The sequence below is a fragment of the Zingiber officinale genome, chromosome 2B (assembly GCF_018446385.1).
Source record: "Zingiber officinale cultivar Zhangliang chromosome 2B, Zo_v1.1, whole genome shotgun sequence".
In the NCBI taxonomy this organism is placed as follows: Eukaryota; Viridiplantae; Streptophyta; class Magnoliopsida; order Zingiberales; family Zingiberaceae; genus Zingiber; species Zingiber officinale.
The window spans coordinates 120,522,047-120,594,135 of record NC_055989.1 but is presented as its reverse complement, the minus strand read 5'-3'; the positions used below and the strand labels follow the sequence as shown (position 1 = coordinate 120,594,135).

Here is a 72,089-nt window from a genome sequence, read left to right as displayed (position 1 = left end):
ACTTTCATAACTGCCTGGCTTCACTCACCAGGACTTTCACCTAGCTTCACTTACTAGGATTTCTCAACTGCCTGGCTTCACTCATCAGGACTTTCACCTGGCTTCACTCACCAGGATTTTCCAGTCAAGTATCCAGTCAACCTTGACCTACTTGACTCTCCTTCACAATCTCCCCACATGAACAATTGCACCTGCAATCTTCATGTATTGCCTCAATGTATTATCAAACATCGAAACCCAAACATCAAGACTCGAGATCGAACCAATTCAAGCTCAGTTAACCAGGTCAACCTTGACCTAGGGAATATTGCACCAACACATGTTGCCTTGGCGTTGACTTCGATCTTCTTCATCAAATTTGTGTCCCAATTCTCGCATGATACTGATTTTCAGTGTCGTCGAGTGGAAGTACGAGGCCGGTTTGGATGATCATCCACATCTCGACTTGCATGTTGAGGTGGTACTCCATTCGACCCTTCTAGTAGCCGAAGTTTTCTTCGGAGAAGAGAGGCGGGCGTGCTGTGTTGTAACCTTCTTGGTGTGCCATTGTTAAAAAGAAATCTTGCACACAAAAAATAGCAAATATTCCAAGACTTGGTCTTGGATTAGTAGTGTGGGAGTAAAATATAGTAACACTCGAGTGGTGTTTGCACCAACCTCGAGAAACGAAAAAGCTCGATTGATAAAATTGATCGGAAGGCGATAACTTTACCGATTTCGATTGACTTCGAAAAATTTAAAAATTACCACGAAAAGAAAAAGAAATTTGCTTGAATGGTGGTTTCACTGATTCGAAGCAGCCCAGCTCTGATATCAATTGTAGGATCGATGTGTGCTAGAGGGGGGGTGAATAGCACTCGTGACTTTTTCACTCGTTTCGGAAAACACAGAATAACACAGCGGAAGATAGAAAGAAACAAGAGAAAAATTGCTAACACTTTTGGTTACTTGGTTCAGAGCTTGTGACGACTTCTACTCCAAGGCCCGCGATTGTTGATCGTTTTCGTTGGACAATCACTAATAGTTCGAACAAAGATTACTAACTTGAAGTACAACAACAATATAATAAAGTTACCGACAATAATAGAAATAAAAGTCGTTCGTCGATTGTCGGAGTAGCGTAGGAGAGCAGCAATTGTTTGCTCTTGATCTTGGAATTATTGTTGAAGCAACTGGTCGAGCCTTCCTTAAATAGCCAACCCAGACCTGATCCAGATCCACTGATCTTGGGATCAGATTTGATTCGTTGCTGATCGGTCGACCGATCCCACCGTTCGGTCGACTGATCTTGCTTAAATCGGTTCGTCTTCCTGTCCAGATTCAGCTTCGGATGAGTCTTCATTTGGTCGACCGATCCCTCCGTTCGGTCGACCAATCCCGCTATCCTCGCTAACTTATCTTGTCTGATCCAATCAATCTGGCCTGATCTCGGTCACCGCATATCAACTATTTGGTCGACTGAATCCCAGGTTTGGTCGATCGATCCTTCGATCGAACCCGATCATTTGGTCGAACTCGATCAGCTGGCTAGAAATCTACTCTGCTTGCTTGGAGGTTCGGTCGACCGATCCCTGGTTCGGTCGACCGATCCCTGGTTCGGTCGACCGATCCCTGGTTCGGTCGATCGATCAAGGCCGAAACTTCAACCTACAAAATGTTAGTTTTCTACAAAATAGAGTTAGACAAATAGCAAATAATAGTAAATCAATATATAACTTTTGACAGTCTCCAGACTGTTCGGTTCTGACTTTCAGATTTTCTTAAAAAACCCTAGGTCGAACCGACGTCTACTGTTCCATTAACGGGAAATGCGTCCTCACCTACTCCTTTAAGGAGAGTTACCTTTTATCAGACCGGTCCTCTAGACCGACTGGACTTTTGCTCAACGTCCGAGACTTCAGGTCTTCATGTTGGACGTCCGCTCCATGACCCATCTAGGCTTTCACCTGGTCTGTGACCACCAGAATTTTCACCTAGAGTCCCCGACTCTAGGATTTCACCCAAAGTGCTCAACCCGCCAAGACTTTGCTAACCTAGGGTTACCACCCCCTAGGATTTAGGGTTACCTCCCCTTAGGACCTAGGGTTACCTCCCCCTAGGGTTTTCCACCTGCCTAGAATCCACTAGTATTTTTACCTAAGAACACTTGGGACTTTCTTGCAAGCTCATTCACACTTGTTAGACAACAAGTAATCTTAACTTTGAATCCTTTACCATAATCAAAACTTAGGTTTGATCGTATGGTGCTCCCTGCACCAACACTTTCTTGTTTATTGTATATTTTGTTAAGTTTTTTCTCATTCTTAGAAATATATAATTCCTTATAGGCTATTTGTTTTTCCTTTACTTTCTCTTGTACATTCTCATTCCACCACTAAGATTTTTTACTTGGTGGTGCATGCTCCTTTGACTCATCGTGTACACTCTTAGGTACTATTTTTAACTTTGATACCATCTTATCCCATGTTATATTAGTCACCGGATATTTACTCCCACCTTCTCCTTAAATATGTTTTATTTTCCATTCTTTAACTTCCATCACTTAATTCTAGGAGTTTTATATATTTTCCTTGTATTGATACTATACTTGAGACGTATATCCAACATTACTAACCTATATTGGGTAGTTAACTTTCTCTAAGGATAACCTTGCAATCTTTACAATTTTTCTATCTCTCTTCCTAACCATAAGAAAGTCAATTTGCAATTTATTGTTCCACTTTTGAACCTAACTAAATGTTATTCTCTGTTTTTTTAAAAAATATATTAGCTAATATAAGGTCATATGTTATCACAAAATCCAATATAGTTTTCCTTTCTTCATTTCTCATTTCAAACCCATAATCCCATATATTCTCTCATATTCTTCATGTTTTATCATCTCCTATTAAAATTATTTCATTAGAAGAGGACCCTTGGCGCAACAGTAAAGTTGTTGCTTTGTAACCAAAAGGTCACCGGTTCAAATCCTAGAAATAGCCTCTTGCAAAAAGCAGAATAAGACTGCATACAATGGATCATTCTCGGACCCCGCATGGCGGGAGCTTTGTGCACGGACTACCTTTTTTTGGCAGAATATTTTGTAATACTTTATCTAGGTCGTCCCAAAACTTTGATTTGGTAGCTTCATGTAATCCTACTTGAGGTGCATAACTAATTACGTTCATAGTTTCTTTCGTCACTAATATATTGAGAGCTATAATTTTATCCCCTTTTCTAACTACTCCTACAACTTTATCCTTTAACGAACTATCTACAACAATACCCACTTCATTTCTTATTTTACTCTTTCCTATGTACCATAACTTAAAATCTGAGTTCTCTATCAATTTTACCTTCTAGCCTATCCATTTTGTCTTTTGTACACACAAATACTAATTCTTCTCCTAATCATCATATTTAGAGTTTCTATGTTGTATGTTCCCAATCTTAGACTATTAATTTTCCTATAATATTTATTCTTATCCAACTTATGGTGCGAGGGCCTATTTAATACGACATCCAAGTTCTCATGATGATGTAGCGGTCCTTGCCGATACGCTACCTTCAGACCCTGCAATGAGAACTCTTGTATATTTAGTGAAAGTTTTCAAGAAAATATATTACTTTATTTCAATATCCATGTATCCTCTATATATACAAGTCACATACTCTTACTTAATGAGTCAAAATCTCCTAATTAATTAAAGAATATCTCCTAATTAATTACAGCAAAGCAAATAAAATCAAATATGTAATAAATAATAAATATGTCAAGATTGATTTTATTGCCACGATTGATTTTCCATACTCCCCCTCAATCTAGGCAGTAGATGTTTTGCAAGGATCGTGTTTATCTCACTTAGATTAAGTCTAAACAAGGCCTTAGTTAGAATGTCTGCTTGATTCTTTGATGGAATGTACTTGAGGGTGATTGACTTATCTTCAATTTTCTCATTTGATGAAATGTCAATCAAACTCCACATGTTAGGTACGATCCTAGTGGACAGGATTCCTGGCAATTGCGATAGTTGACCGGTTGTTGCATAAGATTTGAATAGGGCTTGATGTCTCAATTTTTATATCATTTAGCAGTCGCTTTAGTCATATTCCCTCCCAAATACCTAAGGCTAGTGGTCTAAACTCAGCTTATGCACTACTTCTAGCAACCACAATTTGTTTCTTACTTCGCCATGTCACTAGGTTTCTTCAGACGAAAGAGCAATATCCTAATGTAGACCATCTATTATTTGGAGATTCTGCCCAATCAGCATTAGTATATACTTCTAAAGATCTGCTACCTGATGTCTTAAACATAAGACCCTTCCTTGGATCTTTCTTCAGGTATTTCAATATACGATTCATTGCCTCAATGTGATTTATAGATAGATTACTCAGAAATAGACTCACTGAGAAACTTATGTCCGGACATATATGGGTTAGGTAAATCAGCTTACCTACTAACCGTTGGTATTGCCCCTTATCTGCCGCTAATTCATGAGTTATAGGTATAAGCTTCGTATTGGGATCCATAGAGGTTTCAGCTGGCTTGCACCCGCTCATTATGGTTTCACGCAATAGATCAAGAACGTATTTGTGTTGGAAAATAGATATGCCTTTGTTGCTTCGTGCTACCTCCATTCCCAAGAAATACTTTAAGTGTCCCAAGTCTTTGATCTCGAATTCTTTGGACATGAGAGACTTGAGTCTTTTAATTTCATCACCATGATTTCCTCTAAGAATAACGTCATCAAACATACACAATCAAAATTGTGATTTTTCCATCTTAGAAATACTTCATGAACAAGGTGTGATCAACTTGTGACTGAGAGTATCCATCATTCTTTAAGACTTTTGTGAATATGTCAAACCATACTCTTGGTGACTGTTTCAGCCCATATAGGGCCTTTTTGAGTTTGCATATTTTTCCTTGTGTATCACTTGTCTCAAAATTAGCTAGGATGTCCATGTAAGTTAAGTTTCCATCAAGGAAATCATTTTTAACATCGAGTTGATAGAGTTGCCACTCTAAGTTGGCAGCAATGGACAGTAGAACACGAAATGTGTTAAGTTTTGTTATTGGTACAAAGGTCTTTTGATAATCAATACCATATGATTGAGTATATCCTTTTGCCACTAAGCGTGCTTTGTACTTGTCTATGGTTCCATCTGTAGTTTGTTTAATTGAGAATAGCCATCTACACCCCACAATTTTCTTTCCTAGTGGTAGCTTTGTTATCGCCCATATAGCATTCTTTTCTAGTGCATTATACTCCTCGAGAGTTGCCTTATTCCATTTAGAAACTTTGAGCTTCATACACAGAGTTACGAATATTGTTTCTGTCTAAAGAAGTTACAAATGCATGAAATGATGGTGATAGTTTCACATAGGATGCAACTGTGAAGAGGGTGTTGAGTGTAGTATTTTATACCTTTCCTGTGTGCAACTTGTAGATTTAATGTAGAATCTAGCTGTGGACTAGAATCTATTGTCTCTTGTTGTGATTCAAGTTCAATACCCTTGATTTTTCCTTCTTTCATACACCTATAGAGGAGGAGGATGAGAAGGGTGACTATCAAGGTTTCGGGATGGTGAATTTCTATTTTTTAGGAAAGGTTGAACATATGACTCAAATAATAATGGCTCAATAAGGGATGTCCACTCCCAATACAGTAATTCATTGGTATTGTTCTCCCCTTGAATCGTAGTATTAGAGGAGTAAGGGATAGTTTCAAAGAATAAAATATCAATAGTTTGTATCATTTTTTTATTAGAGGAATAACCAAGAAAGATGAATTTATGAGCCTGAGCATCAAGCTTGCCTCCATATTGAGAATGAATGTGTACAAAAGTTGCACAACCTAAGAGTGAGAGGAAGGCAGGAGATAAGGTGAGACTCGGGAAATATATTTTATAGTGTCTGCAATGGAGTACGGTATTTGAGGACTCGAGTAGGCAGGCAATTGATAAGTTATGTAGAAGTGAGGATTGCTTCTCCTCAAAAAGTAGTTGGGACATTAATTTAAAATAGTAGGGATCAAGCCACCTCAAGAATGTGGCGATTTTTCCTTTTAGCCACACCATTTTGTCGCAGTGTGTCAACATAGGAGCTTTGTTGGACAATTCCATGAGATTTGAGATATGAACCAAGATCAGAATTGAAAAAATCTTTGGCATTGTCGGTCTTGAGTATTTGAATATTAACTTTGAATTGGTTTTTGAGTTTTCCTCGTTAGAGTGCCTGTATGGCTGAATCTGCTGGTTTCATACCTGATTACTGGTCCTGCTGGTAGTTTGACTCTATGGCATCACATGTATGGTATTTCGTCCGCTTCCCTTGGGTTAGGTTTAAGAGAATGCTTCATCCTTAATTCAAGTGAACCGAGGAGCGCATGAGTTCATATCCGGGTCAAGGGAAAAGAAACTATAGAGATTCTTCCCTAAGGTCTGGTCCGGCTTGGGGTTCCCTTCCGGCGTCGTATACTTGGCTTCTGATTTGTCTTTTATTAGGAATGTCCAACATAGTCTAGTGTGATCGTCAACCAACAAGGAGGAACCACTTCGAGCCTGTGAGATTCGGAGTACAAAAGGATCCCAGATGTCACCATGGATGAGAGAAAAAGGATGTGTGAGCTTATATAGTCTTGGAGAGTAAGTGTTTCGAGTATGTTTTGCAATTTGATAAATTTCACATTGAAATAAACTTGGATTTTTATTAATAAAGAGTGAGGGAAATAAATACCTTAGATATGAAAAATTAGGATGACCAAGTCAAAAATGTCACATCATAATATCACTTTCTTTATTGGACTGACTACGATCACTAGGAATATTTTTGACTAACCTAATGACTTAGGATGGATATGCATTTAGAAAGTAAAGGCCAGCATGACACTCAATACTGCCAATCATCTTCCCAGTGCTCAAGTCCTGCAATACAGTTAGACAAAAATTAAGTTTCACATTTGAGATCCTTATTTAATCTACTAGCAGACACAAAATTACAATCAAGTTCAGGAACAAATAGCACAGCATGGAGAGTTAATGTGCTTGAGAGATGAACGGTTCTGTCCCAACCACTTTAGCATATGTCCCATTTGCTATATGCATTGATTGGGGTTTGTTAATTAATGAAAAAGTAGAGAAAAGTAATCTATCACGTGTCATATGCTCTAAAGCGCCAGAATCCACAATCCAAGATGAGTGGGGAGATGTATGCATTGTTGATGGATGCAATATGTTTGCCTTCTGAATGAGCTATTGAATAATATCAAGTTGTTCCTTAGAGAGAGGAACTGAGTTGCCACACTGTATCATGGGTGTGACTATAGAATTTCCCTTTGCTTCGTGGTCCTGGGAGGACTTCTAATCTGTTGATTTCCCATGAAGTTTCCAACATTTGTCTTTGGTGTGTCCTTACTTTTGACAGTAGTCATACCAAGGACGTCCCTTATTTGTATTGTAAGTGGGATTCCGAGCAGTTGAAACAACTTCAGTTGACTTTAGAGGCTGAATTTCGGGGTTTGGATGGCCCAACATTACTCGCATATGAGTTTCTTCTCTTCGAACTTCTGAAAATTCCTCTCAAAGACTTGGCAGCAATTTTATGTCGAGGATTCTGCCCCTTACTATATCTAGGGACTGATGAAGTCCCATCAGAAACTTAAAAACTCTCTTGTTCTCCACAAATTTCTTGAAATATACTTGATCTTCAGAACATTTCTAGTTATGGGTTTCAAAGAGATCCACTCATTGCCAATAGCGAGTGAGAGTTGTGAAATAAGTTGTCACTGGATGGTTACCTTGCTTAAGTCTTGGAGAGTATTTTCAATGTGAAATAATTTAGCAATATTGTCTTGACTAGAGAAAGTATCCCGAACTGCCTCTAATATATCTTGGATTGTTGTTAGCAATAGAAAATTCTCTCCAATGTATGCATTCATAGAACTGATTAGCCATGACATAACCAAATTGTTTTCGGCTCTCCAGACTCGGTACTCTTGAAACGACCCTAACTTCCACTTTACTTAAATTATTTTTAAGAAAAAAAAATATGACTGAGAAATACTATATATATAATATAATATTTAAAAGCTAATTTACTATTATTTTTAAAATAAATCTTAACTACAATAAATATCCGAATTTACCATCCATCTAACATCAGTCTAACCCATATTATCTAAATAAAAATCGAATATTTAACTTAAAAAGTATTTAATTCTCTCATGAAACCTCTCATAAAATCATAAATCATAGTTTTATGTGGAAATGCAAGGTCTTCGGGAGTGTACTGCCCAACCCGGTCCAATTAAGAGTCAGAGCCTCCTGCCTCAATCTCATCCTCACCTACAACCATTCAAACCTAGTGAGTCTAATGACTTAGCACATTCAAACCATGATAACTAATACATAAATATACATTCACATGCATTTAAAAATACTTTTAAGAAAAATACATTTAACTTTAAAATCATTTGCATTTACATTCACATAAATCTTTAAAATACTTTAAGCATCATATGACTTTTTTCTCATCATTAATCATAAATATTTTAGGTGAAGTTTGTTCATTGAAAGTGACTCCTTTATCCTCTGTTCGATTGATCAATCTATAAAAAAAAAAAAACCATGGTACCAGGCGGTGGAGTTCATTGATCACTTCTTCGTCGCATCTAAATATAGAAATCCGATGTTGACTCCTTCTAGGGTCTTTCTCGTAAACGGGCTCGCTCTGGGGTATTTTCCGTCGTGGTATTCCCATCAATTATTTGTAAGTTCACCGCCCGCATTTTCGATGGATTCCTCACACATTCTCTTTGTCATGTCCAAATCATATTCCCCAAAAACATTTTTCCTTTCCTTTTCTTTTAAAAATAAATGACCTTTTTCTCATTTTCATGAAATAAGCATGCATTCAAAAATTTCATACATAACATAAAGCCTCAAAACTTATAAAACTTTTCATATAATTGTTCAAGCATTTATTATGGTTACTCGGGACACTGCCAGGACATCGATTTTTTTTCCCTCAAACAAACTTTCCCATTTTACCCTTTATCATACTTATAAACTTCTAAACTTTACCCTTTCGACTTTTTACCGTAAATTTCGACTCAAACCTTAAAAACTTCCTTCCCAACTCGAACCACGACTCGACTAGACTCTTACAATCATCCTAGAACCCTCCTAGACCACGACAAACCAGCAACTAGCCTGCACACAACCCATGTGTAGTTCTAGCCCTCTTCCCCTCAAATCGTGCTCCCTAGGTGGAGAACAAGCTCATAGTCGAGCCCTCCATGGTTCCTCGACTCCAGACCGGTTAGCACCTCTCTTAGGACTCCTTTGGACCTGACATGGCCCACAACCACCGCTGCACCTAGCCATGCATGGCCCCTCCCCTTCGTTCCCTTGACCTGCCACCTCATGGCTCAAAAACCCTAGCCATGTGTTCGGCCACTTCCCTCTCTGTCTAGACCCCTCTAGCATACAAGAAGCACTTCTAGGACCACTAGACACCATCCCCTTCCTCCTTAATGGCAGCCCTTGTCCCTAGCAATCCACAACAAATCTCAAACTTTGATAAAAACATCAAAAGTTTGTAAAAATACATCAAACACTTATAAAACTTTAACATAATCATTTTGCATGCATAATTACATAAAACATACATAATATGGATTGAATGGTGCAAAAGAAGGGTTTAAAAAAACGTTCCTTTGCATTTAAAACGCTCGAATTTCGAATATTGGCGAGAGGAGTCGGAGTGCACAATCGGGGGAAGACTTAGCTTCACTTTTCCTCCTCTGAAAATCACACTCTTCTCACTGTTATTTGTTGCTATATTCCACGGCTACAACCCCTCTAAGAACCCTAGGTTTGATGGTGAGTTTTTCGAAAATAATACCTAAGGAGACTAGGGTTATGGGTATTTAAACTTAGGGTTAATTAAGCCCACTAACCTTAGTTAATTAGGCCAAATTAAAGTCAAATACAATCTGTATAAAATGTTAATAATATTAAATTTTTTGAAATTATTTGACTAGTCTACAAGAAGTCGCTTAATTTGTCGAAAATCGATTCTTAACATAAAATAAGCATCAACTTGTAATTAAATAGAAGACCTATAAATTTTTAGAAAATTTCATATTTAAATAAACATATTTTTGAGCCATTAAATAAAATATTTATTTAAATTATTTTAGCACATTTAAATTCTTCATGTATGTGGTTATGCGGACTTTTTTTTTTAAAAAAATGGGTGTGTTACAACTCGAACTACTTATTCCTGGTTTTGGAACACTTAAGAGATAATCATCTTTTCCTTGCCCACTGATGAACATCATTACAGATTGTGACCAAGATAATTGTGGCCATTCAGTTTGTCAATGGTAATTGAACTAGAGATAGTTTCTGGTTGAGTTGGGAATCGAGGCACCATGGGGAGATTTGGAGCAGAATTGATTATGGAAGAGCTCGTTGAAATCTGCTTGGAGTCCGACATGATTAGCTGTAGGAAGAGATGTTCTTGTCAAAAGAGATGGAAGCGGGTGGTGATGGCCGGGTAGAACTAGATTTAGGGTTAGGGTGGCTCTAGTACCATGAAAGTTTTCAAGAAAATATATTTCTTTATTTCAATATCCGTATATCCTCTATATACAAATCACATAATCCTACTTAAGGAATCAAAATATTCGAATTAATTAGAGAGATTTTACTGCCAAGAAAATCAAATAAAATCAAATTTGCAATAAATAATATATATGTAATAAATCTTCCAAGACTGATTTTACTGCCAAGATTAATTTTCCACATTTAGCATACACCCGAGTTCTGGAGATGTTGCAGTCCTTGCCGAGATGTTATAGTTGGACACTGCAATGCGTTCTTTACAGGGAACAACCTAGCATTAGCATAATAGTTTAATGGATCAATTTATTGATATTTGCCTTAATTTTAATGCTGGCTGACAACCTAATGTAACCCTCCTGCTTTATCCGGCTTGGACATTATATGATCTTTTATCATACCATTATCATGACTAGAAATGATAAGTTTATAATTTATCATGCCATTATATGATCTTTTACTATTAGATGATTCATTTTTTTCACAATATTACTAATATAATACCTTGATTTAGTACTTTACTTAAGTACTTAATTGGTTTTGATAACTAAAGTATATTTTTGTCTTAGCAACAACCATTTGATAAATATTCTTTTGCTTCTCACTGACAAATATAATTGAGTCATTTTTTTAATATCAATATTAATTCATCCATAGATTTTATTTAAAATTAAAAATTGTATATAATATGTCCTTTTGAGTTTCTAAGTAGATCATTTGATTTAACATGAATTAATCTTACATATGATCCTAGTGATCTATATGAGGCAAGTTGAGTCAAAATGTACCTCGACCAGGCTTGCTTATTATTGAGTTTCATTACAAATGAAAAAACCAATCAACAAATGACAAATTTCTAAATATTGATCTTTAAAAATTGCACTGGCTAAAACAGTAGGAAATAGTCAAACAAAAGTAATCTTGTCATAGGAGAGAGCTCATATAGTGAACACCTTAAAGTTGGCTATACCCTTTTTGCACTGATGAATCTTTCCTCAACCCTAATACCTAGCTAGGCTGACCATCTCAAGAAAACCCATCCATTTACTTCAGTATAAATTCCATGTGTCATTCCATCTCAGCAAAAGGGCCAGATTGGCTCTGCCATCTAGATGACCAAATTAAATACTCAAGTTTAGAAACTTTGCTTGCATTTCATTCATTTTGATGGAGAATGCATGCACAGTAGCTTGTTGCTATTGCGGGTGTTGCCATGCTGTTAACCATGGCAACTAAAATGCTGACATCTTGTAGAACTTTTGATAGTGAGCTGCAAATTATAGTTTGCAAATTTTAGTAATCTGCCTTAGTTCATAAGCCCCCTTTAATTCGTGTTATCTTTTTCTTCTTTGCAATTATTCTTCCTATTATAACAATATTTCTTGACCTTGGTACCAGTAAGATCTTCAGCATTGTTGACTTAAATGTGTGGGTAGATATTCATATTTTTCAATTCATTCCTCAAGGGCGAGTCGAGAAAACATACATATCTTAATTGTTTGGCTATGCATTTTTCTCATGAACTCTGATTAGATTTGAGCCCTATGCTTCCAGATAGATAGATATTCAGACTGGTATTCAATGTTCTCCACCTTTTCTACTGTTTCCTGTCTCATGGTTTCATTGTCTTATTTCACATAGCATTTTATGTTTGCCTTCTTTTATTGAATTTTGTTCCACTCGTTTATATTATGAAATTAGGATTCATGTATGTACAAAGATTGGTCTCCAAAGAGTTACCTTCATTTTGTCATGCAGGTTCCTAAAGGATGGGACAAGCTTTTTCTTTCTATTGTTTCAGTGGAGTCTGGAAAAACAATTGCTAAAACTGGCAAAGCTACTGTGAGAAGTGGAAACTGTCAGTGGACAGAGGCAGAATCTATATGGGTGTCTCAAGATGATACATCAAAAGAGCTTGAAGAAAGCCAGATTAAGATTGTCATTTCACCGGTCTGACTCAAACTTCATTATGTTTCTATATGGCTATATATATGTATGCATTGTCATGTTAATTTCTGATAAAATGTCACAAAGATATCAAGTAGTTTGCACTGAAAAGCTAAAGTTGAGACTATGATGCTAACATGGATTTTTTTAAACAGGCTTCGGCTAGATCTGTGATCATTGGTGAGGTCACCTTAAATCTAGAAGATTTTCTAAGTGCAGGTGACACTGGTCCTCTGTTCCTTCCTTTGCAGAAGTGTGATTCTGGGACAACTTTACAGGTTAAGCTTACTCTGTTTATGAAACAAAACCTCATTTCCTTGTATAATTTGCATCCAATAGAAACTATGAAAATTCTTGATGCATACTGAGACTGCTACATTCTAATCAAGTTTGTTAGATGGAATAAGCACAAATTTTAATAATCAATTTATCTAGCCTGGTTCCCCTTAGTTATTTCCTAGATAAATTCATGAGTTGAATTCCTAGAAGTATATCTAGTAGTTCTCATATTAGAGCTTGCTGCTAGTGTACCTAGTCTTGTCATGCTAGCTCTTCTCTTACTTCCTCTTCTATTGCTAACTGAGGTCCCCCTTTGTCCCATTCCTATGTTGGTACTCTCCCCTCCCCTCCACCCAACTCACACATGCCAAGACCATGTCGTCTAACACTACTTGATGCTTGTTTTGTTCATAGGAACTCTACATACCTTCTACCTCTCTTTACTTGACTCAATAAGGCTAGGATTAAGTTAGATTGTGTCGTTTTGTTCCTATTTTGTCTACCAAAAGTCAAACATTTAGTTTGGCCAAGATCCAGTCTCATCTCTTGAAGGTTTCTCCTATTTTGTCCACTGGAGAACCTAAAATCCTCTTATCATGCATAGGTTAGTCTTTATTGGAAACGCCGAAATTTTCACTCTTGTCCTCCTGCATGACCTAATTTTCCATGGAGAAAATTTCAAAATACCCCCAAACATTTTCGCCTCTTTTGAAATACCCTAAACTTTTCAAAAATGTTTAAATACCCATGGTTTGAAATCTCGTAGCTGCCAAGTGACACGGTCGAAACATATCATTCTAATAAATTTTCAAAACTCAATACTAAACACATGTGATCTATTTTATGTTGTTGTGCCAATCCACCCAACACCCTTTGACATGCTATAAAATGCGTCCAAAAGAATTGAAATAATGTTTGTTATTTTTTATATATAATACATTATCAAAATTGTACCATTCTAGATGGGACATAAAGTTAGATGTTAGAACTTAGGTATATAGTTATATTATCTTCTGTAGGATCGAAATCGATGCTAGAGGGGGTAAATAACTTTAAGAATTTAAAAAATGAGTAGATAGTAATTAAGTTATGGTCATGAAGCGATAGTGACAATGAGGGTGATGGTGGTGGATAGAGAGAGGTGAGCAATGGGAAAAAGTTGTGGAATTCATGTTAGAAAATCATATCCTTTCGACCAATCTCTGACATGGTTTGAATTATCATTCTGTCTTGGGAAACATGGGAAATTATCTCATTTCGTTGACGCACTACAATACATGGTTTGAATTATCATTCTATTTTGGGCAACATGGGAAATTATCTCATTTTGTTGACTGACATGGGTTAAGATTAGAAGAACTTGGCTTTTCTTTCACGATGTGTGAACATTCTACGAATATCTTCTGCAAGTAAGAGGATTTAGCTCTGCTCAACTTGTGAGCATTCTACAAGTGAAGAAGCTTCTTAAGCTTTATGAAGAGCCAATATAGCTCCACAAGGACTCATGAACAATTCTGTGAGGACCATAAAACAAGCGATATAAATTTGTGATCTCATGAATAGTTCCGTGAGGATTGATGAGCTCTACTACCATTTTCTTTAGCTTGAAAAATAGCTTTGGAAGGGTTAGAATCTAGAACACCTTCTATTGGCTAAGGAAGAAGTTGTAAAGTAGCTCTTTTATGTATGCTGATTGTTTTCATCTTCTTCCTCCACTTCATTTCTTCACCGACACTATTTGTAGGCACTCCAATATGGTATTGAAAGAGTCTTGTTTTGGTGGACTACTAAAACTCCAACATAGAATAAGATTTTTAACTTTGCTTTAGTATAAAAATAAAATAACAAATTAAATAACCAAAAAAGTAGAAATTAACCCACCTAATTTTGATCCTCTTTAAATCATCCCTTATCTCCCATCTCATAGCTAAAGCAAGTACCAACTACAATTCTTCTTAAAGCTTCCTCCTTTTACTTTACCTTTTGGTATCCTCCTTATAGAAACACACCACTCCCTAAAGCTTTAATCTTTTAATCTTCTATAATTATAATATTTAGACCTATTGCAACCAAGGTTCAAAATCTCGAGTTGTCCCAAAATTTAGATCTTTGATTGGAACAATACTGTTTTGGTATCATGCCAATGTTTCGATGCATGGTGTCAGTAATGGATTGGAGTTGAATAAGGAAGGAGATAAAATATAGGAAGGAGACATTGTTGAACATGGTTTTAAATCTTATACAATGTCGAACAGAATAATCGAAACATATTATTCCGGTAAATTATTAAAATTCCATACCACTAAGTACAAACAATGTCTCCTTTCTTTGCTTCATCTCCTTCCTGTAACCTCAAATTTGTTACCGACACCATGCATCAGAGCGTCGATACAATACTAGAATAGTATCTTTATAGTTAAGACCGAAACTACAGCATGACTCGAGATTTTGAACCTTGATGACAAGTGGTATTAGTTTCGGTGATTTACTCGAATAATATATTTCGACAGTTTTGCTCGGCACGATAGAAGACTTCCAACCATGTTTGCAGCACCCTTCCCTGCCTCAACGTCTCCATCCATTGAATCATCATGCCTCTTTTAACACTTCCATTGTGCTAATAGTCAATGGTTCAATACCAATTAGGTCGCATGGCTATCAAACCAATATCACTAGCATTAGTGGCGCTAATACTTAACTTTAACTTCATAAATTATAGCACTATCATTGTCACCATCATTGAAATATCAAAATAATATCTATGTTCAGAACAAGGTCATGGATACAACATACTCCATATTTACCACCATTGGCATCACACCAACCATCCATCAAATTGATGTTGCAATAAGTTTAGATGACTGTAACACATTGTTAGACCCATTATTATTTCATTCTGCATTAGCATCAATAATAGTAACTATTAGTCTATAAACAAGTTCAAAATTAAAGTTACTAAAGAGTGCCTCTAATTGATCACAATTAATTAAAACTTAAAAGTAACATTTAGTATTTGCTTAGGTGGTAAAATCTAAGATTTTGTTGTTATGTGATTTATATGTAATCTTCAGATGTGAGAGATAATCACAAATTGTTTTTAATCTTCATCTTTCCACCTCAACACTTGTCCATTAATGGTTCTCATATACTTGTTAAAGAATAAAGCTTTTATGTTCCAAAATTTTCTATGAACTTATTATCGATTAACACTTCCATAATCTTCAAATTATTGTCACATTCCATACTACCCATTATTTTTCTCATGATCTTTTGATGAAGAAAATGATTAGTGAAGGCCATGAATCTAATAGACTCTACTACTTAGCCGATCGCCTCCCTCCAATGCTCGTATTACTGCCAATATCACTCTATACTAGTAGCACTGTTGGATTGATCATTCTTTTTTTGACTAAATTAAATAGCTTCTTAGTATTTCACCTTCACTAACTGAGTTCCACTGTAAAGTAAGTAGAGTTTGGTAGGCTTCATTTTGCATCATTTCCTCTTAGGATGTATGGATTTCTCCTTTTAGCTAGTTCACCTATACATATGGAGTTCCCATCATTGTATTTATAATTGGTAGACTTTGTTACAGTTATTGATGATTAGACATGTATGACATGAGTATTATTGCTAAGAACTCGTGTTTAGGTCTTTGATATATTCCAATCTTTTTTGATAAAATAAAGACACAATTTTACATTTCATTAAAATTTTATGCATTTATAATGTTCATCAATAAATGGAACCAGCTTTTACTTGCTTTTGTACTTCACACAACATTATCCACTAATCTGCATGTGCATAAACCTCTCAGTAGAATAATATTGATGAACACAAGAATCTACTTTTTGATATTACACTTATTATGATGGTTTATGTATGTGTACCATAATAATATTTGTTAGATATAGTTTGCTATCTAATTAATTGTGCACTTCCATTTGTACTCAATGATAATGGATTTTTCGTATCTTTATCCTCACCAAACTATTTTTTTCATCAAACTATTTTTCTTCTGGAGTGAGTTTAGAGCTACTCACTGTATCTTTCTCATATATTCTTGCACTCAAAAGCATTATTAATTGTTATGGTTCTGTGTCGTAACACTCTTTTGTCTTTGATAAAGTCACTTGTTTGAGATTATGCCATATTTGTTGTTCTTTCCACCATTGTCTTTTGAAACCATACCACTTGAGGGGAAGAGAGTGGTCCTAAGGGCTTGTGTGCAAATTGAGCAAAATTTAACACTGACAAGTTTTTTCATGGGCCAATAGAAGTCGAAGTTCAGGGGATGATGGATGACCACATGAGCAAGAACGGGAGAAGCTTAATATCATGAGGAAGCCCTTTCTATGCTTGAGAAGATAATTACAAGGTCTAATTGAGAAAACTGCTTGCAGAGAGATTGAAAGGAGTATTGAGTACCAAATTCAGAAATAAGGTTTTGTTGTATTATGGTATTGAAATTGCATCCCTTTGTATAAAAATCAAATCTAATTATACCCATTATTTTTAGAGAGATACCTACTAGGTTGGATGATATATCTGTGACTATCAGTCTAGCCTTGTATAAAACTCAAAAACTAGATTAGATTGTTACTGCCAATCCCAAATAGTTGGGCCACACTGCTGCTTGTGGTGGTTGTATACCTTTCCTTGCAAAACAATAATTCATCAGTTGAAGGAGAAGGCAAGATGAATCATTCATTACAATATTAAATAACTGTTGTTGATTTATAGGTGATGACCGAGGAACTTATGAATCAGTATATGTTTTAACTTTAACATCAATGTATATATTTGACCAACAACAACTATTTTGTATTTTCTCTTTTGATTGCTCTGTTTTTCATTTACATGCTACAATTCGCTTCAATGGAAGAAGTTTCTAATCGAGTCAGAGGCTTCTTGTTTCCCATATGATATTGAAAAGAGGTTGAAACTGACTACTTTATTTTCAACTGACAGTATTTTCTATCGCATGTGCAGGTCAAGGTTCAGAGTTGTTCCCCGATATCAAAATTCAGGTGTATTGATGTTTTGCTTTATTTCCCACTGTCACTTCAAGTGTTCCTGATGCTATATATTTAATGTAGGGTTGGGAAATCTTTGAAAGAAACTTCTCATTTTGAAGAGCAAGATAATGACGCTGAATTGGATAGCAAGCATGGATCTGACAATATAATCCATAGTAGTACCAATTCTTCCTCAAGGAATCAATTGGGCTACACCTATGCAGATGATATTGGAAATAGGGTAATATTCTCATGCTCAATGTTTATGGTGTAGTTTTCTTAAAAGAGTTAACGTATACCTATCTAGAAAAGAAGGGAAGGCAATTTTCTTAAGGAAATTATTAACCATGCTTTAGAAGAGAACCTGGAAATGGCAGAGAAATGTGCTTAAATTTAAGGTATTTCAAAATGAGGAATTTTCAGTTTCTGAACTTTTATGTGCCATTGTTTATCGTTTAGCCTGTTTTCTCCAAATCAAGTGCTTGTCTATCAAGAATGTCTGTGTGCCATCCATAAGAGAGCATGTAAGGTTTATGGCAAACATTTTGTTCATTGAAGAAGATTATTTGTTTACATGCTTGAACACTTCAGCCCACAACTCAAAAGCAAAAGTTGTTTCTCAATATCTTCTTCTTCCAAGAACTACTTTTGACTTTTTATAAAAATACTGTAATTTTTTATTTGAATATTAGTTAGATCCATTCACTTGCCTCTATGTTACTTTGCATCTTTCTTGAGTCATTACAATGCTTCACGACACATCTATAGAGACTTACTAGTCCAATCCAATATGCCAAGGCACTTGGATGGAGGACCGCTATAATAGTTAAGCATACCCATGGCTAGGAGAGCATCACACTACTTAACCATGTCAGACTAGGAATAAAGTTACTTTTTCCCTTCATGACTCACTGCTTCTAGCATGCAAGAGGTGAATGAATGACTCTCATAACATATGAAAGCACGATCTAATCAGAAAATGCCAAGACAATTGGATGGAAGACCCGTTGATACCTAAGCTAGGATAGCTTCTTATGAACTCACCAAAAGAAAGGATTAGCATTTTCACAGATATTCAGTTTGCATTCAAGATCCTATAACATGAAAAATCAAATTAAATCATATATGAAAATATGAAAAATGCATATGAACCAACAACAAATGTATGTCCTTTTAAGTTATTATTCTCTGTCCACAGTTTCAATACAATTTTCTCATGCTTCTCAGCAATAGACTAGAGTTGCACCAATATATCCAATAATATGTCAACAAATTAATATAATTAAATTTAACAAAATTATGTATTACGAGAAATGCAAATGTGTAACAATTTATGTTTTTGGTTCTTATATTCTCATCACATTTTCATTCATTATTTATCAAACTATAAAAATAATTTATCAGTCTAGGTTTGCCACACAAATCATCAAATTTTAGTTTCTATTACAATATATTTTTCTCTGCCAACTTTTACATTGCTATTTTTTTTCAGAGTTCTAGTATTTGTTAGATTGGTGGAAAAGTACTTCTATGAATACAACTTTTTTACTTAGAAACTCATTTAATTTGGTTTAAAGAAAGAATCTTGAGAAAGTTCTTTTGTGTAAACTGATGTGAAAAAAAACTAAAGAGGCAGAAGTTAGCAATCAATTGATCTTAGAAAAGGATTTTCCATTTTGTTAAGATATTACTATTTATCATTTATAGCTATTATCTACATAAACCCCAATATACTTCTTAAGTATCTTTCCTAGCTAATATTGTCAATTACTTCTGTTTAATATTCAATTTATCCACAATTTTTCATGAAAATGAATAAATTTTAATTGGCATTGGGTTAAATTGAGAAAATTACTATGAGAAATTGTTGTTTAAGTATTAAAATAATCAACAATTTAAGTTTATAATTGTAAAAAATACTTTTAATACTTTGTTAAAATAAATTATCTCCGTATTAATATTATGTTATGTTATACTCATTTAAATAATTTTTATGTAAAAAAAAATTGCATGTTACACGATAGTAGCTGTTGATGACAACAAAAGCACCAATACAAGATAATAATCCCAAATGATTTCAATTAATCTGGATTTATCAAATTCACTATTATAATCATAATCAACATAATTTTTACTAATTCTATAATTGTATACCATATTTAATTTGATATGTCGTTTGGACAGTCTATATAAATAAACCTACTAAGTTGTAACAATAAATTATTTTAAAATAATTATTTATTATTATCTATTTCATTATGGCATTGGAGCCATAAATTTTTCCTAACACCACATTGGTTTTTGTATTTTATTTTTCTTTCTCCACCGAGCCTTCTTTTCCATCTTTATTGCTTCTTCTAGCAACAATTTCAAATCTTTTCAACATTATCCTTTCCCTTTTCTTTTTTTTCAACATTATTTCTTTGCCCAAATTTGTTCCCAACAATTGCCTCCCTATCTCTTTTGTACCTAGAAGCTACTAGTTCCCTTTTGATGTCTACAAGATTGTAGCTATCCATTGTTGCTTTTATGCATTCCCACTGTCGAATGACGATGTAACTCTACTTTCAAGCTCCATCCATTTTGAATAAGGACCTCCTTTGTTGGCTCCATCTCTTCTCCTCTATCGGAACCTCCGACTTACAAACGGATACCAATGCCAAATTCGTCTATTGCAACTTCTGCCTCAAGTTGATTGGAGTCGAACCTTGCAGTGTGATCATTGACCTCCGCGGCTTCGTTGAGGAGATCCTTCGACAAGACCACCACTTGCTTTCTCCTAGCATAGATCTATTACAAGTTCCTTCGTATGTATCCTAGTCGCCTTGGTTTCTCGTAGCAGAGATCTATCATGCGCTCCTTCGTATGTGTCCTAGTCGCCTCTCTTCACGTGCTTCCAACATAACATACCATTGCCCTAATAGCAGACACGCTAAAGGACCACAAACCTTCTGTACTTACACATTTCTTTCATTTGTGTGGTCAAACCTTTCACACGCACAATATACTTCACTTAATATTATCACTATAAATTCACTTTTTATACATTAATTTGCTCTTGATAATAATGTTTTTTTAAATTTCACCTTCATTATTATCTTGTAAGGATCCTACGAAAGAACTACTTTACTCAGAGGAGAAATTAAAGACAGTCTTTATCACCTTCAACTTACCTTTACCAAAGCCTTTATTAGAGAATGTACTAACAAATTCTCTTGGCATGCATGACTTGGTCATCCATCTCTATGTCTTGTTCAAGATATCATTAATCGTTTTGACTTGCCAAATTCTTTAACTTCTTCATCCCATTTATGTGAAACATGAAAGAAAAACTCCACAAACTACCTTTTGTTTCTTCTAGGCATACCTCTAATTTTCCTTTAGAAATAATTCACTTTGATCTATGGGGCTATGCTCCTATTTTGTATAATCAGTGTTTTCTTTATTATATTATTTTTATTGATAGCATTAGTAAGTTCACTTATTTTTTTCTTATGAAATGAAAATTTGATCTCATTAATATTTTTTGTTACTTTTAAAAACATGTTGAGCACTACTTTGGAAGTAAAATACTCTCTCTTCATTTCAATTAGGAAAGGACTATAAGTACTAAATCATCATCTTATCTCCTCTAGAATCTTTCAACAAGTCTCTTGCCCTCACACCCGTAAACAAAATGGACACTCAAAGATATAATTGAAACTGTTTTAGCCCTTTTTAATCATGCATCAGTCCCACTTAAATTTTGGGACGATGCCATCCAAACTTAAGTCTAACTTATCAATCATTTACTCACCCAAAACTCTATAACCACACTCCCAATTACACGTTCTTATGTATCTTTGGTTACACATATTATCCCTCATTACAATCTTACATTAAGCACGAGTTAAAACCCATCTCTCAACAATGTGTTTTTTTTTTGTTATAGCAATTTGCATCATGGGTACTATTGCTTGCATATATTGGCATGGATATATATTACCTAATACATTTTCGATGAGTCTGCCTTTCCATTTGCATTAGCTACCACATTCCATTTGCACCAGCTACCTTAGCCCCTTCAAAGAATAGGGGCACCTTTCTAATACCACTGAATAGTACACTAGAATCTCCATAAGTTGCTCCTAAAAATACAATGGGGTTTAGGTCTTGCTCCATCCTTACTAATTTATATAGACTCAGCTGCTAATAATGACCCACTCTCTAGTCTTGAATTCTCATATGATACTCCTCGTCACATACTTCCTCTAAGTGACATTTATGCATAGTCTTCACCATTTGTCACTCGATATCTTCTCCCACGAACTCTAATGGTTTCTTCAAGATCTATTGAACCAACTTATTTTATGTAGGAAGTCAATAACCTAATTTGGCGTGCTGTAATGGCTACATAATTTGATATTCTTTTTCGCAATGAAACGTAAAGCTTAGTTTCGTGTACTCCCTCTATAAATGTTGTGGGCTCTAAATGAGTTTACCGACTCAAGTTAGTATCAATGACTATTAAACGCTATAAAGCTTGCCTCGTGGCATAAGATTTTAGTTAGCAACCGAGTATTGGCTTCACTGACACATTTAGTCTAGTCATCAAAGTTATGACGGTTAGATTGTTACTATTTATAGTTGTTACCTCCGATTAGCCAATACTATAATTAGATGTTTCTAATGTCTTTCTTCACAATCAGCTTGATGAAACTGTGTTTATGGAGCAATAACTTGGATTCATCATCCCATAACTTTCAATACATGTTTGTCAACTCAAGAAATCTATATATGGTATTTAGCAAGTATCTTGTGCATGATTTCACACTGAGGGATTCTTTGCCTCAAAGTCACTTTTCAGTATTCTATAAATGTAATGAAAAATTTATAATTTTTTTTTTCTTATTTATGTGGATGATATTCTAATATAGTAATCAAGAAGACATCACTGCTTTATTTCATCTTTAGTTTTCTATTCGAGATCTAGGCAATGCTTGCTTTTTGCTTAGCATTGAGCTTCTTTCATGTTTCGAAGGTTATCTCCTCTCTCAGAGCAAATATATTAGTGGACTTCTTCAATGAGCTAAAATGGATAGTGCATATCCCATCTTTATACTGATTGTTGAAGGTGGTTTCTCTACACCTTCATCCTACCCTTCTATAGCTGACCCTCAAATCTACCAAAGCACTATTCGTGCCTTAAAATATGTCACCATCACACAATCCAACATTGCTTCTATCGTCAATCGTTCTTGTCAATTTATGCATGCTCTTACTGAACATCATTGGGAAGCTGTTAAAAGGATTCTTCACTATCTCAAAGGCACTATTCTGCATTGCTTTTTTTTATTTCCAGTTCTCGTGAGAATTAAATGTCTATAGTGATGGAGACTGGGTAGATCTCTTAAAGATAGACTTTCTACTAGTGGGTATACAATATTTTTTGGATGTAACCTTATTTCTTGGCTTTCTAGGAAGCATCCTACATTATCACTCAAGTTTTGGGGCTGAATAAAAAACTATAGCTAATGCAATATCCAAATTACTTAGCTCCAATCCTGTCTTTCGAAAGGACATTCTCCATGAGTGCTACACCCAAAATTTGATGTGACAATTATAGAGCAACATATCTTGATGCAAATCATGTTCATACCAAAACATGTGGAGATTGATTTTTAATTTGTCCAAGAACATGTAGTAGTTCATTTCATATTTTTTTATTGAAGATAAAATTACTGACATATTTACCAAACCATTATATAAATAGTGATTTAACAAACAGACAATCAAACTCAACATCCAAGAAATCTTGTTGAGTTTGTCGGGGGTAATGATAACAAAAATACCATTGCAAGATAATGATCTCAAATTGATTTTAATCTGTGGATTTATCATATTCACTGTTATAATCATAAACACTATGATTCTTACTGATTTTATAATTGTTTATCATATTTAATAGTTAATACTTTTCCATATATCATTTGGACAATCAGTATAAATAAGCCTACTAAGCTGCAACAATAATCATCCAAAATTAATTACTTTTTATTACCTATTTCATCAATTGTCACACTTATTAATCACCAGTCATTTACAATCATACCACATTTTCATCCTAGATTTACAATATAACTTCTTTTCATCTCACCACATGTTACACAGTAGGTAATAGTTGCCCACTTCCCCTCCTTTTTTTAATGTTTTATCTACTTCTCATGACTGGTAGATGGAATTAAAGGATGATTCATTGTTACAGAATCTTGCTATCTTTGTTGGTTTCGAACATTACTAGCTGAGACAAGATCTTTCTCAGTCGATTCCATCAAAACTATGTTGGCATGGGTAGACAATGATATTTAGCTATGCCAACACGGTATCAATATTTGTTGGCTATCGATGCATTTTGTTCGTTACTGATTTATATTGATGAACACTTGAAACCATGATTGAGATGCATGACAAGTTGGGTAGTTATCTAAATCGAACCCATTTCAATTCTCTAATAAGATAATCCTGGTCTTATTTATGTCTGAAACATTGCTAAGAAAAGCCTCAGATCTGTGCCTAATCCTGGTCTTATGAATCCTCTGATAAGATAAATCAATATAAGCTATATGCTACATGTTATTTTCTGATTTTTCTATTTTTATCTCTGTCTGTCACAGCAAATTTCTTATTCTTACACATATTCTCACTGATAATTTCTATGGTAAGTTTTTCTGACTAAAACTGGTATTAGTAACTTAGTATTTCTTGTTTTACTCTCATCAGGTAATCATATTTTGGAACTCTTGCTTAAACTAAGTTCCTATGTAGATCTGATATTTTGTGTTCAACCTGATGATCTAGACCTCATCGCCTGTGGTCAGCATGGTCAAGGATCCGAATTTCTGTTTTTCTTGTTTGTCTCAATTGTTATTCTGTTCATTCGAAATGGAATCTGTATCTATTAGGAATATATGGGATCTCTTGAAGCAAATGTTACGAGCATTGCTAAGAAAAGCCTCAGATCTGTGCCTAATCCTGGTCTTATGAATCCTCTGATAAGATAAATCAATATAAGCTATATGCTACATGTTATTTTCTGATTTTTCTATTTTTATCTCTGTCTGTCACAGCAAATTTCTTATTCTTACACATTCTCACTGATAATTTCTATGGTAAGTTTTCTGACTAAAACTGGTATTAGTAACTTAGTATTTCTTGTTTTACTCTCATCAGGTAATCATATTTTGGAACTCTTGCTTAAACTAAGTTCCTATGTAGATCTGATATTTTGTCCTCAACCTGATGATCTAGACCTCATCGCCTGTGGTCAGCATGGTCAAGGATCTGAATTTCTGTTTTTCTTGTTTGTCTCAATTGTTATTATGTTCATTCGAAATGGAATCTGTATCTATTAGGAATATATGGGATCTCTTGAAACAAATGTTATGAGTTTTTTACTTTTTCACTTTTGTCAATGGATCCTTCCTTTTTCTCATTTCATAAGGATATTTTACATTTTTTACAGGATACGAACTTCTCAGCATCATGCTCACAACGTAATTCTGATTCAGTTGATAGCTTGGACAGGGCTGCTTTTTCTACCAAAAAAAACTCAAATGGGGCACACTACATTGGCAGACAAGGTTCATCTGGCTTATATAGTGAAAATTATGGCACAGTTCCTGGAGATGAATCTTTAAGATCGAATCAATCATCTTTGAGCTCCAGTGCCTCAAGTTCTTCACTGCATAATCAATGGGAAGACACGAATGCACATACTTCTGAAAGAGTAGTGATGGGATCATCAAGGCCATCTGACTCGTCAAAGGATCTCCTTCAAACTGCTGAAGAGACTGAGGAACTCCGTGATGAGGTTAAGATGTGGGAGAGACAGTCTCAACAGTTGAAACTTGATCTTGAGAGTTTAAAGGAAGAAATTTCTGAGAAAGCTATGCGTCAGGCAAACCTGGATAAGCAGCTTTCAGCTACAAAAAGGGAGCGTGACTCTTTATTGAAAGAAGTTGAACAACTGAAGGTGGCACTTGAGAACTCAATGTCAAAACAAACAAATATCGGCAGTTTCAAAACTGAAAATTCTGCTCATGTTCTGAAGGAATTGGAGGATGAGCTGAAGTTTCACAAAGAATCCAATGCTAATTTAGCTCAACAGTTGAAACAAGCACAAGATTCGAACATTGAATTTGTCTCAATTCTTCAAGAATTAGAAGAGATCACAGAGAAACAGAACTTGGAGATAGCTAGTCTTTCACAACAGAGCTGTCTAGATGGACAAGAAAAACACGATAGGATTCCAAAGTCTTTGGACAACGAGGCTGAATGCAGGGGAGAGATGCTAGGTATTAGAACAAGTAACTCTAATCTAGAAATAGAAATTGAGACCCTCAAAAACAAAATACAGGAGTTAGAGTCAGATTGTGCTGAGCTAACAGAAGAAAACTTAGATATGATGTACAAGTTGAAGGATGCTGGGAAAGGAAGTCCATCACAAATTTGTAGGTCTAAAGAATCTCGTGATGAAATTTCAGATGACAATTGCAAGTATGGAAATGTCTTGCTTAAATCTCGAGCACGTGAACTTGAGGATGAGCTCAAGAGGAAGGAAGCTACAACTGCAACATTGTCAGCTAAGTTCAAAGACCTTGAGAATGTTTCTGCTGATCTTGAGATAGAACTACAACATTATAAGGACAAAACAAGTGACCTTGAGGCAAATCTTTGTCAAATGCACAAGGAAATAGAAGAAAAGAACTTTGAAATATCCAATCTACACAAAAAGCTTAAACTAAATCTTGAAAATGACTACTCTAGTATGCAAATTGTGCTTTCTGAAATGAATAACCAAGTTCGTCTTGCTTTAGCTCAAGCAAAAAGCTTGCACTTGAAGGATAGCTCTATTGCAGATAAGGATTTTGATTGTAACTGTGATGAAAACCCTTCAGATATTCTGAGTCAGAAGAGTCTGGTAGAGGATGTCACTAAAAGTTTATTTGAACTAAATTCGCTACTAAAGAAAAAGGAAACTAAAAGTGATGGAAACAGAGAGGATGAGATCCAATCTACCTTGTTGCTAAAAGAACAGGAGATAGAAAGATTAAAATCTTCTAGTAAGGAGCTTGAAGATCTTATTTCCATCCTTCAGCAAGAGAAATTTCAACTGGAGGAAGATTTGACTTCTTTACAAAAGCAAAATGATGAAATGTCTAAACTTTTGGAAGATGTGGAGAATGATTTAGAAGAGATTACCGGTAGCATGGAATTTCATGTTTCTGCTAATAAGAATCTTGAGAAAAAAACAGAGGAACTTCAAAATTGCAAAATGGAACTAGAGTTGCAAAATTCTGAGATTGAACATGAAAATATCAAATTATCTGAACGTGTAGCTGGTTTAGAAGCCCAACTAAGATTTCTAACAAATGAGAAAGAATCCTACAGATTAGAGCTGGAGGATACTAGATCACTTGTTGTGAATTTAAAGGATGATGTTGAACAACATAAAGGTCAAATGGAGATGCAGAAATCAGAACTAAAACAAAAGGTTCAGGAGACACAAAAGCAGTTATCAGAAGCCCTGGGGGAGTCTGATGTCTCAAGGAGATCAAACTCAAAATTGGCAGCTACAATTGAGAATCTTATGGAAGAGTGCCGCACACTTCAGACACTAATTGGAGACTTGAAGAGACAAAAGACGGAATTGCGTCAACAAATTATACATCTTGAAGTTGAATTAAGTGAATCAAGAAACAAGAATTTTGATTTTCATGACAAAGTTGATGTTTTAGAATCAAAACTTTCTTCTCTGCAAAAAGAAATAGCATCTAAGGAGAAGGCACTGCTCTTGCAACTTGATCGATTTCTTCATGATCTCAAGGAACATGAAGAAAAAGTAGGTAATGTGAATATTTTATTAAAACATATTGAAATAGAGAAAACACTAAAAGTTGAGAATCTTGAGAAAGAGATAACTAATCTTACTTCACAAATGTCAGTGAGTGAGGATGACAGAGAAAATCTAGCATTAGATGCAGTGCATGAAGCATCCGTCCTTTGTGCAGATAAAGCTAGGCTTGAATGTAGTCTTCAGGAAATCAGTTCAAAAGCTAAATTTTATGAGGCTGATTTACAGGCAGTGCAGAAAGAGTCCAAGAGTAAGATTCAAGGGTTAGTTGATTTGCTTAATGCTTCTAAGCAGAGTGAGGAGATGTTAATGGCTGATATTGAGCAAATGAAACAAGTACTGGGGGATGCCAAATCAAATGAACAGAAACATAGAAAAATAGTATATGATTTAGAATTGAAGAACAAAACTTTGGAATATGAAAAACAACAGACAATGGAAGAAATTTCCGAGTTAAAGTTTCAGTTGCAGAAACTGTCTCATCTTCAGAATACAATTTTGGCTCTTGAAAACTCTCTTGATGAGGCAAACTGTGAAAAGCGAAAACTGAAGGAGTTATTGAAGTCAGCAACAGAAGAACATGAAGAATTGATGTCAGAGAAAGTCTCTTTGAATGAAAAGATTTCCAACATGGATAAGACTTTATGGGACAGTGAAGATGATAGGCGAAGAAGGATTGCCTTGCAAGAACAACTTATGAGGCTTGAGAATCTCTTATCAATCAAAGATGCATCTTGTTCAACAGAAGTGGAACTGAAAAATGAACTTAATCAGTTCAAGCGAACAAACGGTGAGTACCAGAGAAAGATTCAAAATCTTGAGGAAGAGAATCTTGAATTGACGAACAAAGTGCGGTCGATGGAGTCTCAAGATGAAATTACTAATAGTGAGGTATTGCATGTACTTCACCATCATACTCTGAATATTTACTTTAACCTAGAGAAACACTTTCTTTAATTGAAGTAGATTTTAATATAATTCACAAAATTATTATTTCTAGAAAGAAGCTAGCTTGACTTAGACGGAATTAGTACAGTGGCCCAGTTATACTCTAAACTGATTTTGTAGAACTTGTAAATATAAGATTGCATTTGAATGCATTAACAAAACTTTTGGGTAACATCTTGACACTAAGTGTTCTGTAATGAGTATAGGAGCTAGAAATATGCTGCAGACAATGAGGAAAATATATAAAAAAAAAGTCAAAATGAAAGAAACAATGACCAAGCTTCAGTGACCTGTTTCACTTTAGAATCTGGAATTCATCTATATTTTCAACTAAGATGCAGTTCTTGTTTGACCGCACATCACCAAATCCTTACTTGCATGTGTTTATCTAATCAGTTTGGTTATCTACACTTACCTGAACTGTTCAAGATGACTGGTTGGTTCGCTAGTATTCATGTACTCTCTACCAATGTTCTGGTCAGATTTAGGTAGCGCAGTGTTTTATGATATGATAGAGGGTCAATGAAAAACATTAATGGGCCACCAGCCAATCCAATCTGCCTCAGTCACACTAGGATTAAGAAAACGTAAGATGCCTACACCTTTGATTGGTAAATGTATAGTGACTCTGCTTAACAGTATTTTATAATTTTGATGGTAGAACTCTTTCAAAGATAAAAACTAGTAGTGATAACCAGATAAATCTCTTGAAACAAATTTGGTACAATTTGATCATTAAGATGACTGAGACTTCACTTACAAAAATCGAAACTTTGTACTGCTATTCTTTTGCCAATCAAACTTGCCCATGGTTTGAAATGACAAACTTTGTGCATCTCATTTTGTATATTCTGAAAATATTTACCTATTTCAGATATTCCATTAATCCTCAGTCTGCAAGCAATTTAATGTAGAACATTAACCTTTGAAGCAGACTATTTTCATTATCTTTACATGCTTTCAAACAGAGAGATAATTTTTTTAAATATTATTTTTCTATTAGTTTCTGTTGATAGCAAATAATTTTTTTTATTTGTATCTTGATTTTTTTCACTCAATAGCATCAACAACTTTGCAAATTAGTTTGTTGCAATTTATGGAGTCCAAATCTTTGTTTAATAGAATTAGATTGAGTAGACATTTTCTGGTTATTCTTTCTTCGTCCCTTTTCCTTCAAAACTGTTGATAGGAATGTAGCTAGCTGACTTATTGAGCTACCATAACTAACAGGGATAAAGCTTAAGAAATATCTTGCACTTGGTTAATAGATATAATGGTCTCTCATAGGCAAAGAAGCTAACTAATATTATTTGTAGAAAACTATATTTGGTAAAGAATAATAACTTAATGATCTATTTGCATTTGTTAGAATGAAAAAATCTCACCAGGCCATATTCAAAGGGAATGTGCCAGTAATAAAGTTGTACGTGCCAAAGGACAAACTGAGTCTTCGGAGGCAAATAACACACACAAAGATGGACTTATACGGTAAGCAGTGTTACCCCTCTGTTTTCTGTAAATTATGTAATTTCCTGCTTTCATATTGTTTGATATACTGTTTAGTGGTTATTTACCAATCTGATGTATTCCTTCATAATGAAATTAACTAATAAAATACCTAGACACTCAGGATGCTGTTCAACTAGCCATGATAATCAATTCTTATTCGAATAGCTACTATCATATATCAAAAAATATTCTATACAACACTTGCAGGGTTTACACAAATAGTGTCACTGATTGCCCCAAATAGTGCATAAAAACATAGATTCAAGATAGCCAATGATGTTTTTCACTGTTATAGCACTTTGTAATTAAGCATGTTTGTCATTATTTTTCTTTCAAAGCATTAAGCGTGCTTGTCATTTTTTTTTTTTCATTCAAAGCAAATTGCATCTGTAAAAGGGTGACTAGTTTTGGCTATTTGTGCAAACTTTTCTAGGAGTACATAAGTAGTTTCAACAAAATCATGCACATCTAAGTATAGCCATAACAATACTTTTGTTCCAATTGAAATCACCAAGGGCTCACATTTCTAATACAATTTTGGTACAAAAGGAAGTCTAGTGAAATTGTTGTTTAAGCCTGTAATGGTGATGGTTAATACTTGATAGAATTTAAAAGGACAAATATCAATATGGATATGTAAATTTGTTAATGATGTTGATGTTGTGATTGTGAGGGGTATATAGTCGAAGGAGCTAGAGAGGGTGAATAGTGAATGTCTTTGAAATTTATAGCTAAAAGAATCTTGCTAATTCCTTGGCAAGATAAATTTAATCTAAAATGCAACAAAAATAAATATAACAAGAAGGAACAAGCTAACATTTCAATTTATGTGGTTCAATAACTTCTAGACTCCTATTTTATGCCCTATGATTCATCGGTGGATCACTCCCAAATAACCACTATGTTTTCTCCTTCTCGAACAATTTCCAGAGGTGGAGAAACATCTTACAAGCTCTTGGTTTTAAAATGGGCATAAGAAGTGTTACAAGGAGGCTCAGAATGCTTGCAATATATCTAGGAAAGTTAGCTCTTAAACAATCTCCTTAACCTGCATTTTATAGCCTTTATTCATCTAGCATCTCTTGTTTGTGATTGTTCTTCTGTGTTAACATTGATCAGTCGACTATAATGCTCTATCAACTAATTGATGATGCACTATAGTCGTTAGCCAATCTGACCATTGTCACACAACTTGTTCCCATCAACAACTCTCTCTATCTTTTTTATTGTAGCAATAGTCAATTTCAGATGATCCCAAATCAGTCAATGGCTATTACCACAAGACAAATAGAAGCATTTTGTTTGATAGTTGAAGCCCTTGAGTTGAAGGGGAGCCTTGGCACAACGGTAAACTTGTTGCCATGTGACCAAAAGGTCACGGGTTCGAATCCAAACAGCCTCTTGCAAAAAGTAAGATAAGACTGCGTACAATGGATCCTTCCCCGGGACACCGCATGGCGGGAGCTTCATGCACCGAGCTGCCCTTTTTTTTTTAGTTGAAGCCCTTGAGTTGACTTAGCCACCAATTGATTGAAGACACCCTTTAGTTGACTAATACATAGAATACAACCATCCTAATTATTGAGTTCGTTTATGTTGAGATCTATTCTCCCAGGTATATGTTCTCTTAGCACTCAACTGACTAAGAGTTATACTTGTTCCTTGAGGTCATCTTTCGTCATGCTACTTGTCCCTCGGATGCACCCGAGCCCTCAGCTCAATGTGTCATTGACCTCAAGTCATTAATTGATTTTGGTCGCATCAAGTGGTTTCCTTGTGTATTTCTTTAAGTCCTTTATGACTCAAATAATATATTAAATAGAATGATCCTAATTTAAACTATTTATCCAAACATGAAAATTAATGATTGATCTCAATCGCCTAGAGGTTGATTGTGCTAGCAGATAAGACCTCTATTGAGCTTTTTGGTGGCAAATCAACCATGTTGTTTCCTTATAGGTGATAATTTCATATAGTTTTGTATATAAGGGCCTATGACTATCAAGGCAAAACTTTTTTGAATAGTTAGTTTATGGTTCAAGTTTTTGCACCTATCTGGTCTTTCACTGTAGGAATCATCTCTGTTTGCCATCATTTTGTAATTAATAGTTCTTAATGTTCAAGTGTAAGCACCTAAGAACAAAATTTAGCAATTGGTTATAGTAAATTGTTGACCAATTAATTCCTCATAGTTTCACACTCTTTCTTATGGCCTATTTTCCCTACATTATGCTATATTTGCAGATTACCTAAGCAATTTTAGGTAGTAAAAAGGAATATGCTAATTTGATCTCTTTAAACCCTTCAAAAATTAAGGTTTTGAATTTAGGAGTTGAGCAAATGAACTAGCAAAAGAATGTCTTTAATCGACGTTAGGAATGTACAGTTAGCATGGAAATTTTAAATTGTCTTGCATTGGCAAATTTTGATTAGAAGTAATGGGTGAAGATCAGTTGATACTTTCAACATGGTTTACATGCTTTCCCTTTGGGTGAGATGAATCGGCCCGTGGAGACATGGCATTGAGAAATGTTGAAAACTTGGCACATGTGTATAATGTCACAACAAATCTAGAGGTTAAAAAAAATGATTAAACCTAGGATGTTGGCTCGACTCACAGATGTGCTAGATTTGTGAACCTAGGAGCGCTAGGAGTGAGCAACTCGTCTTTTACCACATATTATAGAGTGAGCCATGAACTGAAGAATCACTTTGTCTTCATCATCCAATGGGTTATTTCCTCATAAAAGTGAGTTTAAAGTTATATTCATTCAACAAGTGGAATAATGACCATTGGAGAGGAAGGTAAGAGGCACGATTTAAAATTTTAAGGCGTGCTGAGTTTCGATTAATGACCAAAATAATGTTAGTACTTTTTTAAATATAAAATATATTAGTTAAAAAAGCTAATTTAAGGTAAATTGAAGTCCAGCAAGGAAACATGACACACGGTTTTAAACTAAATTTAATTTGAATATATTTTGAACAGTTTAAATGTAAATTGAATTAATAAAAAAAAAAGGGCAGCCCGGTGCACGAAGCTCCCGCCATACGGGGTCCTAGGGAAGGATCCATTGTACGCAGCCTTACCCTGCTTTTTGTAAGAGACTGTTTTCAAGATTCGAATCCGTGACCTTTTGGTCACATGACAATAATTTTACCGTTACGCCAAGACTCCCCTTCTTAAACTGAATTAATATATTAAATAATTTAGTTCATTAGTAGTATATTTTATAAAGTGAAAAATTATATTATATTTATTTATTTTTATTTTTCTTAATAATCTGTCTTATATCCTTAAAGATTTTTTTTTCTTTATGTTTACCTTATGAAGAGATGAAGGCGAAAATAAATTAACCATCCTTAAAGAGGTTAAAGAAGTTTTTTTTTTCTTTTGTTTACCTTCGTGGATGGATAGAGGGGGGAAGATTAATGAACAAAGGAAGGAAAAAATTAACAAGGAGAAAAATTAATGGATGAAAGATAGATGAAAGAGGCAAAAAAATTAAGAAGGAAAAAATAGCAAGGGAAAGAAATTACCTGCTAAAACAATAAAAAATCCAGTCTAAAATTAAAAAAAAAAAATGTCTGCAAGTACACAACATCCATCATGACCTCGCAAAGGCAGCCACTAGGAGATGGTATCCACTGCGAGTTCGCAAGTCCACTATGAGGTCGATGCCAGTGTCGGTCGACGAGTGGAATAATAAATTCTACCAATGGCGACCAACACGAGTAAAACTTTACTAAGAGGTACAATTTATTGAAGTTATTTCTTTGGAGAGAGTGGAAAAGAGGAGAGTAAAAAGAAATGAAAATGACAAAATATTTTCATTTGTAATCTCTATCTCCGACCCAAGTTTCTATACTTCAAGTTTGTTGCTTGTAGCTACTTGCTACTTGCAGAAATGGAGAGAGAGCAACATCAAACTTCCCATATTCTATAAGAACTCCTTCAATAGCTCTCTTTGACATCACCATGTTCATCATCGTCTTCCTTTTAGGTGTCATTTATAGTTCCCTTACAATTACCATCAAGTACCTAGCCTAGTCCTCATCAATTGCAATAATGTAAAGCTCAAAGGTGTATTGTAATGAGGAGGACGTGGGAGTGATCACACCTCAATTGACCCCTCTTCTTAAGGATGGGAACACTCATTCCAAATATGCACAATTCTATCGGCATGTGCTTTGTGTCATTCATCAGATTCTAACACTGAAGCACTAAACATTGCTCATGATATATCGACATTCAACAATTATGGATACAAGAGCAACACACATACAAGTATATAATGAAGAAGAATGATATATTACAATGTATATGACTAAAATAACATCAAATTAGTCATAAGGTTTAATGCAAAAAGACAAAGTGCAATAAGTTCTATAAACATATAAGTAAATGCAAGCAATAAATAGCAATGCATCGACTGAAACTCTCCAATAATGCAAAACTTTAAAACTCATAGCAACAATCCAGAGCAAAGAAAATAGCTGCCTAATATCTTGACTGAACTTCCCTATCACCTGCATAAGTCTAATTTAGAGGCAAACATAAGAAAATGATATGAGTTGGTAGGAGGGTTTCACAAGATGTCCAAGCAACGGGTAGAGACAAATATATAAGGTAAATAGAGATACCTTGATATATTCATATATTGCATGCCCAACCATCACTATAGTCATAGAATGCTTGACTTGTACATCATGTAATACTCCATGCTCGATGCAAATTACTCATAATCATCGTTAAAAGAGTGAAACACCATAATGACCTAAAGGGATCTCTAGCATAAAGTCATCACTAAAGCATACAATCCTTGAGTTAGGCACCAATAACCTCCTAGTTAGCCATCAACGAGCTAAACTATCACACACCTCAAAATATTCACAAATTTATATGATACTCTAGTTAGGCATCAATGACTTGAATCGTCATATGACTGCCCTGTTAATATTTTTGAAGTTACATGATCTTTAATAGGAATCAATGGCACTGATAGTCTTATGCCCTTCCATCAATGCTCGAAGGCACTTCACTAACCAAGTTAAAAGCTTCTCAGATAAATCCAAAATGCATATAACTCCTCTCATCATACCCTAACTCATCTCATGGTTCAAGTATAACAATTATATTATAGCTTCTTCATTTTAGGGTAATGTGTATCCATACCACATGTCTAGTAATATGTAACAACAAAATTCTTTAGATATGCACCATTATTAGCAAAAGGGCAGCAATTAAACATTCACCAACTTTAGCAATAGGAATAACATCACTTAACATACAATATCAAAATCATAAAGATACTCTAAACATGTATCAAGATAAATTATATATCAAATAGAAGATGCCTAGATGACCATCACTATAATCATGCAAGATTCAATCGATACTTCATTTACAACTCTATGCTTAATATTCCACTTGATGTCAAGTCATGTGATCCCAATTTAGGAATCAATAGTCATTGTTGTCACACTCCAACTAGAAATTGATAGCCCGAACCATTACATGTGTAATACTCCAGAAGTTTTTGATACCCTAGTTAGGCAACATGAGTTGAATTGTCATGTGCCTCAAAATATTATTTAAGTCATGATATTCCAGTTAGGCACCAACAACTTGAATCATCTTGTGCCTGTCAACATCTCTAAAGATACATGATTCCCTTAGATAGATATCAATAGCCTAAATGTCATATGCCCTTCATATTCCTAAAGTCATGCAATACTCTAGTTAGCCATCAACAACCCAAACCATCACATGCCTATAATATTGCTCAAGTCACATGATACTTAGATAGGCATTAACAACTCAAATAGATTGTATATCTCATAATATCCTTGAAATCTATGATACCGTGGTAAGACATTACTATGATACCTTGGTTAGACATCTTAACCTTTATCATCACACACACCATCATATTCTTAAAGATAGATGAACCTCAATTAGAATCAAAGGTACAAATAGTCATCTGCCTTGCCAATACCTAATGCATTCTAATCACTAGGCTAAATCTTCATGGATTAGTTAAAAAAGAATGTAACTCCTCCCATTAGACTATAACTCATCTCGTGCCCTTCGTATAACAATTACACTACCGAGTCATCATGTTAGGGCAACATGTCCCTGTACAACATGTTAAGTATGACATCGTGTAATTATAAAAATCGATAGACATGCATTATCATTAGGAAAAAGGAAGTATTCGGCATGCATTATCAACCACAATATATATAACATCACCTAAAATAATAAAGATACTCTAAACATAGATCAAGTAAATGGTAAGGAAGATAAGTATAAATGTTATTGTTCAACTATTTAGAATGACACTAGTGAAAGAGCTGAAAGGGTAATGAGTAACATTACAACTTGTACCCCTACAAGTTGTTACTCCTATGGTAACGTTAGGGCTTACTCACAATCTCTCTCATTAGTTTCCAACATAAAAGTCCACCTCTTATTTGTATAATCCCCACCATTGGTACAATCAAACACCATCCACACTCAATATACACCTTTTAACCAACCTACAAGGCCTTAGATAAGGAAATTGACCCTCACAACATGATTGGGTGGAGCTCCTTATTGATTGTGGTGATATAATGCACTAACAACTCTCTTTTGATCAATCCTTCCCAATGACTCATTGCTATTCACTTAATCCTCTAGCGCAACATATACGCTTCTAAAAAAGTAGGGATCTAGCTCGAAAAGAGGGTTTGTCAACAATGAAATATTGATTTAAAAATGATGTTTTTATCTCCTTGTAATTTTGTTGTCCTAAAACAAATTGAACGAATCTTGTGGAAAAATATTAATGAAAAAAACACCAACTTTTTGGTCCCTCGACAACTAGAAGGTGAAAGCTTAGCCAAAGAAGGATAAGGAGTAAACAACTTTTGGCTCGCTAATGCTTGTTGCTCTATGTCAAACACAAAAAAGTGTTGTTTTCTCATTGTCAAGGCCACCACACCATTAGTGAGGTCCCAATATGCTCCAGACAAAAGGACACTAACCAAGTAGGGGGATCAACTCCAAATACTTGGAGTGGAAGAAGAAAAAACATGGTCTATAGCTTGGGGAGGGTAATTATATAAGTAAAGGATTTAGATAGCTATCTCAAACTCCCCAAATTGTGGGCAGCATGGCAGTTCTTCCTAAATATCCTCAATAATCTTCACGTATCAAGAGAGATAACTATAAAGATTTCCAAATTAGGAAAATGGAAGAAGCTTATAAAGATGGAAGGTAGCAGTGAGTTTTCAAAATAAAGAGGATTATTGTTGGATTTCCAAATCAAGAGATGAAATTCCTCCCTATCCAAATTTAGAGGAAGATGGTGTTGGCCATTCAAATTAGAAGGGGAGAGGGAGGAGACCAATGGCCATGCAAGAAAGGAAAAGGATAACAAGATTGTAAAGCGGAATAAAGTGAGCAGGGAGGAATGACCACGTGCAGTTGGGAGAAGTGCGGATTAAATTTAATTAAATTCTCTCTCTCCTTGTTAAAGAGTTTGATTTGGTGTATCTAAACTGCTTGGTTCACTTTGATTTTACTTGTTCTGCCTTGATTTGAGCTTAGTTTGAGCTGAAGTCGCATATGATTCTAATTCATTGCATTGTTAACACAAATAGAAACTCAATTTTCCAGAACTAAAGCGAATTTATCCTTGTTAAAGAGTTTGATTTGGTGTATCTAAACTGCTTGGTTCACTTTGATTTTACTTGTTCTGCCTTGATTTGAGCTTAGTTTGAGCTGAAGTCGCATATGATTCTAATTCATTGCATTGTTAACACAAATAGAAACTCAATTTTCCAGAACTAAAGCGAATTTATCCTTCATTCTAGAAAAATCTTATTATCTTTTTTAATTTTCCATAAAAACTAACTTATAACATCAAATTAGTCACTTAAAGCAAAAGATTAATTAGTCCCTCATACATGTAAGATCCAACTTATATATTATGTATCATTTCATAATATTATAGGACCATGAAGGACCAACTAGAAAGGAACCAAAAACCAGTCAAAAAATCTCACAACAACGAACTCAAATTAATTAATTAGATTCAGGTGCATGTGTGTGCTGTGTAGTTAATGTGTTAAATATACAACGGAGATAAGTAATAGTAATCTCGGTACTCAATGTGGTTCGAAGAGCCTCCTATTCCATGCCCGTGTTCTGTCTGGTGCAACACTTTTTCAAAGAAAAAACTCATCATAAAATTGGTTGAGCTAAGGGTACTCTTACAAGTATTAGTGAATTTAAAAATTCTAAACCACCTTATATACAAGTTCCCTCTCAGTTAAACTTAAGGATCTTAAATGCATATTATCTTATATGACTAAAATATTTAATTATAATCTGATAACACGTTGGACTAGTAGAACTGCTTACTTCTCATTTAGACTTCCGAGAGAAAAATGGAGGCCTTTGTTCTCATGCATAGCAAATAGAAAAATGCACAAGTCCGTACATCCAAAGTTCCTTATTATTATTATTACTATTTATCTCCAATTTTAACTTGTGCAGGAAATAAATGTTACGTTAATCAAGATAAATGGTTGTTAAAGCATCCTTCGATATGATCAAATTCCTAACTTCTGATAAACTTTGTGCAGAGGCATTTCTCAGAGTCAATCTGAAGACGTTGAAGCCCTCAAGAAAGTTATCAACGACCATGCAGATAAAATCTCTTCTTTGGAGTCTGAACTAAAAGATATAAGAGAGAAGTATCTTCATATGAGCCTCCAATATGCAGAAGTAGCGGCTGAACGTGAAGAGCTGGTAATGCAGCTTAAATCTGCCAAAAAGGAAAGAAGATGGTTTTCGTGAACTTGGTTGTTCTGACTATTGTTCATCATTTTCTTTCCCATGGCATTTATTTTGTGACTGCCATCAAAATAGGGATGAAAATGTTACCACCTTACTCTAAATTTATGGTAGATAATATAAGTAGGTGCTCTCTGACAAAACAAATAATGCAAGTGAAGCTTTTCGAAATCCAAAATGTATATTCAAATTTTATAATCTAATGAATCGCACATCACTTCACATCAGACTTGGGATTCTTATTTCCTCCTGTTTGGATGAAATACTTATCTGTTGAGAACCAAACTTCAGTATGAGTTTGTTTTCGCTCAGTTTTGGGATGTAAGATATTTATGATCTGAATAACCATCAGAAATGCTTGTAGTGTTGGAGCAACATTGAGTCTTGTTGACTCCTTCAGTTTGCATCTGTTTGGGTCATCAAATTTGATTAGTGTTAGCTCCTGAAGTTTGTAATTCAATTTCAATATGGTGTGCAAATCGAATAGCTTAAATAGATTCATTTGGGATTATGTGAAATTCATAAAATGCAAATACCTTTTTGTCTGCTGGAAATTAAAGGTGTTGTTTGGTTTAAGAATTTTTTTTTTATATAAAATGTTAAAAATAGAAAAAATAAAATTATTTATAATTGACTTTTTTTAATGCGTTTAAATTTTATTAAAAATGAATGATTTAATAATTATTTATTAATTTTAAATTTTAATGTATTATATATATATATATATATATATATATATATATATATATATAAAAACTAAATTAGAAATCTCTCCATTGTTAGCTCCATCATCGCTAATCTCTTCACCAATTCCACCTAATGTCGGAGAAATCTCTTGGTGTGTAATAATTGAGCATCATTCTTGTCCGATCACCTTCATTTTCAGTTAGAAATTAGCAGGTCAATGCTAACTGAACATTTTGCAAAGAAAGTCTTGCAGGTGTTAGTTGATGAAGTTTTGGGATACAAGATGGATTGGATACCTGATAGATGAAGGAAGACTCCAAGACAAAGCCTCTTAGCAAACAAAAAATTCCAGTAGATCGAGGATGATGGATGCCTTGCATGGGAAAAGTCCAAAAGTAATCTTTTGGCAAGTGAGATACATATATTTAAGAGATAATAGTTTCCTTATTTAGGTGAAGATTTAACTAAGACGTAGATATTTTAGTATGAAAGTCAACGTGCTAATTGATTGATGATTGTTGAGACGGTTGACAGCGTTAGAGAGGATGAATAGTGATTCACTTTGTTCTATCGTTCTCGTGTCCTCATCTATAATTTCATAGTATGTAGCGGAAATAAATGCAAGAAATAAAAAGACAAGCACAGGAGATATGAGATTTTATGTAGTAAAGAACTCCCAATTTCTACTACATGGCTTACTCCTAGTAGTACTCAACTAACTCTCTTTACAAGAAATTTTTCCATATTCTTTACAAACAAATACAAATGGTATCAAAAGGAATTGAAATGAAATAATTTACATTAAGAAGCTTTGCTTTGATCGTTGTTTGTAGCTCTTGCATTATCTTCTAAGGTATGGAGTAACACTTGTCTCCAAAATCCTCAAGAATTGACATTGAAAACCGTCCTCTAAATCCTTCTTTTATAGCCTTTAGGTTGAGACTTATTTTTGTCTATTAGTCGATTGTTTATCACCATCAATCAATTGCTCCACTGAAATTTGTTAGAACACTTCGGAGCTAGGAGGGGGCGAATAACTTCTCGCGTTTTGTCGATGATGATGTTGCAACGGATAAAACTCGATGCAAAAGCTTCCCAATGCTAACAAAAGGATTTACTTGGTATCTACCTCAAGAAGAGGTGATTAATCCAAGAATTCGACTCTCACTTACACATCCACTAAGAATACACTCATTCTCGAAACACTCCGAAGGTGGAAAAATCTCGTACAAGATTCTCAATATAACAAGAGGAAGAAAGAAGCGAATACAAAGAAAATCTTACAAGATTTATACAAATGAAACCCTAGTTAGCTTCTTCTTCTTGTTTGGGAACGTCTCTTGACCTTCGAAGTGCAGCAACACTTATCTCCAAGAAACTTCAAGAACTGCCGAGCTCGGTGAAGAGAGTTGAGAAGAAAACCTGTGAGCGATCTATCGGAACAGTGCAAGCGAAATCCTTTCATCGAGCACACAACAACTAGTTTTCTAATCGTAATCAATTACTCTAATCGATTACGCATGCCTGATCGACTAGCCTAATCGATTAGGCATGCTTCTATTCACACGAGAACAACTCGTAAATGATTAAGCTTCCCCGCTTAATCGCTTACCAAACTCTATGTGCATTCATGAAATCCAGGCTTAATCGATTGTCATAATCGATTAAGCATTCGTAATCGATTGACCTAATCGATTACGAACCTCTTTGTGCACTTCGTGAAACCTGCTTAATTGATTACCTTAATCAATTCAGCTTCGGTAATCGAGTAACCTAGTCGATTACCAAGCCCTAACTTTCAAATCTAAGTCTAGGGATCCTTTACCCAATATCTGGTCAACCGTGAACTATTGTGACTCCTCATTACCTAACATCTGGTCGACCTTGACCTACTGAGACTTCTTCACCAAGTGTCCGGTCAGACCTTTAACCTACTTAGACTTCCAATCACAAGGTGTCTGGTCAACCTTGACCCACCTTGATTTTCACTGCTTGGCTTTACTCACCAGGACTTCCTCACTGCCTAGCTTCACTCACTAGGGCTTTTCACTTACTTCACTCACCAGGATTTTCCTTCTTCCTAGCTTCACTTACTAGGGTTTTCTACCTGACTTCATTTACTAGGATTTTCCTTCTGCCTAGTTTCACTCATTAAGGCTTTTCAACTACCTGACTTTACTCACCAGGACTTTACACACCAAGTGTCCGGTCAACACTGACTCACCTGAATTTTCTTCTTCTACCAACCTTGCCGTTGGACTTGCCCTTGCCTAACTTCCAGTTAGGACTTCCCAATCAAGTATTCAGTCAACTTTGACTTACTTGACTCTTCTTCTCATCAAATTGGTCAATCGTAAACCATTGGAGAATTGTACCAACAATCTCCCTAATCGGACATTTACAACTGTAATCTTCATACATTGTCAAACATCAAAACTCAAATATTAAGACTCAAGCTTGAGCCAACTCAAGGTTAGTCAAACTAGTCAACCTTGACATAGGAAAATTACACCAACAATCTCCTCCTTTTTGATATTTGACAATACGTTTAAGTTAGGCTAATCTCATAGCTTTAACTTCTTCTTCACGTCAAAGCATGAATGAGAGTTTTCTTTATTCTCCCCCTTTCTAAGAGGACAAACTTCCCCCTTTTTGGTTAAGAATGTCTAACTTAAACCCTACATTCTCCCCCTTTGGCACACATCAAAACTCTCCCCCTGAAGAATTATCCATACGTTGTTTACAACCTTACTTGTTGTTTACAACCCCACAATGAAGGTCTCATACCCTTCATTATGTCCAATGCTCACCCTTGAACAGTAACTCATTATTCAATGCTCATCCTACAACATTTACACTCCAACAATGAAGATATCCAATCTTCCATTGTTTTTTAATGCTCAATCTTAAGCATTCATCACAATAAAGGTTTCCAACCTTCTATGGTTTCGTGAAAAATAAATACATGTCTCTAAGGAGTAGCTCCCCTTCAAAACATGCTCTAAACTTCTGTCATTGCATCAACAATGACTTGAAAATTCTAAACCTTTACGAAATCCATAATTTTAGGTTATGAGGTTCAACATTCAACTTTAAAACTAAACCTCATCCTAAACTCTAATTTGATCTTCTTTAACCAATCCTTTCTTGTTTCAACAATAAAACTATCCTTAACTACTTATCTAAACAGTTCCTAGGGTTAGGAATGGTTAACACGACTAAACACGGTTTATTCAACTTAAATAAACTTCTGAAATGAGGGTCTTAAGTACTTAAACAAAGCTCTTAATCGTTTAAGACCGACCGTAATCGATTAAAGTTGGGATTTAATCGATTAACGAGTGTTAATCGATTGTTGTAATCGATTAACACTCTTAATCGATCATAGTGATCGATTCCGTGAGCATCTGTGCTTGTAAAATTGCACCCTAATCGATTGCCATAATCGATTAAGATGAGTAATCGACTAACCTAGTTGATTACCATTTCTGATTTTTGAAATCAATTTCAGTCGAATTTCAAAAATACCCTAAAAATTCTACAAAATTCTAAAATTATGAAAATTTTTGTAGACATTATTTAAGGCATATACTATCATGGAAAAATAGTTTTATAAGAAAATACATCTTATTTTCAAAAATTGACACAAAATTGAAAACTCTTGAAAACTTCAATGTTTCTTTCAAGTTTGTGTCTAATTTTCCAATGGTAATTACTATCATCAAATAATCTTCACCAAGGTTTTCCAAAAGCATTTTGAAGTTATTTTCAAAATCAATTTCCAACCATATTCCTTGGGTTAAGTATACATGACTTGTATATTAGCTTTCTTAATGATTGGATGAAAATAAGACTCAAATAGATGCATTAAATCAACATCTTGAGTCTTGTTCATCATCCTAACATCTCACTTGTATCCAAAGTGTACTAAAACACATATAAGTCACCTTATGGTCTTTGTGAGATGTAGATTTTGATTTTTCCCTAAACAAAGGGATCATGCATATCTATCTAGGTATTGTTAAATTGATCCACCTAGGATGTCACTTGTTGATAAATGACATTGTCTTTAATTACTAGGAATTTAAAATAATGTATGATGATTTGTGGTATACATCAAAATGGATATTTTTCAAAAAAAAACTCTTTTAGCTATATGATGTATGTATGACATGACATGTTATTTTATATTTTCCATAACAAGAATAAATGTAAAATATGATGTCATGGCATAGGATGGACAAACAATCATGGCAATTTAGAATAAATAAATATACCTAGATTACCTATCTAAGTATCTCTAAGTATTAGCTAATATAAAATTAATCCTAGATTGCTCCCTTTTCCTTCTAAGAAAATGTCAAAACCCAACTTGACATTTCTTTTGTCTTTTTCTTATTTGTGCTAATTTAAATTAAGTCCACTTCCTCAAGTTCTACCACATTTTACTATTCTAAAGATTAACCAATTAATCCATCGCATTTTCAAGGAGTACAACTACCTTGAAAATGGTTCCAAGTTTCAACTTCACTAAGGTTGGGTTAAATACCCTTCCAATTAGAGTTGACACTCTCTAAACTCATCTAGGGTGTGGAGAACACACTCTTAGGAAACCAAAATCAATTAATGCTCCTTGGGTGTGCTAGATATTCATTAGGGATAACTTCCTTTGATACCTTCCTAGGCTTCTTAGAAACCTTGGTCATGCTAGACTCCCCTAGGTTAACTCTAGGGATAACCTCCCTTGTGACCTTATTAGTGACTTTCTTAGGCTTCTTAGAAGCCTTAGTCACGTTGGTCTTCTCAAGGTTAACTCTAGGGATGACCTCCCTTGTAACCTTGGTTTGACCCCTGGATCTAGGATTAGTTTCAGAACTATATAGAACCCTATGGTATGACACTACATCCTTCTTGGCTTTAGGTTTGTATCTCAAACCTCTATGGCCATTGGATGACCCTTGTCTTACTAAACCTAGGTTATGCTCATTTTGCCCATTAAGGATATTTTCCATCCTTTTTAAAGTCTTTTCTAATTTATTAAGCCTTGACTTCAAGGCTTGGTTTTCCATCATTAAATCCTTAGATTTTGATTTTTCATTAGGTCCTTGAGCATTTCTATTTCTAGGCTTATATCTAAAATCCATAAAATTTTTGCCTAGATTGTTATCCACCTTCCTAACCTTAGGCGAGGTGGTCTTAGCATGATATGCTACATATTTTTCTTTAACTCTATCATGCTTCCTATTTTCATGATAAATAGTATTAAAATGATATAAATTAGAACTAGCATGCTTTTTATTATTACCCAAGAGAATTAGTTCAATAAATGATACCTTAGATTTTCTCTTGGGAGTTCCCCCTTGACTTGAGCTTTCTCCTTTACTCTTGGTCGGATTCTTCCCCTTTGGACATTGCCTCCAATAATATCCTCTTTGATTATAAGAAAAGCACACAATGTTCTCCTTATCTTTTCGTGCCACAGGACCGACCTTCTTAGACTTCTCCTTGCCCTTTGGTACCACTTGGCTCTTTTTCTTAGCCAATTTGGGCACTTACTCTTGTAGTACCTTTTTCCCTATACTTAAAATAAATAATATGAACTTTATTATTTACAATTGAAATTTCTATACATTTACTTGTAGGGGTGGAACTTACTCCATTTGATCCGGATGAAGAGACTTCTTTTGATCTGACATTGATGTTCCATGCTCTCCCTCAATCCTTGTGGTGGAGGCCTCTTCATCTTCATCCTCATGCACATGAAATAAGGAGTATATTCCTTTGCCTTTGTCTTCGTGCTCTCTAGAGGATGACTCTTCTTCTTCTTCTTTCGATGTTGAGTATCTCTCAACTTCGGACTCCTCCTCTTCTTGATCCAATGAGTTGTCCTCTTTGGATTCTTCCTGATTTTGTATAGTGGAGGGATCTTCATGAATTCTTTTCAATTTACTCCAAAGCACCTTGGCATCTTCGAATTTTCCTATCTTGCTCAAGATGTTGCTAGGCAATAGATTGACCAATAGCTTGGTCAATTTGTCATTAACCTCACATCTAAGGATTTGCCCCTTGCTCCATTTGTTTTTCTTAATAAACTTGCCTTTGTCATTTGTTGGATCTTCAAAGCCTTCCATTAGAGCAAGCCATTGCTCTATCTCTATCATGAAGAATTTTCAATCTTTGATTTCCAAAGATCGAAACTTGTTGATGTGAATGGTGGAGGCATCTTTGTGTCATATCCGAGTCCATCTTGAAAATCCATTTTAAAATTGAGCTTTTGAAATCTTTTACTTGTTGACTTTAACGCTTTAACTTCTTCTTCTTAGCTTCTAGTTCGTTGCCCTTCTAGCGATAAGTCCGGTGAAGAGTAGTCTCGCTCTAATACTACTCTTTAGAACACTTCAGAGCTAAAGGGGGAGTGAATAGCTTCTTATGTTTCATGGATGATGATGTTGCAGCGGATAAAACTCGACGCAAAAGCTTCCCAATGCTAACAAAAGGATTTACTTGGTATCTACCTCAAGAAGAAGTGATTAATCCAAGAATCCGCCCTCACTTACACATCCACTAAGAATACACTCCTCATAAACACTTCAGAGATGGAGAAACCTCGTACAAGACTCTCAATACAACAAGAGGAAGAAAGAAGCAAATACAAAGAAAATCTTATAAGATTTACACAAATGAAACCCTAACTAGCTTCTTCTTCTTGTTTGGGAATGCCTCTTGACCTTGGAAGTGTATCAACACTTGTCTCTAAGAAGCTTCAAGAACTGGCAAGCTTGGTGAAGAGAGTGGAGAAGAAAACCTGTGAGTGATCTATTGGAACAGTACACACGAAATCCTTTTATTAGGCGCACAATTACTAGTTTTTTAATCGTAATTGATTACTCCAATCAATTACGCATGTCTGATCAACTAGCCTAATCGATTAGGCATGCTTCTATTCATGTGAAAACAACTCGTAAGCGATTAAGCTTCCCTGCTTAATTGCTTACCAAACTCTCTGTGCATTCACAAATCTAAGCTTAATCGATTGTCATAATCGATTAAGCATTTGTAATCGATTGACCTAATCGATTACGAACCTCTCTGTAAACTTCGCGAAACCTGCTTAATCGATTACCTTAATTGATTCAGCTTCAATAATCGACTAACCTAGTCAATTACCAAGCCATAACTTCTAAATCTAAGTCTAGGGATCTTTACCCAACATCCGATCAACCGTGACCTGTTGGGACTCCTCATTGCCTAGCATTCGGTCAACCTTGACCTGCTGGGACTTCTTCACCAAGTGTTCGGTCAAACCTTTGACCTACTTAGACTTCCAATCACTAGGTGTCCGGTCAACCTTGACTCATCTAGATTTTCACTGTCTGGCTTCAATCACCAGGACTTCCTCATTGTCTAGCTTCACTTACTAGGGCTTTCCACCTAGCTTCACTTACTAGGGCTTTCCACCTAACTTCACTTATCAAGATTTTCCTTCTGCCAAGTTTCACTCACTAGGACTTTCTACCTGGCTTCACTCACCAGGATTTTCCTTCTTCCTAGCTTCATTCACTAGGGCTTTCTACCTGGCTTCACTCACCAGGATTTTCCTTCTGCCTAGCTTCACTCACTAGGACTTTTCAACTGCCATGACTTTACTCACCAAGACTTTCCACACCAAGTATCCGATCAACACTAACCCACTTAAATTTTCTTCTTCTACCAACCTTCCCGTTGGACTTGCCCTTGCCTAACTTCCAATTAGGATTTCCCAATTAAGTATCCAGTCAACCTTGACCTACTTAATTCTTCTTATCATCAAACTGATCAATCCTAGACCATTGGAGAATTGCACCAACAATCTCCCCAATCGGACAATTGCAACTGCAATCTCCATACATCGTCAAATATAAAAACTCAAACATTAAGACTCAAACTTGAGCCAACTCAAGCTTAGTTAAACTGGTCAACCTTGACATAGGAAAATTGCACCAATAAAATTGACTATTGTACTTGCAAAACAACTCTTACCAACTTTGGTTTGACTATAAATAGTCAACTGTTAGTGTTCATCAATAGATTGATGCCCAAATAGTCGAGTGTCACAGTCAACTTATAAACCTTATGTGTGTTGTAGCGATGACATTAGTCAACTATTACTGTCATCAATCAACTGATGTCAATCAGTCGAGTCTTTTTAGTCAAGTTTAAAATATTTTATTTACTGCTATAGTACCATCATTCGATTGTTATTGCTCATTAATTAATTGACTTAGGATTAGTAGAGTATAATCGTAGACTATTATTGTTCATCAATCGACTGATTTGGAATCAATCTAATGTAACAATCAAGTTTCAAATTTTCTATTTACTGCTATAGTGTCGGGTCAAACTCATCAATTGACTATTATTGTAGTAGAAAAATACTATAGTAAAAACCCTAAATACTATAATATAAACCCTAAATATTATAGCAACTCTAAACCTTAAACATTATAATAGAAATATTATAGCAATACTATAAACCCTAAACCCTATTCCCAATGTTAAAAAATATTGTTCACACTAAATATCTTGAATACCCTTATGTTAAGGGACCCTCATATATCATAAACTTCCTCGTGTGATTAGACAAGACAACCCTGACTCATTAGAATTTCATCCTTAGCTAATATCTAATTGACCTTAACCTATGTGGACTTTCTTTATCTAACATCCAATCAACCTTGACATGTAGAAAGTTCTTGTTGCCTAGCATTCGATCAACATTGATGTGATTGGACTTTCTCGTTGTCTAGCATTTGGTCAACCTTGACTTGGCGGGACTTATCATTGCCTAACATCCAACCAATTTTGACTTGTTAGAACTTCTAGTCGCATGTCTAACATTCGATTATCCTTGGCATATCAGGACTTCATTTTCTTATGCTTACATTTGGTTCTCCATGGCTTGTTAGGACTTTCTATTGGTGCAATCAACCTCTGATCAAGGTTGGCCAAGATCGATGTGACTCAAGTTTAAGTTTTAATATTTGATAAATATGTTAGTTGTCAAGAGGAAAGTCTAAGTGAATCACAGTTGACCAGACAATTGATAATCAGAAGTCCAATAAGGAGTTAGAATGAGGCGTGAAGTCTTGGCAAGTCAAAGTTACTGGATGCTAGGCAATAAGGAAGTCCTGGCAGGTCAATATTGACCAGATGCTAGGCAACAATGAAATCATAGCAAGTCATGTTAATAAGATACTAGACAACGATGAAATCATTGTAGGTCAAGGTTAACTGAATGTTAGGCAATAGAAAGTCTCGGCAAGTCAAGGTTGACCAAATGTTGGGCAAGACTGTTGGTGCAACATCCCTCAGGTCAAGGTTGACCTGGTTGACCAAGCTGAGTCTTGGTTTGGGTTTAGATGTTTGACAATAAGATATTGATTGAAGAAGAGTCAAGTAGGTCAAGGATGACCGGATACTTGACTGGGAAGTCCTAACTGGGATGTTAGGCAGGAGGAAAATCCTGGTGAGTGAAGCCAGGTGAAAGACCTAGTGAGTGAAGCTAGGCAATTGGGAAGTCCTAGTGAGTGAAGCTAGGCAGGAGAAAAATCCTGGTGAGTGAAGCCAGGTGAAAGACCTAGTGAGTGAATCTAGGCAATTGGGAAAGTCCTGGTGAGTGAAGCCAGGCAAGAGAAATCCAGATGGGTCAAGGTTGACCAGACATCTGGTGAGAGTCCAAGTAGGTCAAAGGGATTGACCGGATACTTGGCACGAGGAAGAAAAGTCCAAGTAGGTCTTAGGGAGTGACCAGATACTTGGCAAGAAGAGAAAAGTCCAAGTGGGTCAAAGGGATTGACCAGACACTTGGTGAGAGAGTCCTAGCTGGCCAAGGGTGACCGGATGCTAGGTCTTATGTACCAACAAGTCATGGTTGACTAGATGTTGGTTTAGGGGGCTTTGGGCTTGGTTTTGGGCAAAAACCAAGGTTTGGATTGATCCGTGGATTGATCCAGCAGGTTTGGATTGATCCGTGGATTGATCCAGCAGGTTTGGATTGATCCGTGGATTGATCCAGCAGGTTTGGATTGATCCAGCAGGTTTGGATCGATCAGTGGATCGATCCAGAAGATCTGGATCGATCCACCGATCGATCCGGTGAGTCCCCACGAACAGAACCTCTTTGGATCGATCCGTGGATCGATCCAGAGGTCCCAATCGATCAGTGGATCGATTGGGACGCTGCTGCTTCGCGCGATAAGTGCTGGATCGATCCGTGGATCGATCCAGAAGTTTTTCCAAAGCACAGAGGCGCTCTGGATCGATCCGTGGATCGATCCAAAGCCTCCCCAATCGATTGGGAGCAATCCAATCGATTGGGATTCGACCGTTGGCGTCGTTTATAGCTGTTGGAGTGTGATTTCTTCAGCACAACTTCAACGATTCACTCCAGATCTCTCGCCAACTCCTCCACAGCGCTCTCAAAGATCAGATCGCCAGTTCTTGAAGGATCTTGGAAGCTTTCCAAGTCAAGAGGCGGATCAAAGGCAAGAAGAGAAGCTAGGGTTAGGGTTTTCTGTACTCATTGTAAGCTTTGCGCTTGTATTTTGTTTCCCTTTCCTTTCTTCTTGTACTGAGAGTCTTGTAGGGCTTCTCCGCCCTCGGTAGTTACCGAAAAGGAGTGTTTTCATAGTGGAGGGTGCGTGCGTGGTGTGGATCCTTGGACTAGTCACCTCTTGTGAGGTGGATACCAAGTAAACCAACCTTGTTAGCGTTGTGTGATTTGTTTCTTTGTATTTTCCACTGCACATCTTAGAAGAAACAAGCAACGCCGAGCAAAGAGCACGCGACGAGCTATTCACCCCCCCTCTAGCTACTTTTGGTCCTAACAAGTGGTATCAGAGCAAGGCCGCTCTTCACCGGAATCATCGCCGGAAGGGTCAAGCATATCAAGAAAAGCTAGAGGGTGAAGAAGTTGGAGCAAATTCTTCAAGTTCAAGACTTTATCAAGCTCAACTTCAAGATGCAATTCCAAGATGGGCTTGGATTTGACACAAGGGTGGCTCCACCATACACTAATTTCGATTCTTGGAAATCAAGAATCGAAAATTTTCTTATGATGGAGATAGAGCAATGGTTTGCTTTAATGGAAGGCTTCAAGGCTCCAAGAAATTCAAAGGGCAAAGTTCTAAAGAAAAGCAAATGGAGCCCGGAGCAAGTCCAAAGGTGCGAGACCAATGACAAAGTGACCAAGCTTTTGGTCAATTTATTGCCAAGCACCATCCTTTGCAAAATTGGAGAGTTTGAAGATGCAAAGGAGCTATGGAGCAAATTGGCCAAGCTTCATGAAGAGATCCCCTCCACTGTACAAGATCATGAAGAATCCAGAGAGGGTGACTCTTTGGAGCAAGACCAAGAGGAGGACTCCGAGGTTGAGAGATGCTCAACCTCCGAAGAAGAGGAAATCCAAGAAGCTTCATCCTCAAGGGAATGCAACGAAGGGAACAAGGAGGGAGCATACTCCTTGTTTCATGTTCAAGATGATGAAGCCTCCACCTCTAGGATTGAGGGGGAGCAATCCTTGGTGACGCCGGATCAAGAAGAAGGAGAAGCTTCTACATCCGGGTCAAGAGACGAAGAGGAGGAAGAAGATTCTACCTCCACAAGTCAAGAAAAAAAAAATGGAGGAGAATCAAGGTCCGATCAAGAGGAAGCCTCTACCTCCGGATCCAAAGGAAAAGATGCCACCCCTACAAGCAAAGGTATAAATATTTCAATTAATAATAAAAATCATATTATATGCTTTGAGTGTAGGGAACATGGGCACTACAAGAGCAAGTGTCCTAAATTGGCCAAGAAGAAGGGCCAAGTGGCACAAAAAGGTAAGGTGAAGCCCAAGGAGACCATCCCCGGAACAAAGAAGAGCAAGGAGCACATTGTGTGTTTCTCTTGCAATCAAAAGGGGCATTATCGGAGTCAATGCCCTAAGGGGAAGAAGATGGTCAAGGCTCAAGGAGGAAGCTCAAGTCAAGGGGGAGCCTCTAAGGTAAAAAGGAAGGTAACATTTATTGAGCCTACCCCTTTACATTATGGTAAAAAGCATGATAGCTCTAACTTTTATCATTTTAATGCGATTTACCATAAGAATAGGAAGCATGAGGGCTTTAAGGAAAAGCATGTGGCCCTACATGCTAAAACTACTACACCTAAGGCTAGGAGTGTAGGTAAAAGTCTAGGCAAGAACTCTAAGGATTGTAGCTACAAGCCTAGAAACAAAAATGCTCATGAACTTAATGGAAAACCAAAACTAAGGACTTAGTGATGGAAAATCAAGTCTTGAGGTCAAGACTTGATAAAATGGAAAAGACCCTAAAAAGGATGGAAAATATCCTATTAGGGCAAAATGAGCATAACCTAGGTTTAGGGGTACAAAAGCCATCAAATGGCAATAGAGGTTTGGGATACAAACCAAAGGCTAAGAAGGATGTGCCCTCTTACCATAGAGTTCCATATAGTTATGGAACAAACCCTAGGTCTAGTGGTCAAGCCAAAAATACTCGGGAAGTCATCCCTAAGAGTATTTTTGCAATAAATGTGACTAAGGCTTCTAAGAAGTCTAAGAAAGTCACAAACAAGGTCACAAGGGAGGCTATCCCTAGAGTTGACCTAGAAAGTGTGACCAAGGCCTCCAAGAAGCCAAAAAAGGTCACTAGGAAGGTATCTAGGGAAGTTATCCCTAGTGAATACCTAGAGCATCCAAGGAGCACCAATAGGTGTTGGGTTCCTAGGAGCATCTTCTCTACCCCATAGATGGGTTAGAGAGTGTCAACTCCGATTAGAAGGGTAGTTAACCCAACTTTGAGGAAATTGACACTCAAGGAGCATTTTCAAGGTTTTTGTTAACCTTGGAAAATGAAATAGAATTATTATTTACTCCTTGAAAGAGTAAAATGTGCCTAATGGTGGAAAATTGATTTTATCTTAAAAAGACATAAATTGGGAAAACCTAGAGAAATACCAAGTTGGGATTTTGGTATTCTCTTATAAATTTTAAGGCACTCCGGGCCTTGCTTTATGTGATTACTCTTGAGGAAAAATGGAATATACCAACATTTGAGGATAAGCTTAATTTCAATTGGCATAAATTAATCAAGAGAATTAGAAATGCCCATTTAGGTTTTGGCACTCTCTTGAAGCACTTTGGGCAATTTAGGGTTTAAGTTTTAGGATTAGCTAAGATTAACGATACTTAGATAGGTAATCTAGGTATATTTTATTTATGCTAAACCTTGCCATGATTGTTTGCTCATAATATGCCATGACATCATATTTTATCTTATTTGTATTTTGCATTCATGACTTATCATGAAAAATACAAAAATACCATGTCATGCCATACATACATCATGTAGTTATAGGAATCTTTCTTTTGAAAGCTATTTTATTTTGATGTATGCCATAACATTATCATGCATTATGTTTATTTCCTTAAAAATTAAGGACATATGGCATTAGTTAAACAAGTGGCATTTGTTTACAACAAGTGGAATAAACAAGTGACATTTGTTTAACAAGTAAATCAACAAGTAACATCCTTTGTGGATGTCTACCTCTCAAAATGCCTAGATAGATATGCATGATCCCTAGAATAGGGCAAAACCAAAATCTTACATCTCACAAAGACCTATAAGATGACTTGTATGTGTTTCAGTGCACATTAGATACAAGTGAGATGTTAGGATGATGAACAAAACTCAAGATGTTGATTTAGTGCATTCTTTTGAGTTTTAAGTTCATCAAAACACATAGTTATGTGTTTTCCCATCATTGGAAAGCTAATGTACAAGTCATGTGCATTATGCCCAAGGAACATGATGGGATATTGGTTTTGAAAATGTTTTAAAATGTTTTTGGAAAACTTTGGTGAAGGCTATCTTTTGATAGTAATCACCATTGAATAGTTAGACACAAACTTGAAGAAAACGCTAAAGTTTTTGCAAGTTTTCAAGTTTGTGTCAATCTTTGAAAATATAAAGTATTTTCATAGAAAGCTATTTTTCCATGATTAAGTATGCCTAAATAATGTCTACACGAAATTTCATGATTTTTGGATTTTGTAGAATTTTCTAGGGTTTCAAGTTGACCGAAATGGAATTTCAGCAACTATCGAACTCGATCGATCCATGGATCGATTGAGTTCTGAATCGATCCGTGGATCGATTCGGAAGGTAATCGCGAGCAGAGCTCGCTGGATCGATCAGTGGATCGATCCACATATCCTGAGATCAGTGGATCGATTCGGTTGGTTCAATCGATTGGATCCCAACTCCAATCGATCCAAGTTGCTGATTTTGGGTGGGGCCTGACTTCAGCATCTTTGAACCATGGTTAGTCTATGTAACCATTCCAAACCCTTAAAATACATTTGTATACATAAAAAGGGTGTTTTCGTGTTGAAAATAAGGATGGAATGGTTAAGGAAGACTTCATTGAAGTTTAGGTTGAGGTTTGTTTCAAATTTTGAACATTTGAACCTCAAAACTTCTAAATCTGGGTTTCCTAAAGGTTTAGGGATTCCAAGTCATTGTTGGTGCAATGACAGAAGTTACCACCATGTCTTTAGGGGGAGGGACTCTTTAAAGGCATGAAAATTATTTTCATGAACCTTGGAAGGTGGTTAACCTTCTTTAAAGAAAATGCTCATGGACGAGCTTTTGAACTTGAAATGGGGAGTGGATATCCTCATTATTTCAAGTGGGAACTCAAGATGTTAGAAAATGCTCAAGGTTGGGTATTTGTCTACATTGAGGAAGAAGTTAAGGATAAATGAAGGGTATGGGACCTTCATTATCATGTTGGTTCAACGAGTGAAGTTGTAACCAATGATGAGCAACTCTTCAGGGGGAGAGTTTTCAACAAATGGATTTGTTGAAGTGTGCCCAAAGAGGGGGCATAGGTTGATGTGTGCCAATAGGGGGAGAATGAAAGGACGTGTGAAAGGGAGTAAGTTAGGCTTTCATTATCTAAGAGGGAGTTTTCCCTCTTAGGGGGAGAATGAAAAGCTTAACTTATGCTTTCATTACCTAGTGGCATGAAGAATGAGGCTATGGGATTAGCCTAACTTACATGTGGCATTGTAAGTGTTATTGTGGTATTGTCAAACATAAAAAAAGGGGAGATTGTTGGTGCAACATCCCTCAGGTCAAGGTTGACCTGGTTGACCAAGTTGAGTCTTGGTTTGGGTTTAGATGTTTGACAATAAGATATTGATTGAAGAAGAGTCAAGTAGGTCAAGGATGACCGGATACTTGACTGGGAAGTCCTAACTGGGATGTTAGGCAGGAGGAAAATCCTGGTGAGTAAAGCCAGGTGAAAGACCTAGTGAGTGAAGCTAGGCAATTGGGAAGTCCTAGTGAGTGAAGCTAGGCAGGAGAAAAATCCTGGTGAGTGAAGCCAGGTGAAAGACCTAGTGAGTGAATCTAGGCAATTGGGAAAGTCCTGGTGAGTGAAGCCAGGCAAGAGAAATCCAGATGGGTCAAGGTTGACCAGACATCTGGTGAGAGTCCAAGTAGGTCAAAGGGATTGACCGGATACTTGGCACGAGGAAGAAAAGTCCAAGTAGGTCTTAGGGAGTGACCGGATACTTGGCAAGAAGAGAAAAGTCCAAGTGGGTCAAAGGGATTGACCAGACACTTGGTGAGAGAGTCCTAGCTGGCCAAGGGTGACCGGATGCTAGGTCTTATGTACCAACAAGTCATGGTTGACTAGATGTTGGTTTAGGGGGCTTTGGGCTTGGTTTTGGGCAAAAACCAAGGTTTGGATTGATCCGTGGATTGATCCAGCAGGTTTGGATTGATCCAGCAGGTTTGGATCGATCAGTGGATCGATCCAGAAGATCTGGATCGATCCACCGATCGATCCGGTGAGTCCCCACGAACAGAACTTCTTTGGATCGATCCGTGGATCGATCCAGAGGTCCCAATCGATCAGTGGATCGATTGGGACGCTGCTGCTTCGCGCGATAAGTGCTGGATCGATCCGTGGATCGATCCAGAAGTTTTTCCAGAGCACAGAGGCGCTCTGGATCGATCCGTGGATCGATCCAAAGCCTCCCCAATCGATTGGGAGCAATCCAATCGATTGGGATTCGACCGTTGGCGTCGTTTATAGCTGTTGGCGTGCGATTTCTTCAGCACAACTTCAACGATTCACTCCAGATCTCTCGCCAACTCCTCCACAGCGCTCTCAAAGATCAGATCGCCAGTTCTTGAAGGATCTTGGAAGCTTTCCAAGTCAAGAGGCGGATCAAAGGCAAGAAGAGAAGCTAGGGTTAGGGTTTTCTGTACTCATTGTAAGCTTTGTATTTTGTTTCCCTTTCCTTTCTTCTTGTACTGAGAGTCTTGTAGGGCTTCTCCGCCCTCGGTAGTTACCGAAAAGGAGTGTTTTCATAGTGGAGGGTGCGTGCGTGGTGTGGATCCTTGGACTAGTCACCTCTTGTGAGGTGGATACCAAGTAAACCAACCTTGTTAGCGTTGTGTGATTTGTTTCTTTGTATTTTCCGCTGCACATCTTAGAAGAAACAAGCAACGCCGAGCAACGAGCACGCGACGAGCTATTCACCCCCCCCCCCCTCTAGCTACTTTTGGTCCTAACAAAGACAATCCTGATAGGTTGAGGTCAATCAGATACCAGACAAAATGACAATATGAGAATTCAACCTTGATAAGGTTGAAATATGAGTAATAGTTGCTTGATAAGGTATATTGATCGATCGATATACTATAAACCCTAAACTTAAAGTTTGAGATATTGTTAGGGTTTGCTACAATAACTGTGGACTATCTACTATAGTAATTGTGGACAATAATTTGCTACAATTTGATGGGTTTGATTAGTCAATTGTTGGCACTATAGCAGCAATAGAAGCTTTAGAAGTCAATTGGAAAACTCTATTGATTGTAATCAGTCGATTGATGTTATTGTTCAAGTGAATAGAGAATTCAGAACTCGATGTGGGATTTCGCTAATTAGATAACAGTCAATTGATGATAATGGACAGTTAACTGATGTTGAGGTGGATGGAGACATTGAGCTGACAGATTAAAGCAACGTTAGAATCTACATTGGAACAATCGACTAATGGGTAGATTGATAAGAGAAAATTAGTCTGACAACAACCTTATGAAAGAGGTTTTCAAGGAAGATCAAGGCAACTAGTTCTTGAGTGCTTAGATACAAAGTGCTACTATATTTTCCACCATCAAGAAGCAGTCTAAAGCAACAAGAAAGCACCCAAAGTAAATATTTCACTTATAAAGTTATTTTTGTTTTCATTTGTATTTATATCTTTATATTACTTGTATTTGTTGTGAAAAGGTTGTAAGAGACTTCTCTACCTCTGTGAGGTATCTAAGGAGAAGGTTGGTGGTGGTAGTCATTAAGATTAGGCCTTGGACATAGTCACCTTGGGAGGCGGTGAACCAAGTAAAACTAAGCGTATTAATATTGTTAAGACCTTGGGAGTTAGAGGGAGGTGAATAGCTCTAATCGCTTTGTTTATTGAATTTTGCGCAATGAAAACCTTGAAGCGAAACTAACATAGCACAACACAATGCTAACAAGTTTGTTTTACTTGATTAACTGCCTCCCTTATGTGATTATGTCCAAGGCTAACCTAGAGTTCTATCACCTCTATTTATTTCCTCCTTCTCGAACTAAATCTGAAGGTGAAGAAACCTTCTACAATAGTATTACAACACACAACAAAAAAAAGAATTAAGCAAGAAGAAGTTACAATGAGTTACTTGAGGGATTTGACTTCTTCTTCTTCAAATACTTGCACCAAGGATGGATGTTCAGCTCAAGGACTTCTCAGCAATAACTTACCATAAAATATTGGAACCCTAAGGTTATTTTTGGTGTGATCAACCAAGTTAGGTTAGGTCATGTTATGTTTTGATCCCTGTGTCTAAGTGTGCAAGAGTTTAGGAGCATAGAAAGTCGAGCGGAAGACGCGGCTAGCAAGAAGGACGACTCAAGAGAGAGCCAACAGGTTTGGTGCGTCTGAGGGACGAGGTGCCACGGAAGAGTATACCGGTGGACGAGAAGAACATACGTGACGTTCGAGGGACAAGGAGCCGAGGGAGGAAGGATACTCGAGGAGAAGGCCAGAAATTGAGTTCGGATGAGCCATATTCCGGTGGCTGAAATCACTCAGGAGATCGCAGCAGCAAAGGAGTGAAATGGAGCTACAAGTGCTGTTGGAGGCGCCTTCAAAGGCTGTTGAAGGCGCCTCCGTGCCTTCTGTGGAAGGCTCCTTCCATGGATGGAAGGTGTCTTCGATGAACAATGTGAAGGCGCCTTCCAAGGCTATGGAAGGTGCCTTCGACCAGGTTGAAATGAGTCGTTGGCCGTGGATAAAGTTTTTTCCACGAGCACCTCGCTGGAGGCGCCTTCCAGCCCTATGGAAGACGGCTTCAGCGTACAGATAAGATTTTTCAAGGTCTATAAAAAGACTCCTAGACCTAGGAAAGAAGCAACAACTTGTGTATTCACTTTCCTAGTCATTTTTGAGGTTTCATTGTGTGTAAAAGACTTCTCCACCTTCAGTGGAGGAGATTTTTAGTGTGCTTTCTACTGCCTTAGATTAACAACCATCTAGGTTGTAACCAAATAATTCTTGGCCTTTTACTTCTTTTTTTTAAGTTGTTATTTCTATTTTAATTGCTTGCTAATCTGAGTCAAAAGACGAGAAAGAAGTTTATTTTAGTGTTTCAGGTGACTCAACCCTCTCCAGCCGACCTAACCGTTCCAACATAAAACTTTAGCTTGAGATGAGAGTGATGCCTTCAAATGGAACCCTTTTTTTCTTTTATATGAATGCTTGACTCGAACAAAACTACAGGCCTTCTTTCAGACATCAGTCGATGATAAACATCAGTTGATTGATATAGTCTCCGATAACTATTCCTTCTATTGAATGACCTCTAAACTTTTGAAGTCTATTTGATTTTGTCTATTATTTGAACATAAGTCATTTGTTGAATCCGATCAATCTACTAGTAGTAAATAGTCGAATCTCACAGTTGAACCGATTTTCTTTTATTTGGTTCCTAATCGACGACATTAGTCGACCGATACCAAACATCAGTCAACTGATGATATTAATCAAATCGAATAGGTGAATATATTTACTTTTGTTCAGTTCCTGATTGATATCAGACAATTGATATTCATTAATAGTCGACTGATGTCATTAGTTAAATCAATTTGCTTTTATATGATTCCTGATCGACATCAGTTGACTGGTATCCATTAACAATAGATTGATGCCATCAGTCGAATCAAACAATTGAATCAATTTGTTTTTGTTCGATTCTTGATTGCCATCAGTTGATTAATGTAAAGCATCAGTCAACCAATATTTAGATCAGAACTAGAACAGAAGTCTTCCTTCTATTTTTTAGAGTATCAGTCGATTGATACATATGTATCAATCAATTGTTTCTCTATTATTAGCCATCCTAATGATTGAAATCGCATGAACTTCTCTGCCCTCGTTTCTCAAGTACTTGATGTCAGATGAACCTCCTGTTCCTTATAATTTTGTGCCTGGAGCTTCCTCTTCCCCGATTTTTCATCTATCCTTGCATCCGATCTCACGATCTGCTCAGATTTTTACCTTTTGCCAAGAATCTAATCCTCGATTTTTTTGGACTTTCCTTGACTTGCATTTGGTCCTCCAATACGCACGGACTTTTCCTGCACACTAGTTATACAAGTGAGATCTCATTTCATTCGCCTCAACTTAAGTGAGTTATAAAAACATCAAAATTATATTTCTTGGGCATGATTAATGCATCAACAAGCATTGTGTTTTATTTTGTTGGCTTCGCTTCAAGTTTTTCACTATGCAATATTAACCCATCGAAGCGATCAAAGTTATTCATCTCCCTCTCTAGCTTGCACTGGTCCTAACACTATCGTTATTACCAAGTATCAAATCAACCTCATTACCAAGTATCCAATCAACCTCATCCCACTTAAATTTCACTCATGTCAACTCTTTGTTGGACTTTAAATTGTCAAGTGTTCAATCAATCATGATCCTCTTAAACTTGTCTACTATCAAATATTTAATCAACATTTATCTACTTGACTCTTACTCTAATCAATAAATATATTAATTAACTATCAAATATTCAGTTGATATCTCACTCAATGATCAAACATTGAAATTCAAATCGAGTCAATAGAAATGAATGGGCACTTCTTCTATATTCATCCTATATATAGTCAATAAAATAGGTATGCACTATCTTAGTATTACTCTGTCAAATATTAGTGTTGTCATTTTTTGATATTAACTATCCTATGCATTCTCCGCTATGTCGAGGGCATGATTCATCAAGGCCTTCAACACGCACTATTGACTCTTGAAGTTCGAGCTACTTGGATTATAGATCCTCTGGAGATTTTTTCTTTTTTCTTTTTTTATCTTTCCTGGTTCCTCGATCCTATTGCTATTCTAATAAGCTTGATTTGTACACAATTATCCAAAATATGGCCAATTCAATGAATAATTAGATTTTCAATTACAGTCCCCATCTTAAAAAAATTTTGTATTTCCATTCTCTACCTATAAAATTTTATTTGCTTCAACTCCTTCGTATAAATATCGTTACCTAATTACCTCTCATATTTTTTAAGTATAAAAAAATATAAAAATAAGTATAATTCCTCTTAAATTCAGCACTTTAAATTAGAATCGAGTATATTTTTTATTAAATTAAGCACGATTTTTTTCCTACTCCATATGATTTTTCCTAAATTTAGCCATCATTTAAAAAGAATTTAGTATATTTTTCATCTAATTGAGTAATCTATTATATTTTTCATCCAATTGAGATAGAAAAAAAGTCGTGCTCAATTTGATAGAAAAATACTAAATTCTAATTTAATGTATTAAATTTAAGAGAAATTATACTTATTTTTAAAAAATTTATGCCTAAAAAATATAAAGGGTAATTAGATAAATTGATATCCATTATATTTAATTAAGAAGTGAAATAAAAATGATTAACAATAAAAATTACATACAAAATTTTATTTATGATGGATACTACATACAAATTTTTCCTTCTTTTAACCAAAGCAAGAGTTATTATTATTTGATGGAAAAAAATCATTTATGCATGGCATAAAAGAGAACACCCTAAAGAAGATGGGTAGAAATAATATCACAAATAAAAAAAAAAAAAAACCTTTAAAACTAATTATTCATTTTTGGATAAACTTATTATCATATATATCCCATGTGTAGTACAACTACTACTCAAAATAACAAAAATTAATATTATTCTATATTTATAAGATGTAAAAGTATTAATTAAATTTTATGATGCCTTGTGCCATATTTTTATTGTGTTAGGATGCAATATGTTCTTAAATACTTTCTAAAATGAGATTGAAATATACTTTCACAAAACATTTGAAGCTATTTGAGCCAACCATAGGAAATAGAGTCCAGGTTAGCCCTCACTCCCACTATCTCATACACAAGCCTTCACATGTCTAACTTTTTCTTTTGATATTTTTCTTCCTTCACATGGACGGATGCACGTGTATGACTATATATCCAGAGCGAAAGTCCAACCTTTTTTTTCTTGTTATTATCTATATAAATTTTGTTAAATATGAATCAAATATGAAATGAAATTGTTGAATAAAAATTAGATTAGGATCAAATAAAACTAAATTTAATTGGATTAAATAGATTTAATTGATTTAAAATGAATTGGAGATTTTTTTGAAAAAATTTATTATATATATATATATATATATATATATATATAGGCTACTGTACGCGTCGCGCAAAGTATCACAGCTTTTTTTTTCTTTTTAATTTTTTTTAGAAATTTTGAATTAAAAAAATAATTAAAATATTTTTTAAAAATTTTATTTCTAGGATTCATGTTTTCCAATTAGGTTATAGGATTTAAGGCGCATGATTTTTTTTTAAAGATTTTACCTCTAGAGTTCAAATTTCTCAATTAGGTTATAGTATTTAGAAAAAAGAAAAAATAAAAATAAAATAAATTTAAGTAATTATGGAGTATTGTAATGTGTTTAAGGGATATATTCATCGATTAGGGATTTATATATGAGGAATATTGATTTTTTAAAATTCAAAATCGAAATAATAAATATCATATGCTATTATTTTTTTTATTATTATTTTTTAAAATTTTGAATTAAAAAATTAATTAAAATATTTTTTAAGATTTTATTCTAGGGTTCATGCTTCCCAATTGGGTTATAATTTTCAATTTTTTTTTTTTAAAGATTTTATCTCTAGGGTTCTGGTATCCCAATTGGGTTATAGTGTTTAGTAAAAAGTAAAATTAAAAATGAAATAAATTAAATATTTATGGAGTATTATATTATATTTAGGGGATATATTTATATATTAGTAATTTATATATAAAAATATTATTTTTTTAATTCAAATTAAAAAAAAATAATTAGAAAAGTGATATGCTGCGCGCGCAATCGCGCACTGTGTGGCGCGCAGTATATATATATATATATATATATATATATATATATATATATATATATATTATTCTCTTCTATGTACACGGTCTTATTTTCACTGTCTCACATATAAGCCTCCGCTCACGACCACACCCTCTGTGGTCTGACCCTCTCCCTTAGATGCATAGTCGTCGACATGGCTGCCCTTAGCTAGGTTGCCATGACCAAATCAACATACCCTTCATGTCGACATACTTACGAGTTACGTCTATGTCAGAGGCTAGTAGTTATGGATTGAGGTCATGCGTAAGATGCTTAAGCACAACCTCAAGTCGTGCTCACAGAGCAACTACCTCTACCTCACCGTAAGTGGCACTCTCTCTAACACCATGTCGGCAGCCAAACCTTCGGCTATGACCTTCAAATTTTCAATATGTACGAATTAGATATCATTATTGGTAAATTGATTTAACAATTTCTTAAATAATGGAAAAATATCCAATAAAAAAAATTAAAATTAAGTGGAATATAGGGAAAAGTGATATGCCAACGTACTTGCACGAAGTGAACTCGTATCTCTTGACGGACTTTGCCAACTCAAGATTAGTCTAGCTCACCTTTTATTTCTGGATTCATCTTTGGCCACCATGATTTATCTCCGTTCTAAATATCTTAGGGCAGATGTGAAGGGGCACTTAGATGATCACGTTGTTAGGACCAAAAGTAGCTAGAGGGGGAGGGGGTGAATAGCTCGTCTCTTTCGCTCGGTGGTCGGCGTTACTTTTTTCTTCGAAGATGTGCAGCGGAAAATACAGAAACACTCACACAACTCTAACACGGTTGGTTTACTTGGTATCCACCTCACAAGAGGTGACTACTCCAAGGATCCACACCAACGCACACACCCTCCACTATGAATAACACTCCTTTATGGTAACTACCAAGGGCGGAGAAACCCTACAAGACTCAATACAAGAAGAAGAAAGGGTAGTAAAGAAATACAAGCTTACAATGAGTGCACAAACCCTAACCCTAGTTTCTTCTTCTTGCTTTGATCCGCCTCTTGACTTGGAAGAGCCTCCAAGAACCTTCAAGAACTGGCGATCTCGAGCTTGAGAAGAGCTGTGGAGGAGCTGGTGAAGATCTGGAATGAATCGGTGAAGAGATGCCGAAGACAACGCCCGCCTGCGGCTCAAATACGACGCAACGGTCGGATCCCGATCGATTCGATTATTCCCAATCGATCGGGGAGGCTTTGGATCGATCCACGGATTGATCCAGAGCGCCTCAGTGCTCTGGAGAAACGCCTGGATCGATCCACGGATCGATCCAGCGCTTATCGCGCGAAACAGCAGCGTCCCAATCGATCCACTGATCGATTGGGACCTCTGGATCGATCCACTGATCGATCCAGAAGCTTTCTGTTCGCTGGGAAAGGTCTGGATCGATCCACTGATCGATCCAGCACTTGGTTTTTGCCCAAAACCAAGTCCCAAACCTCCCAAATCAACATCCGGTCAACCTTAACCTGTTGGTACGTCATGCCTAGCATCTAGTCACTCCCTTGACCTGCTAGGACTCCCTCACCAAGTGTCCGGTCAATCCCTTTGACACACTTGGACTTTTCTTTCTTGCCAAGTATCCGGTCACTCTCTTGACCTACTTGGACTTTTACCTAGCTTCACTCACTAGGGTTTTCAATCTGCCTAGCTTCACTCACTAGGATTTCCATACTGCCTAGCTTCACTCACTAGGACTTTCACCTGGCTTCACTCACCAGGATTTCCATCTGCCTAGCTTCACTCACTAGGGCTTTCACCTGGCTTCACTCACCAGGGTTTCCTTCCAGTCAAGTATACCTACTTGACTCTTCTTCATTCACACTGATCAGTTCCTGATCAGAATCTCCCCATATGAACAACTGCACCTGCATTGTCCATGTGTCTACATGTATTGTCAAACATCGAAACTATGACCAAGACTCAAGCTTGGTCAAACCAGTCAACCTTGACCTAAGGGATATTGCACCAACAATCTCCCCCTTTTTGATGTTTGACAATACCTTTAAGTTTGGACCATTTTGAGTTAAGCTAATCCCATAGCCTTAACTCCATTCATGCCAAAGTAAATGTTGGTTCCCTTCATTCTCCCCCTATGACCTCCCTCATAAGTAATGAAGGCCTAACTTAAACCACACATTCTCCCCCTATTGGCACACATCAACCCATCTCTGAGCACACATAAACTTGTGCCTCAATTTTGGACACACTTCAACAAATGTCCCATTGTTGAAAACTCTCCCCCTGAAGAGTTGCTCATCGTTGTTCACAACATCACTCGTTGTGACCAACAAACGATAATGAAGGTCTCATACCCTTCATTTATCCTTAACCCTACATTCTTCCTCAATGTAGGTAAATGCCCATCCGTGAGCATTATTCACTTAACGGAAGGTTAACCACCTTCCAAGGTGTATGAAAAATAATTTTCATGCCTTTAAAGAGTCCCTCCCCCTAAAGACATGGTGGTAATTTCTGTCATTGCACCAACAATGACTTGGGATCCCTAAAACTTTAGGAGACCCTATTGTAGAAGTTTTGAGGTTCAAATATTCAAAATTTGAAACAAACCTCAACCTTAACTTCAACTTAGCCTTCCTTAACCAATCCATCCTTGTTTTCACATGAAAACACCCTTTGAATGTATACAAATGTATTTTTAGGGGTTTGGAAAGGTTACCTAGACAAAAATAGGTTTAACGATGCCGAAATCAGGCTTTCCCAGCCAAAATCAGCAACTTGGATCGATTGGAGTTGGGTTCCAATCGATTAAACCTTTCTGAATCGATCCACTGATCGATTCAGACTTCCTGGATCGATCGGCTGATCGATCCAGCGAGCTTCTGCTCGTGGGAGACTTGCCTTCTGAATCGATCCACGGATCGATTCAGGCACTCCAATCGATCCATGGATCGATCGGAGCTCTGATAGTTGCTGAAATTCCATTTCAGTCAACTTCAGAAACCCCTAGAAATTTCTACAAAAATCCAAAAATCATGAAATTTCGTGTAGACATTATTTAGGGCATTTACTATCAAGGAAAAATAGTTTTCTATGAAAATACTTCATATTTTCAAAGATTGACACAAACTTGAAAACTTGCAAAAACTTTAGTGTTTTCTTCAAGTTTGTGTTTAACTATTCAATGGTGATTACTATCAAAAGATAGCCTTCACCAAGGTTTTCCAAAATCATTTTGAAAACATTTTCAAACCAATATCCCACCATGTTCCTTGGGCTTAATGCACATGACTTGTACATTAGCTTTCCCAATGATGGGAAAACACATAACTATGTGTTTTGATGAACCTAAAAACTCAAAAGAATGCACTAAATCAACATCTTGAGCTTTGTTCATCATCCTAACATCTCACTTGTATCTAATGTGCACTAAAACACATACAAGTCACCTCATAGTCTTTGTGAAATGTAGATTTTGGGTTTGCCCTAATCTAGGGATCATGCATATCTATCTAGGCATTTTAGAGATATTAGACATCCACCTAGGATGTCACTTGTTAATCAGTGTTGTTAAATGTCATTTGTCCTTAATTACAAGGAATTAAACTAATGCATGATAATGTTATGACATACATCAAAATAAAAGAACTTTCAAAATAAAGATTCCTATAACTACATGATGTATGATGTCATGACATGGTATTTTTGGATTTTTCATAATACAACATGAATGCAAAAATAGACATGATGTCATGGCATATGATGGGCAAACAATCATGGTAAGATTTAGCATAAATAAAATATACCTAGATTAACTATCTAAGTATCCTTAAAATCTTAGCTAAACTTACAACTTAAACCTAGATTGCCCTAACGTGCTTCAAGAAAATGCCAAAGCCTAAATTGGCATTTCTAATTCCCTTGATTAATGTATGCCAATTGAAAATAAGCATATCCTCAAATGTTGGCATATTTCATTTTTCCACAAGAGTAGCACCTTTAAATTACGGCCCGGATCGCCTTAAATTTCCTAAGAACATACCAAAATCCCAACTTGGTAGTTCTTATGATTTTCCCAATATGTGCCATTTAAGATTAAAATCAATTCTTCCACCATTTGACACATTTTACTCTTTCAAGGAGTAAATAATAATTCCATTTCATTTTCAAAGGTTAACAAAACCTTGAAAATGCTCCTTGAGTGTCAATTTCCTCAAAGTTAGGTTAACTACCCTTCTAATCGGAGTTGACACTCTCAAACCCATTTATGGGGTAGAGAAGATGCTCCTAGGAACCCAACGCCTATTGGTGCTCCTTGGATGCTCTAGGTATTCACTAGGGATAACTTCCCTAGATACCTTCCTAGTGACCTTGTTGGGCTTCTTAGAAGCCTTGGTCACATTTTCTAAGTCAACTCTAGGGATAGCCTCCCTTGTGACCTTGTTAGTGACTTTCTTAGACTTCTTAGAAGTCTTAGTCACATTTATCGCAAAAATACTCTTAGGGATGACTTCCCTAGTATTCTTGGCTTGACCACTGGACCTAGGGTTTGTTCCATAACTATATGGAACCCTATGGTAAGAGGGCACATCCTTCTTAGCCTTTGGTTTGTATCCCAACCCTCTATGGCCATTTGATGGCTTTGATTTTCCTAGCCCTAGGTATTTCTCATTTTGCCCTTGTAGGATATTTTCCATCCTTTTTAGGGTCTTTTCCATTTTATCAAGTCTTGACCTCAAGACTTGATTTTCTGTCATTAAATCCTTAGGTTTTAGTCCATGAGCATTTTTGTTCTTGGGCATGTATCTATTATCCTTAGTGTTCCCGCCCAAGCGTCTATCTACCTTCCTAACCTTAGGTTGGGTAGTTTTGGCATGTAGGGCCACATGCTTTTCCTTAAAGCCCTCATGCTTCCTATTCTTATGGTAAATCGCATTAAAATGATAAAAATTAGAACTATCATGCTTTTTACCATAATGTAAAGGAGTAGGCTCAATAAATGTTACCTTCTTCTTTACCTTGGAGGCTCCCCCTTGACTAATGCCTCCTTGAGTCTTGATCATCTTCTTCCCCTTAGGGCATTGACTCCGGTAATGCCCCTTTTGATTGCAAGAGAAACACACAATGTGCTCCTTGCTCTTCTTTGTTCCGGGGATGGTCTCCTTTGGCTTCTCCTTGCCCTTTGGTGCCACTTGACCCTTCTTCTTGGCCAATTTAGGGCACTTGCTTTTGTAGTGCCCATGTTCCCTACATTCAAAGCATATAATATGGTTTTTATTATTAATTGAAATATTTATACCTTTGCTTGTAGGGGTGACATCTTTTCCTTTGGATCCGGAGGTAGAAGCTTCCTCTTGATCCAAATTTGATACTCCTCCATTTGATTTTGCTTGACTTGTGGAGGTGGACGCTTCTTCATCCTCTTCTTCTCTTGACCCGGATGTGGAGGATTCTCCTTCTTCTTGATCCGGTGTCAATGAAGATTGCTCCCCCTCAATCCTAGAGGTGGAGGCTTCTCCTTCTTCTTCATCCTCTTGTACATGACACAAGGAATATACTACTTCCTTGCTCTTTTGATTGCACTCCTTTGAGGATGAAGCTTCCTCTTGGACTTCTTCTTCGGAAGTTGAACATCTCTCAACTTCGGAGTCCTCCTCTTGATCTTGATCCATTGAGTCGCCCTCTTTGGATTCCTCTTGATTCGGTACAGCGGAGGGGGTCTCATGGATTAATGCCAACTTGCTCCAAAGCTCCTTGGCATCCTTGAATACTCCAACTTGAGCCAAAATATTGCTTGGCAATAAGTTGACCAAAAGCTTGGTCACTTTATCGTTTGTCTTGCTCCTTTGAACTTGCTCTTGGCTCCATTTGCTTTTCTTGAGAGGCTTGCCCTTGGAGTTTGTTGGAGCCTCAAAACCTTCCATGAGAGCAAACCATTGCTCTATCTCCATCATCAAAAAATTTTCGATTCTTGATCTCCAAGAATCGAAGCTTGTGGATGTGTATGGTGGAGCCACCCTTGTGTCAAATCCAAGTCCATCTTGGAATTGCATCTTGAAGTTGAGCCTTTTGATTTCTTTGACTTTGATGAATTTGCTCCAACTTCTTCGCCCTCTAGCTTTTCTTGTTATGCTTGACCCTTCCGGCGATGATTCCTGTGAAGAGCGGCCTCGCTCTGATACCACTTGTGAGGACCAAAAGTAGCTAGAGGGGGGGTGAATAGCTCGTCTCTTTCGCTCGGTGGTCGGCGTTGCTTGTTTCTTCGAAGATGTGCAGCGGAAAATATAGAAACACTCACACAACGCTAACACGGTTGGTTTCCTTGGTATCCACCTCACAAGAGGTGACTACTCCAAGGATCCACACCAACGCACACACCCTCCACTATGAATAACACTCCTTTATGGTAACTACCAAGGGCGGAGAAACCCTACAAGACTCAATACAAGAAGAAGAAAGGGTAGTAAAGAAATACAAGCTTACAATGAGTGCACAAACCCTAACCCTAGTTTCTTCTTCTTGCTTTGATCCGCCTCTTGACTTGGAAGAGCCTCCAAGAACCTTCAAGAACTGGCGATCTCGAGCTTGAGAAGAGCTGTGGAGGAGCTGGTGAAGATCTGGAATGAATCGGTGAAGAGATGCCGAAGACAATGCCCGCCTGCGACTCAAATACGACGCAACGGTCGAATCCCGATCGATTCGATTATTCCCAATCGATCGGGGAGGCTTTGGATCGATCCACGGATCGATCCAGAGCGCCTCTATGCTCTAGAGAAATGCCTGGATCGATCCACGGATCGATCCAGCGCTTATCGCGCGAAACAGCAGCGTCCCAATCGATCCACTGATCGATTGGGACCTCTGGATCGATCCACTGATCGATCCAGAAGCTTTCTGTTCGCTGGGAAAGGTCTGGATCGATCCACTGATCGATCCAGCACTTGGTTTTTGCCCAAAACCAAGTCCCAAACCTCCCAAACCAACATCCGGTTAACCTTAACCTGTTGGTACGTCATGCCTAGCATCTAGTCACTCCCTTGACCTGCTAGGACTCCCTCACCAAGTGTCCGGTCAATCCCTTTGACCCACTTGGACTTTTCTTTCATGCCAAGTATCCGGTCACTCTCTTGACCTACTTGGACTTTTACCTAGCTTCACTCACTAGGGTTTTCAATCTGCCTAGCTTCACTCACTAGGATTTCCATACTGCCTAGCTTCACTCACTAGGACTTTCACCTGGCTTCACTCACCAGGATTTCCATCTGCCTAGCTTCACTCACTAGGGCTTTCACCTGGCTTCACTCACCAGGGTTTCCTTCCAGTCAAGTATACCTACTTGACTCTTCTTCATTCACACTGATCAGTTCCTGATCAGAATCTCCCCATATGAACAACTGCACCTGCATTGTCCATGTGTCTACATGTATTGTCAAACATCGAAACTATGACCAAGACTCAAGCTTGGTCAAACCAGTCAACCTTGACCTAAGGGATATTGCACCAACACACGTCACCTTTTGCAACAAGATAATTCAGGCTTGGGCATCTCTAATGGTTAGAGCTCTAAATGAGTTTTTTCAAGATCCCAATATGTCACATCAATAATATGAAAACTCATGGAAATATCTTCAATGGTTAAAACTTTAAATGAATTTTCTTATGATCCAATTCATAGCATGAGTTGCATAACTTCATGCATATTACATCAAATTTGAGATAAAAGAACAAGTTTATGTTTTCACTATTGTTCTTAAACTATAAACCTCAAACCTTACCTCTATAATAATTCAAAAAAATTTATTCAACACTTTTTTTTAGATTTTATATTTTTTTTCATAAATTTTATATTGGAGATATCTTAGATCCACATTTGATTGGAATTGTGACTAATGCTCCGTTTCCTGTGAGGTGTGGACCAAGAGGGAAAAGTAACCCCTATGGAAAAATAAATCTCCCAAACGAAGAAAGAGAAAAAAAAAACAGAAAAGGGAAAGAAGGGGGAGAGAAACGAATCCTGCGGAGATCTTACGGAAGGAAGAGGGAAAGGAACGAAAAGAAAACTATGAAAAGAAGGAAGGAAAAAAAAATTATTGATACGGTGCATGTTTTGTGGGGTCGGTATGATAATGTGGTGATGAGTCAATGACACAAGAGGGTTAGAAGTTAAGCTGACCTGGAGGTCAGGAAGGTCAGAAGTCAAGCCTCCGTGGCTGGTCAACAGTCAAGTTGACGTGGAAAGTCGGAAGGTCAAAAGTCAAGTTTATGTGGCCATGGTCAAAATATTAGCCGACGTAATGGTCGATGAAGGGGATTATAAGCTAGACAAGGACCAACCCTGACAGCGGTCAAGGACCGGGCCCATCGGCCAGATATAATGAGGGGCATCCAAGCCAAGGATCACAGGGGTATATGCAGGTCGGGAAACAGACCTGGCGTGCAGGTCGAGACATCCAAGCCAATGATCACAGGGGTATATGCAGGTCGGGAAAAAGACCTGGCGTGCAAGTCAGGACATCCAAGACAAAGATCACAGGTCTGATTACAGATCTAGCGTGCAGGTCGGGACATCCAAGCCAAGGATCACAGGTCTGGTTATAGACCCAGCGTGCAGGTCGGGACATTCAAGCCCAGGATCAGAGGTCTAGCACAGACCCAGCGTGCAAGTCGGGATATCCAAGCGAAGGATCACAGGTCTAGACACAAATTGGGCATGTAGGTCGGGACATCCAAACCAAGGATCAAAGGTCTGGCACAGACCCAGCGTGCAAGTCGGGATATCCAAGTCAAGGATCACAGGTCTAGACACAGACTGGGCGTGTAGGTTGGGACATCCAAGCCAAGGATCAGAGGTCTGGCACAGACCCAGCGTGTAGGTCGGGATGTACAAGCCATGGATAGCAGTGAACAGTAAACAGGTCGGGATATAAATTTAGCTTGCCGATCGAGATGTGCAGACCGGAGATAGCAGATGACAAAGGCAGGTCTAGATACAAGCTTAACACAGAGCGGGGCATAGAAGTCAAGGATAATATTATATAAAAGTAGGGCGGGTCCAGATCTCGGAACGCAGGTTCGTCGTTCATGCACTATAGGATAAATCAGCCAAGGAATCGTAACCGCTTGTAAGAGAATGTCATAGAATAATCAAGGTGTCTGGGAATATGCCAACAGTCGGGGCTCAATACCCCTTCGGTTTTGCCGCCAGCCTATTAAGAAGAACCACGTGTCAATCACCGCCAAACACCACCTGACAGCCGACATTCCCTGACACTCGTCAGACCCAGAAACTTCCGTTGCAGTATAAAAAGGGATGCTTTGTCCCTTACGCAGGTACACTCACTCGTCATTTTTCACTAGTCTTTTACTTTTCGTCCTTTCTCTGCGATTTCTGGGGAAAAAGTACCTGACTTGAGCGTCGGAGGGCCTGACCCGGGGACTTTTTCCCTGGTTTTTTGTCTCTAACGACTGGTGGACTCGTCTGAGTGTGTGCAGAGCGGCAACGTCATCGTCCTGGTCATCTCTCTCCGTTGGCCGCCCGTTCGAACCTTTCCAGGGGGTACCAGGCAGATTTAACGCTTCAACGACTCTCCGTCAACTTTCTGCACAACAAAGCCCGCCTTCATCCGACTCAGCTTCCGGACGGGATCAATTATGAAGGGAGGCACCGGAGAGGATCGATTGGTACATGTGGCGGAGGCGGGTGAAGCCCTTCACTCATGTCGATTCCCTAGGCGTCTTCGTCCTCATCGCACCAAGGTGTGGAAGGGCGAAGGTCCCAAAGGTAGGTTTGCCTATGCGCCAGGTCCAACATCATAAT

General features: G+C 36.7%; 1 protein-coding gene across 1 annotated transcript; it reads left to right on the top strand.

Moving 5' to 3' along the window:
* Positions 1–11,837: 11,837 nt before the first annotated feature.
* On the top strand, positions 11,838–39,096 carry LOC122048616 (myosin heavy chain, skeletal muscle-like). Its single transcript, XM_042610162.1, has 8 exons — positions 11,838–11,894; positions 12,371–12,562; positions 12,715–12,837; positions 17,831–17,868; positions 17,938–18,097; positions 25,358–28,639; positions 30,066–30,184; positions 38,843–39,096. The coding sequence occupies exons 1-8, from the start codon at positions 11,838–11,840 to the stop codon at positions 39,054–39,056; spliced, it is 4,185 nt and encodes a 1,394-aa protein (XP_042466096.1). The 3' UTR covers positions 39,057–39,096.
* The last annotated feature ends 32,993 nt before the right edge of the window (positions 39,097–72,089 follow it).

Excerpts from the sequence above, each read along its gene's own strand:
- LOC122048616 (XM_042610162.1), top strand. The coding sequence starts at position 11,838 with ATGGCAACTAAAATGCTGACATCTTGTAGAACTTTTGATAGTGAGCTG. Across the intron at positions 12,838-17,830 it reads ATTCTGGGACAACTTTACAG|GTCAAGGTTCAGAGTTGTTC; the intron begins GTTAAGCTTACT and ends TCGCATGTGCAG. Across the intron at positions 30,185-38,842 it reads CACAAAGATGGACTTATACG|AGGCATTTCTCAGAGTCAAT; the intron begins GTAAGCAGTGTT and ends AACTTTGTGCAG.